The sequence below is a fragment of the Bufo bufo genome, chromosome 1 (assembly GCF_905171765.1).
Source record: "Bufo bufo chromosome 1, aBufBuf1.1, whole genome shotgun sequence".
Lineage (NCBI taxonomy): Eukaryota > Metazoa > Chordata > Amphibia > Anura > Bufonidae > Bufo > Bufo bufo.
Window position 1 is genome coordinate 154,373,242 of NC_053389.1, and position 72,089 is coordinate 154,445,330.

General features: G+C 44.4%; 1 protein-coding gene across 1 annotated transcript; it reads left to right on the forward strand.

Moving 5' to 3' along the window:
* The first annotated feature begins 11,329 nt into the window (after positions 1–11,329).
* Positions 11,330–59,379, forward strand: LOC120999941 (tumor necrosis factor receptor superfamily member 1B-like). Its single transcript, XM_040430982.1, has 11 exons — positions 11,330–11,427; positions 12,593–12,653; positions 49,403–49,484; positions 50,130–50,258; positions 52,347–52,502; positions 52,653–52,746; positions 53,538–53,746; positions 56,763–56,870; positions 57,547–57,572; positions 57,941–58,106; positions 58,208–59,379. Exons 2-11 carry the CDS (start codon positions 12,600–12,602, stop codon positions 58,426–58,428), a joined length of 1,245 nt encoding a protein of 414 aa, XP_040286916.1. The 5' UTR covers positions 11,330–11,427; positions 12,593–12,599; the 3' UTR covers positions 58,429–59,379.
* The last annotated feature ends 12,710 nt before the right edge of the window (positions 59,380–72,089 follow it).

Consider the following 72,089-nt stretch of genomic DNA (forward strand, 5'->3'; position numbering starts at 1 on the left):
TAGGGGCCCTAAAGCGTGAGAAGAAGTCTGGAATATAAATGTCTAAAAAAATTTACGCATTTGGATTCCGTGAGGGGTATGGTGAGTTCATGTGAGATTTTATTTTTTGACACAAGTTAGTGGAATATGAGACTTTGTAAGAAAAAAAAAAAAAATTCCGCTAACTTGGGCCAAAAAAATGTCTGAATGGAGCCTTACAGGGGGGTGATCAATGACAGGGGGGGTGATCAATGACAGGGGGGGTGATCAATGACAGGGGGGTGATCAATGACAGGGGGGTGATCAATGACAGGGGGGTGATCAGGGAGTCTATATGGGGTGATCACCACAGTCATTGATCACTCCCCCTGGAAGGCTCCAGGGAGACGCCTGTATGTGTTTTGCAGATCCGATCCATCTATCAGTGGATCCGTAAAAATCATGCGGACATCTGAATGGAGCTTTACAGGGGGTTGATCAATGACAGGGGTGTAATCAATGACAGGGGGGTGATCAGGGAGTCTATATGGGGTGATAACCACAGTCATTGATCACGCCCCTGTAAGGTTTCATTCAGACGTCCGGATGCGTTTTGCGGATCCGATCCATCTATCAGTGCATCCGTAAAAATCATGCGGACATCTGAATGGAGCTTTACAGGGGGGTAATCAATGACAGGGGGGTGATCAGGGAGTCTATATGGGGTGATAACCACAGTCATTGATCATGCCCCTGTAAGGCTTCATTCAGACGTCCGGATGCGTTTTGCGGATCCGATCCATCTATCAGTGCATCCGTAAAAATCATGCGGACATCTGAATGGAGCTTTACAGGGGGGTAATCAATGACAGGGGGGTGATCAGGGAGTCTATATGGGGTGATCACCACAGTCATTGATCATGCCCCTGTAAGGCTTCATTCAGACGTCCGGATGCGTTTTGCGGATCCGATCCATCTATCAGTGGATCCGTAAAAATCATGCGGACATCTGAATGGAGCTTTACAGGGGGTTGATCAATGACAGGGGTGTAATCAATGACAGGGGGGTGATCAGGGAGTCTATATGGGGTGATAACCACAGTCATTGATCATGCCCCTGTAAGGCTTCATTCAGACGTCCGGATGCGTTTTGCGGATCCGATCCATCTATCAGTGCATCCGTAAAAATCATGCGGACATCTGAATGGAGCTTTACAGGGGGGTAATCAATGACAGGGGGGTGATCAGGGAGTCTATATGGGGTGATAACCACAGTCATTGATCATGCCCCTGTAAGGCTTCATTCAGACGTCCGGATGCGTTTTGCGGATCCGATCCATCTATCAGTGGATCCGTAAAAATCATGCGGACGTCTGAATGGAGCTTTACAGGGGGGTAATCAATGACAGGGGTGTAATCAATGACAGGGGGGTGATCAGGGAGTCTATATGGGGTGATAACCACAGTCATTGATCATGCCCCTGTAAGGTTTCATTAAGACGTCCGGATGCGTTTTGCGGATCCGATCCATCTATCAGTGGATCCGTAAAAATCATGCGGACGTCTTATGGAGCTTTACAGGGGGTTGATCAATGACAGGGGGGTAATCAATGACAGGGGGGTGATCAGGGAGTCTATATGGGGTGATCAGGGGCTAATAAGGGGTTAATAAGTGACGGGGGGGGGGGGTGTAGTGTAGTGGTGCTTGGTGGGACTTTACTGAGCTACCTGTGTCCTCTGGTGGTCGATCCAAACAAAGGGGACCACCAGAGGACCAGGTAGCAGGTATATTAGACGCTGTTATCAAAACAGAGTCTAATATACCTGTTAGGGGTTAAAAAAAACACATCTCCAGCCTGCCAGCGAACGATCGCCGCTGGCAGGCTGGAGATCAACTCTCTTACCTTCCGTTCCTGTGAGCGCGCGCGGCTGTGTGCGCGCGTTCACAGGAAATCTCGCGCCTCGCGAGATGACGCATATATGCGTGACTGTGCGCAGGGCTGCCACCTCCGGAACGCGATCCTGCGTTAGGCGGTCCGGAGGTGGTTAAAGGTGAACTTAATGTGACCTTCTCCAAACTTCTGAATGCACATGTCCAACTGTTCAGTGTTTCAGTACTTTTTGCACAACTTGCTGTTCTCTAAAAAGGAGCTTAACTGCAAAATTAACAACAGGTGTTTGATCCATGAATCGCCCAATAAATTTACAGGTTCAATTAGAATTGGTATTTAAACAGTCCTCATCACGGTGTTCACATTTTGACATCATGAGACCAAGACGACACCGAACAATTGATCAACAGTACCTCGCCATTGCAAGGCTTCAAACAGCATGTTGTCAGGCGGAAGAGACCACTGAGCTTAGAGTGTCATTAGCAGGTGGCATCAGAGAGACTGGAAGAGTCACAGAAAGACACAGAAGTGGATGTCCTTTGGCCACATCCCAGACTGATTACTGCTTTATTGTAAACTATGCTCTGCGGAACCGGATGATGAATGCCATACAACTCCAGGCACATTTAAGGGAGGTGAGAGGCACCCAAGTGTCACGTCAGACCAGTCGAAACCAATCACATCAGCATGTTCTGCGTGCTAGATAACCTGTAAGGGTACCTGACCACACCACCAGGCACTGGTGTCATCATTTTGCATGGGCCAGAGCGCATCTATGCTGGAGGGACCAGTGGGCCTCAGTGCTGTAAAAGTCGATTCACACTGAGCAGAAATGATGGTCGCCAACAATGTTGGAGACGCCAAGGAGAGTGCTATGCATCACCAGACAAGCCTTTGTGGTGTTAGTGTGGGCAGGTGTGTCTAGTGAATACAGAACTGCCCTACACTTTGTGAATGGTACAGTGACAAGCCCATACTACTTGAATAACATCATTAATCCAGCCATTGTGCCTCTGCATGAACAACACAGGACTAATTTCATCTTCATGGACGACAATGTGCCAGCTTATTGAGGTCACATCATTATGGAACGGTTGCTGGAGACTGGGGGACCTCATGTGGAGTGGCCTGCACTTTCTCTAGACCTGAATCCCATTGAAAACCTATGGGATCAGCTGAGTCCCAGTGTAGAGGCTCATAACTTTGTACCCCAGAACCTCAATGACCTGAGGGCCGCCCTTCAAGAAGAGTGGGATGCCATGCCTCGGCAGACAATAAGTCGACTTATGAACAGCATGATACGTTGTTGTCAAGTTGTAAATGATGCTCAAGGCCACATGACAAGTTATTGAGACATTGACATTTTTGTGGGGGTATACCCACCACTGGTGTTGGCTTTTGTTTCAATAATTTATTTAAGATGAGGAAATCACCATTACATGCTCCTACTTAAATGCCCTACTTTCATGATATAATATCACTGTAGAGTGAACTTTTTACTGTTTCAAAAAAACTTCATCCGAAATTCAAATATCCCAAACTTTTTGTGAGTAGTGTATATATATAAATTCTCTCATTATTTATATACTTGTGTTCCTTAAGTAGAAAAACGTGGCTTCTTCCAAAAACAGCGCCACGTCTGTCCACAAGTTCTGTGCAGTATTGCAGCTCGGCCCTATTCACTTCAGCTGCAATACCAGACACAACCCATGGACAAGTGTGGCGCTGTTTTTGGAAGAAAGCAGCCATGTTTTCCTAGTCATCTACAACCCATTTAAAAACAGGCACTTGAGTGTCTGCAGCGGCGGAGATTAATCAAAACCGGTGTGAAGTAAAACTGGCTTAGTTGCCCACAGCAACCAATCTGATTCCACTTTTCATTTTAAAGAGGACCTTTCACCGATTATTACACTATGAACTAAGTATACAGACATGTAGAGCGGCGCCCGGGGATCTCACTGCACTTACTATTATCCCTGGGCGCCGCTCCGTTCTCCCGCTATGTCCTCCGGTATCTCTGCTCACTAAGTTATAGTAGGCGGAGATTCCAGTCACTAAGTTATGGTAGGCGGAGTCTGCCCTTGTTCTGCTCTAGCGCTGGCCAATCGCAGCGCAGAGCTCACAGCCTGGGAGGTTATTTTCTCCCAGGCTGTGAGCTCTGCAATGCGATTGGCCAGCGCTACAGAGGAACAAGGGCAGACTCCGCCTACCATAACTTAGGGAACGGAGATACCGGAGGACATAGCGGGAGAACGGAGCGGCGCCCGGGGATAATAGTAAGTGCAGTGAGATCCCCGGGCGCCGCTCCACATGTCTGTATAGTTAGTTCCTTTGGATAAATGTCACCTAATATGTCAGGGTCTAGAATGCATCAATGACAGGATGATCTCTATCCAGACATCATGTTACCCTGAAACAACGTCATCACTGCTAGAGTTTTGCTGAATCCGCTTTATGTACGCCCCCACCTGAACTTAGAAACTTCCACCTACAACCTCTGTGCCCTTTTCACAGCAGAGAGCGAATGGGTCCATGTTTGGGTCTCTTGTCTGACTAGACACCAACAGACGTTCTCCTGTAGATTAAAAAACTACTATTGTTCACCTAGGATAAGTAAAGCTCATGGTTTCTGAGACTGTGCCCACCTTGCTTTTGCCCTGTATGTGCAGACTCCTTGTGCTCCAGACTTCTGTTCAGTTATCTGGGACAAGAAGAATCTATCAGAAAGTTACTATTGTCAGCCATATTAGCGCTTATCGGCCAGCTTTGTCTTTCGTGCAGGGGCCCCTTCCCCTCCGTAAATCAGGTGTGTGGCAGTCGTAGGGCTCATGCACATGAGCGTGAGTGTCCTGTGCCCCTGCTGCGGGTACTGACTGAGTGCACGCCGTTTGTGGAGCCATTCACTTGAATGGGTCCGCGATCCACAAGATACGTTCCGCACCGCAAAAAAACATGTTCTAATTTTTTGGGTGCTGAGGCACGGACCGAAATTCCACGGAAGAGCTTTGTAGTGCTTCCACGGGCTTCCGTTTTGCGCCTCCGCTTGCAGACCCAATCAAGTCAATGGATCCACATCCGTGATAGAGTGCACGCGGCTGGTGCCCCTATATTGCGGACCTGCTGTTTGCGGTCCGCAATACAGCCATGGGGCACTTGTGTGCATGAGCCCATCCCTCTCACTCTGCAGAGACATTTCTAAATAGTATTAGTAATGGCTCTTTTTCCATCATGTGTCAGAAAAGACCAGCGCACTCACCCTGATTTAGAGCTTATCCCCTTAAAGGGGTTTTCCGAAATGTTCATACTGATGACCTATCCTCTGTATCTGATCGGTGGGGGTCTAACACCCTGGACCCTGGCCGATCAGCTGTTCGAGAAGGCAGTAGCGCTGCAGCTTTCCTAGGCCAGTGATGACACGATCATCAGTCACGTTGCCTAGGCCTCAGCTCAGCCCCATAAAAGTTAATAGGGCTGAGCGTGATACCAAGCACAGCCACTATACAATGTACGGCACTTGGTAAGCTGTGAGAAGGCTGTGACGCTCACAAGAGCACCGGTGTCTTTTCAAACAGCTGATCGGTGGGGGTCCTGGGTGTCAGACCCCCACCTATCAGATACTAATGACCTATCCAGAGGACAGTATTTTCTTAGTGGGATTTTTAAAAATAATTTTACATAAAATACATTTTATTGCGCATACATTATGCAAAAGCAAAATAACACTTAGGTGACTGAAATAACCTGATCAACTAATTTAACAGGTTATTCAATGTGAAATATGTACAGTGTAAACAATAAAGTAATAAAAAAGTTAGAAATAGCTTTTTCTATATTTGCGCTTACTAAGTAATCTACAGGTGAAACTCGAAAAATTTGAATATCGTGCAAAAGTCCATTTATTTCAGTAATGCAAATTAAAAGGAATTGCAATAATGCAGCTTAAAATTAGAATTTTGTGAAAAGGTTCAATATTCTAGGTTCAAAGTAGCAAAGGGTACCTCAAAATCGGTCCATATTCCAGCCCCGGAATACACATGGATTGTGGATGATACACCATCCAGATTGTCATCAGTATTGCTTCGGTAATTCATCCGGATTTACGTGCGTCTTCCTGCATTTTAGATGCACTTCCATAGACAATAATGGGCGTATATGGAAGGAAATACGCACAAAACTCGGACATGCTGCCGATTTCAAATACTGATGGAAATGATACACCCATGTGACTAGCCCTATTCATTAGCAGCGGATTCCGCTACACAAGATACCGACCATATACGCATTGCAAATACGCTCGGGTGAAAGAGGCTAAGGCTAGGTTCACACCTGCACACTTATTTCTGTCTCTTTGTTCCATTATTGCAATGGGAAAATAATGAAAGTGCAGAATCTGTCACATGATGGACGCTAACAACAGACCTCATTGACCTAATGAGGTCCGTCGGGTTTCCGTCATGGTGTCCGTCATTTTAACGAAAAAAATAGTGCAGCATGCTTGCAATTGTGTCTGACGTGTTTGATGGAATCTGCAGTGGTGGCTTCTAAGGGTAGATTCACACTGAGGTTTTTGGAGAAGGTTTTGAGGCAGATTTTTCTGTGTTTTTTTTTTGGCCAAAGCCAGAAATGGTTCCAGCAGGAGGAGGTATAAGTCTTCCCTTTATATTTCCAATTCTTTTCAAATACATTTGGCTTTGGCTGAAAAACCTGTAGGAAAATCTGCCTCAAAAACTGTGTGAACCTACCCTTAAGGAACCCCTGAAAAACAAGAAAGTAAGATGTGGGAGTGCTGATCATTAGTGACCAGGCTCAGACTGGCCCACAGGGGTACAGGTTAGGGTGGCCAGACGTCTGGTTTTAGGCCGGACAGTCCGGTTTTCTGGCTCCCTGTCCTCCGTCCGGCGCAGGGCCTGGATGGACACAGGGATGTCCACCCTTTCAGTAGCTCACGCTCAGACAGTAGCACTGCGCTGTCTGAGCGGGAGCTGCAGCAACTGACTGAGGCTTCTCTCACCTGCAGACATGGCTCCCTGTAGCTGATTGAGGGGGAGAGAAGCACCCCGGCTGCCCCCAGCTCACCTTCCTCTCAGAAAATTATTCCCTCTTCTTACATTCTTTTTTTTTTTTTTTTTTTACAGCCGTGATGGGGGCGTGGCTTCACTGGGTAGGGGGCGTGGTTTATCTGTTTAGGGCATGGCCAGTAAGGTCCGGCTTTCTGGGGTGAAGCCAGTGGCCACCCTAGGTACAGGTGAGTCCCTCAGTGGGTCCCAGAGCAAGGTGGGCCCCTTGTTTCCCACCCCCTGCAAAAATGGCACATAACACAGTGGACTTACTGAACTACATATAGATAGGCAATGTACAGCACCGCAACCAGCATAAGTTCATATAAAAAACTGGGTAGAATATTTAAATAACTATAGAGGAAAGCTAGCCAGTGTCCTCCTTACCAAGGAACCTGCCTTCTCTAAGTTGCTGAGGGACCCCCATAATCAATCATCTTGTAACGTCTTGCTGCTGTGTGAGCAGGTAATATTTGGATTTATCCGCAAGGTGGACCCCCAAAATAAATTTTAATGGTGGGCCCTAGACAGCCCAGTCCAAAACTGGTAGTGACATTTATGTGAGAGGAAGTAGCTAGCTTCTCCACCAGCTTGGGTTTTTCGTAGAAATCAATCTTGTTTCAGCCTGCGTGATAAACACCATAGTTTTAGGGACTAATTCATTATGAGGGTAATGAAGTCCGTTTTGCTTCAGGCTGTGTCTGGAATATGTGGGTCCGATGGCTGGGACCTTCTCAGTCATGAGTGGTGCCTTCTCCATCCTGGGTTTGGTACTGTCCTGTATTTTCACTTTGACAGTATCCATTCCTAACTTTATATTTTCTGATGGGAATTAGATACAGAGGAATGAAGGGGTTAACCAGGGGTAGGCCCAGATCCCTGCATGTACAATAACATGTTCTGCCCCCACCCAGTTTCCTTTTCCTAGACAGTGGTTGATGTCAGAGCCACAGCTGATCACTGAACTCTCACTCACTTCCAACACAACCAGCTGTTGTGAAACTACAACTCCCAACATGCTCTGATAGCTGTAAGCCAGCTCGTGATGAGGGAAACTTAAAGGGGTTGTCCCACGAAAAATATTCTATAGTTTTCAAACTTGCACTTGGATCTAAATACTTTTGTAACTGTATGTACACTGACGAGCAAAAGGGTACCAATGTTTTGAGCTTTTGACTTTCAGGCTCCATATCTCACCGTCCACTCCAGCTTTGAACGTGATACCATCATTTTATAGACAATTATCTTGGCTATCTCATACATAAATTGGACTTGCAACTATTTAGCATATGATTAGTTATGCAGATGCTTGTCTTGTAATTGCATTGTTACTGTTTTGCTCCTGGTTGAACAATCTTTTTCTTCTTCTTCTGTATACTACAAATGACAACCTGTTCTCACATTCCCTAATAGCTCAGTGTGTTATGAGGTCGATTCCCAAGCAAAAGGTCAATGGTTGAAATCCAGGAGAAGCCATGAAGAAGATTTCCCAAGAAAAGAGAAACTGCATCATCCAGCTCATCGGTAGCGGAATCTCTGCCAAGAAAACTGCCAGACTGCATCACGTGAGCGCCATGACAGTTGGAAGAATACAGAATGAAGTCCGTCCATCCATTCCAAAGCCAAGAGGTGAACGTCCAGGCTAAATATCAGAATCAACAAGTCTGCTCATCACAAGGTCTATCAGCTCTGGCGAGACAAACATGGCAGCGGAGGTGGCTGGTATGCAATGCAATCCATGGAAGCACCATGCGATGCGCATTACACAAGTTTGGAATGGTGGCCTGAAAAAAAAGTGAAGAAGTTTTAATATTGTCATAAGCGTCGGGTTGTGTTTTCAAAAAAGGAAGAACAGTAGAAGATTGAAACAGGTGAGATGAGATGAAAGCCAATACACTGGGCTCTGATGGGTGCAAATGGGTCTGGAAGGGAAAAGGGGACTAATGGATTGAGAAATTGAAGGAACTGTCAAGTTCGGTGGAGGAGGCCTGAGCATATGGGGTTGTTTCACAGCCAGGATCGATGGTGGTCTCAATGCTGAGCTATATGTGAGTATCCTGCAAGAAGAGTTACTTCATACACTCGAGTACTATGGGTATGAAAAAGACGACATAGTGTTCCAGCAGGACAGTGACCTGAAGTATACATCAAGATTGGTGAAGAAATGGTTGAATGACAGTGAAGTAGAGGTGCTGGATTGTCCCCCACAGTCCCCAGAGCTCGACCCAATGGGTAGAGTTGAAGAAAAAGCTGTATTCATACTCAAGTTAGTCGACTAGTATGCACCAACATTGGGAATATGTAGAAGAGACCTGGGAACAGATTTTGGTCGAGACATCCTCGAATCTGATCGAGAGCATGCCCAGAAGGATTCAGACAGTGTTGAAAACCAAAAGGTGGATTTACAAAATAAATTAAAATTTAGAATTTTAGGAGCAATGACAGAGCATGCCATCTGTACTGTATCCCTACCGTATGGAACATCAGTGCTGGCTCCACCTGTGTTATCACCATGCTCTGTACCACTTCATTTCTTTTGTTGGTGTTGGTGGCCCCTTTGCAGATGTCTACCATGAGTGAAGTAAGCCCATATTCTCTTCTAGAAGCAATGCTCCAAGGTTAAAATAACTCTAATATGGCATGTGATGAGATTTCTTTCACTGATTCTTACAGACTACATGAAGGGAGGTATAAAACCAACAGTATGGACCATAGAACTGTAAGGGTGGCGTATCACGCATCTCCAATCGACCATTTGCATATGTCCTTATGAGGTACAATAGTATACACTGACACTCGAATGTAGCTTTCAAGAAGGCTCCCTACCACTACTCTGCCCTGTTTTACAGGCAGCGATGGGCAGTAAACACTTGGGTGGAGAAGGTCAGAGCGGTGCTTAATCAGATTTGTCAGTATGGACATTTATTTCTTTATTTTTTTAATTACTAAAGCAAGGGCGTTTCCTTCAGTTTGGTGATTGTGGTGATAGAGGGATCCAGAAATCAAAATTATTTTTAGGAGTAGGCAACCCCTCCCTTTGCATTCAAGTATTGGGTCATAACCTCGACCGTGTCCCCTTCCCAGAGCCAGGTCAGAGGATTGTAGCAATTGTAGACCCTTTTTTAACACATGTATGGAGAATAGAAAACTGTCATTTCTTTGGGGATCACTAGCTTGATAGACTGACCAATATTTCTTAACCGCCACATAACGTTTTAAGTTCTGTTTTTATCCCTTTTATTTTCAAAACTATTATTTTGTTTGCACTGTATGTATATGTCTGGATATTTTATGTCATATTTTCTATGATAACCCCATTGTTTGTATGCACTGTCCTTTTTTTATATTAAAACGTCACTTTAATAAGAGCCTTCTTGTGTTCTAACGATTCCATGACCTTAGAAGAAGCACTACCTATATTAGTAACCTGTGAATGCTAGGAGCTGTAGAGTGTACTTAGGTGTTATTTAATGCAAGGTGTCTGATATGACGAGTGGTGGCAGCTAAGATTGATTCGTTTCAGATGACGGAGAGCTGACAGAGGGAGGTCCAGAGTGACCCTGCAGGCTCCCATCCTGAATCTAAGTCTGTGATCCTGACAGTGATGAATGGAGTGTCCTGTAATTTTTTTTATTCAAACTTTCTAATTTGACCCGTTTATTAAAGGGGTATTCCATTTCCTGCAAATGGAAGTTTTTCTTTTTCTTGAGTTTCCTAGGATCCTCTCGCACCATTTCCGGCAGCAATTCCGGCAGGCTTTTCCAGCAGAGAACAGCTTGCCGGAGTTCTCCAGATCCAGGACAGATAGGTGCAACCGGAATGTCAACCAGCCCCATTAACTATAATGGGGTCCAGCAGAGATCTGGCCGCAATCTCGCAAAAATGCAGAGAATTGGCTGGGCAGAAACTGCTACATGCTGCGTTTAGGACCAGCTAAAATCAGACAAAAATGCAGAGAATTGGCTGGACAGAAACCGCTGCATGCTACGGTTGGTGTCCAGCCAATTCCCAGCGTTCTCTGCCGGAACTGGCGGCCTAATTACCCTGCCGCAGATGTGAAAGTAGCCTTAGTGCCATTGTTTTTGGCACATACAGTATAACATATTTTTTAACCTCTCATAATAGAATAATATTTATATGCTAAAAGCAGAGTAGCCCTTTAACCATTTAATTCAGCCATATTTCTTTAAGTTTCTAGACGTCCTCTAGGGCCACCTTCAGACTTGTGTGATCAGGTCGCCTGTGCCAAACATGCTGATGTTCACACAGTTATGAATCAGAGTAGAAGTATTGGGTTGAGTAAGTGCAAACATGTAATAACCAATAAGGGCAGTCGGTAGGATCTCAGTGACTTGTGGTGGAAATGAAAAGAATGTGTCGTAATGAGAGAACGTGATCTGCTGGGGATGATCAGTGTGACAGAAGGACGCTGCTCGCTGACATGACTCCTGCACCATGAGCAGCACAAGGCTCCGGACTGTAGACCTTCCCTAGGACCTGGTGAACCGCAGGAGACCAAGGTGAGGACGCAGCACTTCCTCTCATGATAAGTCTTGCCATTTACACAGATGGAGCAGACTATAGTGCACATGTGACAGATTTTTTTGCAGGGATTTTCTGCAACTGAAAATCAGTTCCAGTCAAGTAAGGGTTCTTTTGGTGGGAAGCACATGGATTTCTGCAAGCCCCTTCTGCAAGAACATTTCTGCAAAAAAAGCTGCCATGTGTGAAGGCACCCATATAGACCCAGACTCATGCAGTTTGTTCTTCATCAAAACCAGAAGCTAATTCAAGGAGAAAAAAATGCATCAGTCAGGAGGGTAGCTAGAGGGGAAGCAACTGCTTTGGGGCCGGAACTCAGAAGGGACCCTCAGAAGATTTTATTGTATACAATGACATTATATACAGTGATACTGTAGTAAACAGATGAAGCGGGTGCTGGGCATGGTCTGACTAGCCACAGAAGTGGGGGTTGTGAAGAAGTTGCCCCATTCAAAAATTTTCTGTGTGGCCCAGTTTTTTCCAGTTACACCACTGGTATCAGTCCTTTCTTTGTACCTCCACTTCCTGTTGCATCCTAAATGTGGCTGCAAAAACTGCCCGTGTGATTCCAGGCTGAGTTGACATGGGGTCATTACAGAATTATTCATGTACGGATGGAACGTGTTAATCTGCATAAGAGACACGGAAGGTTAGAACATTACTATTGTGAGGATACATTGTGATGCTTTTATAATGAGGTAAATGCCCAGTTGGATTATAATTGACTTTGTACCCAAAGATGAGCAAGGCAGTGACACTACAGAGGCTTGAGGCACATATAGATTGCTTTAGTAGATCATTTGGGTCACAGATTTTGCATATTACGGTCAATGGTTTCATTTCAGAGGCGGGGCTTAATTTGAAGCACGCGGGCGCCACATTTATGAAGCACCAGAAATATTTTCTCCTGAATGGAGGTTAGCCAACATCAGGTTAGACCAGACGTACATGGAAGAGTTCACATAGATCTCAGCAGCAATTTTGTGACTAGGTAACGTGCCCAACTCTATTTTCACCAATGGCTCATATTTCATGGGCTTTCAGTCCTTCAGTAGTGTTACTATTATATAGTAACCTAGATTATATATTACCTAGATGACGAGTACACATTTCTCCACTCACATTCTGCTCTTTCTTCCACAGAGACGCCATGTTCTGTGCTCATTTTATATCTATCCTCGTCATGGTCACAGGGACCATTCAGGTAAAGCTTTGCTTGGGGAGGGGGGTATAAAAAATTAGTCAAGTATAGACTTTCCGTTTATTGCACAATCAGCTCGGCGGTGTCACATCCTCAGACTGAAACTTTGACTTTTTAATGGTGGTAAGGTATGGAAGAATATAAAACCACTCAACACGACAATAAAAAGTACAAGGTTCTCAGGTTGCAGGGTGTAGATAAAAAGACCATTTACCATGAGGGCGAATATTTGAAGTCAATTTTGCAGTAGTCTTCGCTGCTGTACTTTGCACCAAATTTAGCAAAAACCACACATTGTTAAATTTGATACCTCTTTAAACATAACACTTTTGTCTAGAAATGCTACTCCGGTTTCCTACACCACCACCTAATAGAGTTAGGTTGTGACTTTTTTGTGACTTTTAAAAAAAAAAAGTCTTAGTTGATGTATCTGGAATGAAACTAATGGCAGCTTTCAGACGAGCGACTCGAAGCGTGAGTATACCACAGTTTCCGTCCTGAACTTCCAGCACTGCCGGGGTCACATAGCATTATATTGATTTATGATGCTATATAACCCTTACAGTTCTGGAATGTATTGAATAAAACTGACAGCATTATGTCAGTGTTATCCAATACATTCCAGACCTCTAATGGTTACATAGCATCATAAATCAATATAATGCTATGCGACCCCGGCAGTGCTGGAAGTTCAGGACGGAAACTGTGGTATACTCAGTGGTAAACTTGCTCGTCTGAAAGCGGCCAATGAACATAGCTAACCACACCCACTTCATACCCACTTTTCAAAAACTGGTGTGGTGTAAAAATGCAAAAAATCACTACGTTTTTGCAAGTGACCCCAAAAAGTTGCAAGGCCCTATTTTGCGACTCCTTGAAGCCAGAATTCCAGAGTGCAGGGCGTGATAGATAAGACCCTAAGGGTCCATTCACACGTCCGTGTATGTTTTGCGGATCAACGGATCCGTGGATCTGCAAAACACGGACATCGGCGATGTGCGTTCCGCATTCTGCGGACCGCACATCGCCGGCACTTAATAGAAAAGATATAATGATACACATAGTAGGTTCTTACTAGGGTATGAGAGGAGGCTATTGCGATGTCTGTAAATTCTTCTGCACACATTTTGTGTGGTAGAATCTGGTATATTCTGTTCTGTGATGTTCCTTTATCATATACTTCTTTATCTGGCTGTCATTGCATGCTGAGAGTTGTAGTTAAGCAAAAGCAGAAGTCGTGGAAAATGTGGCATGTTACGTACATATTGTGCCATTTTTGTCTATGAAAACTGTTATCCATCTGCAGGGGATATCTTGGTTGGTTGTTCTGACTCTTGATTGTATGTGCGTGATATTTACATGGCGATGTGTCATTCATGTTCTCTTTGTCTGGGACAAGATCAATCACCTGAAGCAGGCAGATTCCTAGATACTGACTGATATTGATCCAGGGGGACAGCTAGAGCTAAGTGACAGCAGCACATGTCATGACACCCTTCAGTTCTTGTCCCTCTGCTTGGCTTTCTTTCATGGGCCACTTCATTGGTCCAGTATAGTCAGTAACACAGAAGGAAGGAGGAGCCATGTATTTCTATGAAGCCTGGGTGACTCTGTGTCTAAGGCCTCCTGCACGCGACAGTGGGGCCGTAGTGCCCGTGTTGTGGACTCTATATTGACAGGTTGCGTTCCACAGGAATGGCGCTTAGCAAACGTGGTGCCAAAATTCAAAAAGGGTTCAAAAACAGAGCCCGGAAACTATAGGCCGGTAAGTTTGAAGGTTTTCTAAGAGATGCTATCTTGGAGTACGTCAATGAAAATAAGCAAATAACGCCTGGCTTCATGAGGGATCGGTCATGTCAAACTAATTTAATCAGTTTCTATGAGGAGGTAAGTTCTAGACTTGACCGCGGTAAATCAATGGATGTCATATATCTTGACTTCTGCAAAGCATTTGATACTGTGCCACATAAAAGGTTAGTATATAAAACTAGAAAAGCTACAAAATGAGGGAGTGGTGGCAGTTTAGAAATCATGTTCTGATTTTTCAGCTCACACTCTAGCTTTTGTCACTCTGCTGGCTGCTCACACACCTGGGTTCCTATGGCAACTCACTCTACAGCAAAGGCAGAGAAGAGCGGTTAAAAACAAACTGCTCCAACTTGCTCACTTTACTGGCGGTTGCCATCTTCAAACGGTTGTAGTTTAAAAATTATAAATCATACACCAAAGAGCTTTATATTGTGAGAATCACAAGACCCAGTCTTACATTTTAATACATAGTATGTCTCTTCTGAAATATTAAAAATGAAGGCACAGTCGCAGTTTAGAAATTGCCCTTCAAATTTGAGGTGGCTAGAGTGGAGTTTCAATGAATGTCAATGGGCGGCGTGAGGTGCAAACAAATGGTCATATTGTGAAAACTATCATGGCTATGGCTTAGCTATGGACATTTTTAGTGGCAGCAGGGATAGTGAACGTTTTGATATTAGATTTGTGTAGGTGGGCTTGAAAATGAGGGAGTGGTGGCAGTTTAAAAATCATGTCCTGATTTTTCAGCTCACACTCTACACCCTGTACAGAATTATTAGGCAAATGAGTATTTTGACCACATCATCCTCTTTATGCATGTTGTCTTACTCCAAGCTGTATAGGCTCGAAAGCCTACTACCAATTAAGCATATTAGGTGATGTGCATCTCTGTAATGAGAAGGGGTGTAATCTAATGACATCAACACCCTATATCAGGTGTGCATAATTATTAGGCAACTTCCTTTCCTTTGGCAAAATGGGTCAAAAGAAGGACTTGACAGGCTCAGAAAAGTCAAAAATAGTGAGATATCTTGCAGAGGGATGCAGCACTCTTAAAATTGCAAAGCTTCTGAAGCGTGATCATCGAACAATCAAGCGTTTCATTCAAAATAGTCAACAGGGTCGCAAGAAGCGTGTGGAAAAACCAAGGCGCAAAATAACTGCCCATGAACTGAGAAAAGTCAAGCGTGCAGCTGCCAAGATGCCACTTGCCACCAGTTTGGCCATATTTCAGAGCTGCAACATCACTGGAGTGCCCAAAAGCACAAGGTGTGCAATACTTAGAGACATGGCCAAGGTAAGAAAGGCTGAAAGACAACCACCACTGAACAAGACACACAAGCTGAAACGTCAAGACTGGGCCAAGAAATATCTCAAGACTGATTTTTCTAAGGTTTTATGGACTGATGAAATTAGAGTGAGTCTTGATGGGCCAGATGGATGGGCCCGTGGCTGGATTGGTAAAGGGCAGAGAGCTCCAGTCCGACTCAGACGCCAGCAAGGTGGAGGTGGAGTACTGGTTTGGGCTGGTATCATCAAAGATGAGCTTGTGGGGCCTTTTCGGGTTGAGGATGGAGTCAAGCTCAACTCCCAGTCCTACTGCCAGTTTCTGGAAGACACCTTCTTCAAGCAGTGGTACAGGAAGAAGTCTGCATCCTTCAAGAAAAACATGATTTTCATGCAGGACAATGCTCCATCACACGCGTCTAAGTACTCCACAGCGCGGCTGGCAAGAAAGGGTATAAAAGAAAAAAATCTAATGACATGGCCTCCTTGTTCACATGATCTGAACCCCATTGAGAACCTGTGGTCCATCATCAAATGTGAGATTTACAAGGAGGGAAAACAGTACACCTCTCTGAACAGTGTCTGGGAGGCTGTGGTTGCTGCTGCACGCAATGTTGATGGTGAACAGATCAAAACACTGAAAGAATCCATGGATGGCAGGCTTTTGAGTGTCCTTGCAAAGAAAGGTGGCTATATTGGTCACTGATTTGTTTTTGTTTTGTTTTTGAATGTCAGAAATGTATATTTGTGAATGTTGAGATGTTATATTGGTTTCACTGGTAAAAATAAATAATTGAAATGGGTATATATTTGTTTTTTGTTAAGTTACCTAATAATTATGCACAGTAATAGTCACCTGCACACACAGATATCCCCCTAAAATAGCTAAAACTAAAAACAAACTAAAAACTACTTCCAAAAATATTCAGCTTTGATATTAATGTGTTTTTTGGGTTCATTGAGAACATGGTTGTTGTTCAATAATAAAATGAATCCTCAAAAATACAACTTGCCTAATAATTCTGCACTCCCTGTAGTTTTGAACATTCCGCCATTCATTCCTATGGGACCAATTTCACCACAAAAACGCAGATATTTCGTGAACCATTTGGCGAAATGTTCAACAAAGTAATAGCACACCAATCGGGAACAATCCGCACGTTTCGGTATATTACTGTCTATGTAGTGTAAAAACTGTGGGAGGAGTTAGGGTGGTAAATTTGGCTATAATAATAAGAATATACAGTATATGTGAGATAACAGTAAGTGGTCTTACCATGCAAGAACCCTTAATCAGAATGCTTGGACTGGGAGAAAATGTCTGTATGTGGGTAAGTAACTGGCTCAGTGATAGAAAACAGAGGGTGGTTATTAATGGTACACACTCAGATTGGGTCACTGTCACTAGTGGGGTACCTCAGGGGTCATTATTGGGCCCTATTCTCTTCAGTTATATTTATTAATGATTTGGTAGAAGGCTTGCACAGTAAAATATCATTTTTTGCAGATGACACTAAACTGTGTAACACGGAAGAGGACAGTATACTGCTACAGAGGGATCTGGATAGAGGCTTGGGCAGGGAAGTGGCAGATGAGGTTTAACACTGACAAATGTAAGGTTATGCACATGGGAAGGAATAATGCAAGTCACCAGTACATACTAAATGGTAAAACACTGGGTAACACTGACATGGAAAAGGACTTTGGAATATTAATGAACAGCAAACTATGCTGTAGAAACCAGTGTCAGGCAGCTGCTGCCAAGGACAATAAGATAATGGGTTGCATCAAAAGGGGCATAGATGCCCGTGATGAGAACATAGGCCTACCACTTTACAAATCACTAGTCAGACCACACATGGAGTACCGTGTACAGTTCTGGGCTCCAGTGAACAAGGCAGACATAGCAGAGCTGGAGAGGGTCCAGAGGAGGGCAACTAAAGTAATAACTAGAATTGGGCAACTACAGAACCCTGATTATCAAAATTAGGGTTATTTCCGTTAGAAAAAAGACGACTATGGGGAGATCTAATTACTATGTATAAATATATCAGGGGTCAGTACAGAGATCTCTCCCATCATCTATTTATCCCCAGGACTGTGACTGTAACGAGGGGACATCCTCTGCGTCTGGAGGAAAGAAGGTTTGTACACAAAGGTAGAAGAGGATTCTTTACGGTAAGAGCAGTGAGACTATGGAACTCTCTGCCTGAGGAGGTGGTGATGGTGAGTACAATAAAGGAATTCAAGAGGGGCCTGGATGTGTTTCTGGAGCGTAATAATATTACAGGCTATAGATACTAGAGAGGGGTCGTTGATCCAGGGAGTTATTCTGATTGCCTGATTGGAGTCTGGGAGGAATTTTTTTCCCCTAAAGTGAGGAAAATGGGCTTCTACATCACAGGTGTTTTTTGCCTTCCTCTGGATCAACTTGCAGGATAAAAGCTCTTTCACACGAGCGGATGCCGTGCGTGTAATCAGCTGCATGAAAGAGAGCCAAGCTGCGCTCTGGACAGCAGAGACACGGAGCATTAACATGATTGATAATGCTCCGTGCCTCTCTGTGATCTTTTTACTACAAAATCACAGTGACAACTTTATCTCACTGTGATTTTGTAGTAAAAAGATCACAGAGAGGCACGGAGCGTTATCAGTCATGTTAATGCTCCGTGTCTCTGCTGTCCAGAGCATAGCTTGGCACTCTTTCATGCAGCGGATTCCATGCACGGCATTTTCAGCCTTACAAACTATGTTACTATAGGCACCGGCATCAATTGACTTCAATTGGTTCACGATCTGCAAGATGCAATGAAAGATAGGACATGTCCTATCTTTTGTGTGTGGAAGCACGGACACAGAAGCCCACTGAAATACACCGAAGCCCTTCCGTAGTAGGTTTTCATGTCTGTCTTTGCACCACAAAAGATAGAACATTTACTATCTTTCATCGCATCTTGCAGATCGCGGACCACTGAAGTCAATGGGTCCACACCGCGTAGTTGAGGGCACACGTCCACAACACAGGCACGGCGGCCCCACGGTTATGTGCAGGAGGCCTAAATGATAGGTCCATAGCTTCCTCCTGGACATGACAACACAAGGAAGAGGAGGTTGAGAGCAGAACTAACAGGAAGAGTCCCAGCGACATTTACATTTTTTTAATTTGTGAAATGGAAAATTAAGACAATTGAGTCAGTAATTTTTGAGTACGTTCAGTGCCCTAACATTTCTTTATAGAAACCACATCAGACCTACAGGGATTAGAGGGGCTTGAGATGCAGGAAGTCTTTGATCACTGACACCAACAGCTCCTTCAGCTCAGTTATTTCATGATATACAGGGAGTGCAGAATTATTAGGCAAGTTGTATTTTTGAGGATTAATTTTATTATTGAACAACAACCATGTTCTCAATGAACCCAAAAAACTCATTAATATCAAAGCTGAATATTTTTGGAAGTAGTTTTTAGTTTGTTTTTAGTTTTAGCTATTTTAGGGGGATATCTGTGTGTGCATGTGACTATTACTGTGCATAATTATTAGGCAACTTAACAAAAAACAAATATATACCCATTTCAATTATTTATTTTTACCAGTGAAACCAATATAACATCTCAACATTCACAAATATACATTTCTGACATTCAAAAACAAAACAAAAACAAATCAGTGACCAATATAGCCACCTTTCTTTGCAAGGACACTCAAAAGCCTGCCATCCATGGATTTTGTCAGTGTTTTGATCTGTTCACCATCAACATTGCGTGCAGCAGCAACCACAGCCTCCCAGACACTGTTCAGAGAGGTGTACTGTTTTCCCTCCTTGTAAATCTCACATTTGATGATGGACCACAGGTTCTCAATGGGGTTCAGATCAGGTGAACAAGGAGGCCATGTCATTAGATTTTCTTCTTTTATACCCTTTCTTGCCAGCCACGCTGTGGAGTACTTGGACGCGTGTGATGGAGCATTGTCCTGCATGAAAATCATGTTTTTCTTGAAGGATGCAGACTTCTTCCAGTACCACTGCTTGAAGAAGGTGTCTTCCAGAAACTGGCAGTAGGACTGGGAGTTGAGCTTGACTCCATCCTCAACCCGAAAAGGCCCCACAAGCTCATCTTTGATGATACCAGCCCAAACCAGTACTCCACCTCCACCTTGCTGGCGTCTGAGTCGGACTGGAGCTCTCTGCCCTTTACCAATCCAGCCACGGGCCCATCCATCTGGCTCATCAAGACTCACTCTCATTTCATCAGTCCATAAAACCTTAGAAATATCAGTCTTGAGATATTTCTTGGCCCATTCTTGACGTTTCAGCTTGTGTGTCTTGTTCAGTGGTGGTCGTCTTTCAGCCTTTCTTACCTTGGCCATGTCTCTGAGTATTGCACACCTTGTGCTTTTGGGCACTCCAGTGATGTTGCAGCTCTGAAATATGGCCAAACTGGTGGCAAGTGGCATCTTGGCAGCTGCACGCTCGACTTTTCTCAGTTCATGGGCAGTTATTTTGCGCCTTGGTTTTTCCACACGCTTCGTGCGACCCTGTTGACTATTTTGAATGAAACGCTTGATTGTTCGATGATCACGCTTCAGAAGCTTTGCAATTTTAAGAGTGCTGCATCCCTCTGCAAGATATCTCACTATTTTTGACTTTTCTGAGCCTGTCAAGTCTTTCTTTTGACCCATTTTGCCAAAGGAAAGGAAGTTGCCTAATAATTATGTACACCTAATATAGGGTGTTAATGTCATTAGACCACACCCCTTCTCATTACAGAGATGCACATCACCTAATATGCTTAATTGGTAGTAGGCTTTCGAGCCTATACAGCTTGGAGTAAGACAACATGCATAAAGAGGATGATGTGGTCAAAATACTCATTTGCCTAATAATTCTGCACGCAGTGTAGGTGTTGAGGGAGGAGGAGGCTTCTGCCGTAAAGATTGCTGCTGGTATGGAGGGGTGTCTGTGGCATCGGGCTGGCACTGCAGGAAAAATAAGTTCCAGAGTTTTGGTGGACAGTGGCGGCAAGATGTCACTGTGAACTGAAAAAGTTGTGCAACATCTGTGTCCCCAGAGCAACATGAGAGTAATGTGTACAGTACTGTGCAAAAGTTTTAGGCAGATGTTGAAAAAATACTGCAAATTAAAAATGCTTTCAGAAATAGAAGTGTTAATCAAGGACGTAACTAGAAATGGCTGGGCTCCATAGCAAATTTTTTAATGCAACCCTGCAACCCCCTCCTCCCGTGTAGCCAATGATCCATCACTGCAATGGTCAAGTTTCCTGCGTCAAAATAGACGTTGATGCGAGGAGACCTGGGACCTGCAGAGATGGAGCTGAAACCCTGCTACAGAGATCAGGTAAGGTTCGTCAATGCTGGGGGGTCTGAAAAAAGGCGGACAACCTATTTTGTAATAGAGTCTCTTGATAGGTCCTACACAGCAGTGATAACACCCCACAACTCAGTCACCAGGCACTGTTCCTGAGCCCATACACCCCATTGTCTCCTACCTCCCCCGAAGCCCCCTCCACTCCTGTCCCTGCTCCACTCCTCTAGTGTCCAGTCACTGATCTACAAGTCAGTGACAGAGACACCTGCCCTGACCTACACAGTCAGTTTAGTCCTCAAAGGCTCAGCCCCGTGGGGCCCAGACTCTTCACTCCGCTCAAGATGCTGCTCCAGATGGCGGACCCTGAAAGTAAATAATCAATTAGACCTAGGGTGCCCACTTTCATAACTCCAAAATGGAAGACATCGCACCCAGGACAGTGGGGCACCATACTACAACACACAGAAAGGAAACCTTAGTCCCTATAACAGAGTCAGCACAATTAAGCTAGAAATCTATAACACAAATCATTGCTTTACTCACAAAAAATTGGTGCCTCCTGCGATATTTAACGCCTTTCCTTGCTGCATCCAAGATTCTGATATTGGACAGTACAGGGATAAGGTGTAAGAGGAGAGGACTACAACTCCCAGCATGTCCAGACTGTCATTTTGTCATATCAGATGACATTACAGGAAGAGGTATAAGGGGAGAGAACTACAATTACCAGCATGTCCAGACTGTTATTTTGTGATACCAGAGGACATTACAGGGAGGAGGTATAAAAAGAGAGGACTACAACCCCCTGCATATCCAGGCTGTTATTCTGTGATTTTATGGGCCATTACAGGAGGAAGTATAAGAGGAGAGAACTACAACTCCCAGCATGTCCAGGCCTTTATTTTTGTGATATGCATTTCTCTGGCTCACATTGAATACATTGCTTCTCTGCTTAAAGCTACCCCCATGTCATTGCAGGACCTTAAAGGGAACCTGTCTCCTCAAAAACGCATATAAAACCACCAGCATTACCTCATAGTAGCCCCCAGTCTGTTAATAATCATATGTTTGATCCGGTAGTCTGATGCTCTATAGATTCAAAAAACAATGTTTTAAGCACCATCAGCGCTATCTTGCCGCTCAGCTTGAAGTCAAGAGGGCATTGGCTTCCTTGTCTCAAGTTAAGGTAAGCACGCCCCGTAACCGTCCCCTCTTTTGTTAGATTGACAGCCTGCAGTGCGGCCGGGATTGCACAAGTCTCGGGCATGCACGGTGTGCGCCTTGGTAAGGCGCCATCCCGTCTCCGGCTGCTGCTGTTAGCCGGGCTTCAGCAGCGCACTGCGCATGCGAGGCCAGTGCGAGCGGACGAGCGCGCACGCGCGATTCCTTTACCCTCCTGAGCGTGAGAGTGATCACTGGCTGCAGGCGGAGACGGGAACGTGCCTTACCAAGGAGCGCACCGCGCATGCGCGAGACTTATGCAATTCCGGCCTCACTGCAGGCTGTCAATCTAACAAGAGAGGGGACGGTTACGGGGCGCGTTTACCTTGAATTGAAGCAAAGAAGCCGCTGCCCCCTTGACTTCAAGCTGACCGGCAAGATAGCGCTGGTGGCGCTAAAAACATCAATTTTGGAATCTATGGAGCATCAGACTACCGGATCAACATATGATTATTAACAGACTGGGGGCTACTATAAAGTAATGCTGGCGGTTTTATATGCGTTTTTGAGTTGACGGGTTTCCTTTAAAGAGTAACTAAACTTTTAAGAAGCTTTATTTAAAAATGCATTTGTAAGACGGATCAGAATCCTGATCAGTCTTACAAATACCATCAGTTGGCATACGTTTTGACGGATCCGGCAGGCAGTTCCGGCGACGGGACTGCTTGCCGGATCACTCTGCCGCAAGTGTGAAAGTAGCCTTAGGCTAATTCCTGGAACAGCGCTTATCGATGCACTACACCAGGATCTAGCTGAGCTGAGCGGGCTCCTGTCTGAGCCTGCTCTGAATAGCAGCACACTGTTACAGGAGAGCTTTCGGCGGAGCGAAGCATTACTTTGCAGTGTTTTTCCACACCTGCCTAAAACTCTTGCACATCGCTGTACGTTTTTCACATTTCTCCAACAAAATATTCACTTTTTGGTGGCAAAAACACGTAGTAAAATAAAAATTTGGGCGACTGTGATGCTCGTCCCATTACAAAAGTACAGTGTATAGCATCACATTACCAGGACATATCTGAATGACAGCAAGCAGAGATTTTGAAACCCCAGCAACTGTTACACAGATTAACATTTGTTTGCTGACAAAGGATATCAAAGGACAGTTGGGACATCTTAAGGTTTTATAGATACTTTATCACATTGTATTGGACTATGAAAAAAAACAACAACATTTATTTGCTAAAACTAGAATATCGATGTGAGCATTCTGAATGTAACTTTTTTGCTATTATTCAATATACAGCAGAAATTCAGATTTTGAGCAAAACATGACATTAAGCCGGGGCTGCCGTCATAATCTTTTCTTTGAATGTCAGGCTGGGAATTTTGCTGCCTGTTTTTGTCATGTTAAATGTCGCCCTGATGAAGCTGAATAACACTGCGATCTGTCAGCTTCTCTGACTACCACAAAACCTTCCACCAGGGCTTAGAGGTTAGACATCAAATGGCCCGTGCTGCTGCCACCCGGTTTCGGCGGTTTTTGGGGTGACAAAAACCCTTTAGCTTCTCCTTCTGAGGGAAAAATGATGACTGAACTCAAGACCTGCACACACGTTACTGTGTAGAGATAAGAGATGACATTTCTGCCGTCAGTTCTCAGACAACTGCCGTCTCTCGTATCCTGATGGCAAAACTATGTTCAATTTATGAGTCGACTTAGAATGATTATTTTCTTGTAAGGGGCCTGTAACAGCTGAAGCAGTCCTTGTACAGTCAGCCATGTTCCTGAGGCAGAACTTACCATCCAGGACCCAGGGAAAGCTGGAGCACAACATCTATCTATCTATCTATCTATCTATCTATCTATCTATCTATCTATCTACGTATCTAATCTATCAACCTATATAATCTATCTACCTATCTAATCTATCTATCTATCCATCTACGTATCTAATCTATCAACCTATATAATCTATCTACCTATCTAATCTATCAACCTATATAATCTATCTACGTATCTTATCTATCAACCTATATAATCTATCTACCTATCTAATCTATCAACCTATCTAATCTATCTACCTATATAATCTATCTATCTATCTATCTATCTATCTATCTATCTATCTAATCTATCAATCTATCTAATCTATCAACCTATATAATCTATCTACCTATCTAATCTATCTACCTATGTAATCTATCTACCTATCTACCTATCTAATCTATCTACCTATATAATCTATCTACCTATCTAATCTATCTACCTATATAATCTATCTACCTATCTAATCTATCTACCTATGTAATCTATCTACCTATCTAATCTATCTACCTATCTAATCTATCAATCAATCTAATCTATCAACCTATATAATCTATCTACCTATCTAATCTATCTACCTATGTAATCTATCTACCTATCTAATCTATCTACCTATCTAATCTATCAACCTATCTAATCTATCTACCTATCTAATCTATCTATCTATCCATCTACGTATCTAATCTATCAACCTATATAATCTATCTACCTATCTAATCTATTTATCTAATCTATCAACCTATATAATCTATCTACGTATCTTATCTATCAACCTATATAATCTATCTACCTATCTAATCTATCAACCTATATAATCTATCTACCTATCTAATCTATCTACCTATATAATCTATCTATCTATCTATCTATCTAATCTATCAATCTATCTAATCTATCAACCTATATAATCTATCTACCTATCTAATCTATCTACCTATGTAATCTATCTACCTATCTACCTATCTAATCTATCTACCTATATAATCTATCTACCTATCTAATCTATCTACCTATGTAATCTATCTACCTATCTAATCTATCTACCTATATAATCTATCTATCTATCTATCTATCTAATCTATCAATCTATCTAATCTATCAACCTATATAATCTATCTACCTATCTAATCTATCTACCTATGTAATCTATCTACCTATCTACCTATCTAATCTATCTACCTATCTAATCTATCAACCTATCTAATCTATCTACCTATCTAATCTATCTATCTATCCATCTACGTATCTAATCTATCAACCTATATAATCTATCTACCTATCTAATCTATTTATCTAATCTATCAACCTATATAATCTATCTACGTATCTTATCTATCAACCTATATAATCTATCTACCTATCTAATCTATCAACCTATATAATCTATCTACCTATCTAATCTATCTACCTATATAATCTATCTATCTATCTATCTATCTATCTAATCTATCAACCTATATAATCTATCTACCTATCTAATCTATCTACCTATGTAATCTATCTACCTATCTACCTATCTAATCTATCTACCTATATAATCTATCTACCTATCTAATCTATCTACCTATGTAATCTATCTACCTATCTAATCTATCTACCTATATAATCTATCTATCTATCTATCTAATCTATCAATCTATCTAATCTATCAACCTATATAATCTATCTACCTATCTAATCTATCTACCTATGTAATCTATCTACCTATCTAATCTATCTACCTATCTAATCTATCAACCTATCTAATCTATCTACCTATCTAATCTATCTATCTATCCATCTACGTATCTAATCTATCAACCTATATAATCTATCTACCTATCTAATCTATTTATCTAATCTATCAACCTATATAATCTATCTACGTATCTTATCTATCAACCTATATAATCTATCTACCTATCTAATCTATCAACCTATCTAATCTATCTACCCATCTAATCTATCTACCTATCTAATCTATCAACCTACTGTACATAATCTATCTACCTATCTAATCTATCAACCTTATCTAATCTATCAACCTATCTAATCTATCAACCTATCTAATCTATCTACCTATCTAATCTATCAACCTATCTAATCTATCTACCTATCTAATCTATCTACCTATCTAATGTATCAACCTATGTAATCTATCTACCTATCTAATCTATCTATCTAATGTGCATACACATTCAGATCATCATCTTGTTTCCAGAGTGGGCCAGCTCATCTCTGTAGATGTGAGTCGGATGTCCTGTTGGGCTGGTGTTGCCGCTGTTCTCATAGTCATACATATCCAGAGACCACTTTCAGAATGAGAACAGATAAACGACAGTGCAACCCCTACAATGTAGATTATGTCAATGCTATCATTAAGGTCTCAGTAGTTGATGGAGGGATGGTCCATGTGTGTGTGTGTCCTGGTACCTGAAGTATTCTAAGGGTCCATTCACACGTCCGTAAGTGTTTTGCGGATCCGCAAATTGCGGATCTGAAAAACACGGACACCTGCAATGTGCAATCCGCAATTTGCGGACCGCACATCACGGACATTATAATAGAAAATGCCTTTTCTGGTCCGCAATTGCGGACAAGAATAGGACATGTTCTATTTTTTTCAGGAACGGAATTGCGGATCCCAAAAAAACGGATCCCGAAAAAACGGATGTGGATCCCGAAAATGCGGATGCAGATCCTGAAAATCTGGATTCGCATCCGTTCCCGCCCAATTGAAAGTGAATGGGTCCGCAAATTGCGGAACGAATGCGGACCCAAATTATGGACGTGTGAATAGACCCTAATACGTAGTAACGTGTGTGGCGATGAAGCTGATGCAGTTGGTGCTTATGTCTCACTTACTTCTATTTGTCTGAACCAGTGGTCCGTGCACAGTAAAAGGCCTCATGCACATGAACGTTTTCTTTTCTGTTTACATTCCGTTTTTTGCGTTCCGTATACGGACCATATACGGAACCATCACACGACCGTATGGCTTTTTCAGTGTTTTGCAGTCCATTTTTCACGGATCCGTTGTTCAGCTTTTTGTTTCCATTGTGTTTCCGTTTCTGTTCCGTTTTTCCGTATGGCATATACAGTATACAGTTATTACATGGAAAAAATTAGGCTGGGTATAACATTTTCAATAGATGGTTCCGCAAAAAACGGAACAGATACGGAAGACATACGGATGCATTTCCGTACGTGTTCCCTTTTTTTTTTAGCGGACCCATTGACTTGAATGGAGCCACGGAAAGTGATTTGTGGGCAATAATAGGACATGTTCTATCTTTCAACGGAACGGAAATACAGAAACGGAATGCATTCAGTTTTTTTTGCAGAACCATTGAAATGAATGGTTCCGTATACCGACCATATACGGAACGCGAAAAACGGCTCGTAAACGGAAAGAAAAAAACGGTCATGTGAAAGAGGCCTTATTGTCTGCATAACGGACAAGGATAGTACTGTTCTATCAGGGGCCAGCTGTTCCGTTCTGCAAAAAACGGAATGCACACGGACGCCATCCGTATTTTTTGCGGATCAGTTTTTTGCGGGCCGCAAAATACTAAAAAAGACATACGGTCATGTGCAATAGGCCTAAGAGGAATGGGATTGGGAGGTGGGACAAGGCAAAAGAGCCACAGAAGTGTCAGGGGAGGTAAGTATAGTGTTTTTTTATTTATAGTGTTGATTTTTTTTTTATTGAGGACTTATATATAGACTTTTGACTTCCCCTTTGAAAATTTGCACACCAGATCATTTCCACATGAAAATTAACCCGGCATGTGGATGAGATTTGTACAAATCTTATTCCCTTTGCTGGTATTATAGTCCTCTGCAATACTGTTATATGTGGACGAGTCGTTAGTTTTATAGCAGGAATATTCCGTCTCATCCATCTTATTGACAGTAAAATGGCCTGCATTAATGCATACTCTTCTGGACCATGCCCTTAATGGCCTGTATATGCCGGTGTCCTTTTTTTTTTGCAGTACTATATGGTATGGTAACTACTCTATTCCACACAAAAAGTACACAGCAAACAGGAATATTGAGTAGTATCATTTTTTTTTTAAATGAGAGCCTATTTAGTGATGTATCCCACCTTATGCCTCTAAAGGGCATCTGTCAGCAGATTTGTACCAACTAAACTGGCTGACCTGTTGCATGTGCACTTGACAGCTGAAGGCATCTGTGTTGGTCCCACGGTGATACGTGCCCACATAGCTGAAAAAAGTTATATTTTAATATATGCAAAAGAGCTTCTAGGAGCAACAGGGGCGTTGCCGTTACACCTATAGGCTCAGCTCTCTCTGCAACTGCTGCACCCTCTGCACTTTGATAAGGCCAGGCATTATGATGTTTTCATTGCCTGGTCCTGTCAATCAAAGTGGAGAGGGCGCAGCAGTTGCCCCTTAGGCCTCATGCACACGACCGTTGTTCTGGTCCGCATCCGAGCCGCAGTTTTTGTGCATGAGGCCTTAATGTGATGTAAACAGAACCCAAGCTGTGTGTCACGGCCATGGCTATGACCGTGACTCCTGAACCGCATGCGGTTGTCAGCGGTTTTCTTTGGTGTTCAATCACAGGTGAGGGCTGTGGTATTTGCCTCACCTGTGGTTGCCGCTGGCAACAGTGTGTATGTGGCAGCGTAGCAGGCTGAGCTGTGCCATTGCAGCTCGCTACGTTGTGCATGCGGTTTTGAGTTATGTGTGTATGTGTGCACTTCCTTTTTATGTTATTGTGTGCACGTCTCCTTGAAGTGGTGTTTTCCCTTCCCTGGTGTTGGAAGGGTTAATCTCCTTCCTAGTGTGTGTGTGCACTGGGTGTGTCCGACTGTGGGGTGTGGCTTCTTGGCCTATAAAGCCTCACTGCTTTTGCAGGCCTGCAGGTTGCTTCAGCCATGCTTAGCTGAGAGCAGCCTCATGTCTTTATTACCTGCCAGTAAGAGCCACCCCTGTGGTCATAACCATAATGTCTCATTAAGTTATTTCTAGTTATGTGTGATGTCCGTGTGATGTTTTATATGTGATTTTGTGCAGCTATGGATCTGGGTCCCTGTGTGGGGATGCGTTTGTGATCTGCACCCTGCTAACACAGGGATCCAGTCAGCAAGGCTGTGGCAGGTAGGTGGAACTCTTTGTTCACCTGCCATATCCATAGAGCTGTTTATGTTTCCCCTTTTCCTGCAGCTTGGCCGTTGAGACTCCTGCTCCTCCGTGTCTAGGAGGAGTGGGCTTGTCTTACTCAGCTCCTAGGTGAGGGTCATCTTGAGGGCTAGCAGGGACTTTTAGGTTCCGGAGCATGGGCCCTCCTACCATCAAGGTTGGCTCATGTAGCTAGGAGCCAGGGTCAGGTTAGGGATGCGTTTAGGAGGTGACCTGCTCCCTAATCCTGTCTTCATGGCCAAGCAGCCGTAACATCACCAGGCTCCACACGGCTGAGGATTTCCCCCATCCTCAGCCGTGACACTGTGCTGCTAACCATACACCTACTGTAAATAGTACCACTATATAGAAATATGTATACATACAGTATGTGGACAAACATTTCGGGATACTTACACTTTCCACACCTACAGCGGAATTTGTGACATCCCATTCTAAATCCATAGGAATTAACATGCAGTTGGTCCTCCCTTCTTAACAGCTAAAACTGCTCCCACATTTCTCAGAAGGCTTTCTACAGGATTTTGGAATGTGTCTGTGGGAATTTTTGTGCATTCATCCAGAAGAGCATTTCTGAGGTCAGACACTGGTGTTGGATGAGAAGGCCTGGCTCAGAATATCCATTCAGTTCATCCCACAAGTGTTCAATGGGGTTGAGACCAGGGCTCTGTGAGGCCAGTCATGTTCTACCACACCAAACTCACCCAACCATGCCTTTATGGAGCTTGGTGTGTGGGGCACAGTCATGCTGGAACACAAAAGTGCCTTCCCCAAACTGTTCCCACAAAGTTGGAAGCATACAACTGTCCAAAATGTCTTGCTATGCTGAAGGTTTTAAATTTCCCTTCACTAGAACTAAGGGGCCTAGACCAAACTTTCCAGTTGGTACAATGCAGTTAGGCAGATAACGTTCTCTTGGCAGTTGCCAAACCCAGACTCGTCCATCAGACTGCCAGATGGAGAAGCATGATCCATCACTCAACAGAACACATTATCACTGCTCCAGAGTCCAGTGAAGGATGCTTTTGCTAAGTAGTGTGTAGAGGTTGGAAGTGGTAGTTGTGGCTCTGAGGGTGATGGTAGTAGTCACAGTATCCCATGGCAATCCTCACCCTGGCTCTCCATTTCTTCTCTCGGGTAATATGCAAAATAACTGTGGTGCCCCAGTTATGGGTCTTCGACACACCTTGGTATTAGGGCTCTTGCCTGGTGGTAGTTAGAGTGCCTTGATGTTAAGTGTTGGACTGGGTGCAAGGCAGAAGTATGGATACAGCGGTCGATGTATAGTGGAGTCAGTAACCAGGCCAGTTGGCATCAATAAATACAGTGCAACCCGTCGCCAATAGCAGCAATGATGGGGGTTGTAGTATTCTTTCTCTCTAAAGTCTCTCTGTAGACCCTTAGGCATACAGCGAGTGTGGAAGGGTGCATTAGCAATCATAGGCGTGCGCAGCCTATTGCATTAGGGTGTGCACCCTAAAGCACAAACACACACGCCCCGCGCACGTGTGTATTTATGTATCATATATATATATATATATATATATATATATATGTATAATATATATATATATATATATATGAAACCGGACAGCACTCCAGATAAAAATAAGTGGTTTATTCACCCATGTGGTGTAGGCAACGTTTCAGCTCATACAAAGAGCCTTTTTCAAGCAGCCTTTGTATGATCTGAAACGTTGCCTAAACTTTTCTTTAGAGTTTAAAGCAGTTTCTGCACTATAATAAAATAATTTACTTACAAAAGAAGCTATTCAGTCGTCTGCTGTGCTGTCCTCTGCTTGCTTCCGCGGATCTTCCCCTCCTTTCAGTCTCTCCATAGTGCACAGGTGCACTGTTATGGGGGATCTGTGGATGACACAATGTTATGGGGGACCTGTGGATGACACACTATTATGGGGGATCTGTGGATGATGCACTGTTATGGGGGATCTGTGGATGACACACTGTTATGGGGGATCTGTGGATGACACACTGTTATGGGGGATCTGTGGATGACACATTTTTATGGGGGATCTTTGGATGACACACTGTTATGGGGGTCCTGTGGATGACATATGACTGAGGAGGGCTATCAGGGGACATTATACAGGGGTAATTGAACTGAGGGGTATCAGGGTAAATTATACAGGGGGTAATATAACTACGTGGTATCAGGGTACACTATACAGGGGTAATATAACTGAGGAGGGCTATCAAGGACATTATACAGGGGTAATATAAGTTATATTACCTCTGTATAATGTCCCCTGATAGCCCTCCTAAGTTATATTACCCCTGTATAATAATGTCCCCTGATACCCCTTAGTTATATTACCCTTGTATAATAATGTACACTGATACCCCTTAGTTATATTACCCCGCCCTGTATAACTTAACCTGATACCCCTCAGTTATATTATATAACTGAGGGGTATCAGGGTACATTATACAGGGGTAATATAAGTGAGCAGGGCTATCAGGGACATAATACAGGGGTGAGGGGTAAGATAAGTTATATTACCCCTGTAAAATGTCTGATAGTAGCCTAGCCCTCCTCAGTTATATTGCCCCTCATGATGTACCCTGATACCCATAGTTATATTACCCCTGTATAATTTACCCTGATATCCCTCAGAAATATGATATAACTGAGGGATATCAGGGTAATACAGGCGACAACAGAGGATTCGTAGCACTGTGGGACGGGGGGGTACATACTTCTTTTTTTATATGCCCTCACCTCACCAGCTAGCAGGCGGCCAGGCGCGCAGGGTACTCAGATGCAGCGTGACGTGACGTCAACTCAGCCTGCGCCGCACAGCACGCACTCCCTCTCTGCCTCCGCCGGGTCCGGGACTCCGCCCTCCTATTTGAATACTAGCCACCGCCCGCCGGCAGCCCACAGCCAGGTATTGTAAATGAACCGACCGTGCGGCGGGCAGGGGCAGCCAGCAAAACAGACAAGGGGAATCAGCTGGGGGGCAGTGCGCACGGAGGTGACAAACCTATTAGGGTGTGCCCAGGCACACCCGGCACACCCCGTGCGCACGCCTATGTTAGCAATGTTCACAGCAGTAAGGTCACTCTGCCATAAACATGCACAATACCTTGCTGACTGACTCCAATGCTTGCTCTTGTAGATTCTGGACCTAACTACCTTCTCTCAGACGTAATTTGGTGGTAAAGGTGCATTCTTGGCTGTAGAAGTCTCAGAGATAAAGCTTTTCTGTGCTTTGGCCTAGCTCTGCAGAGTTTGCACATCCAGGTCTTCACTATTCCTCAGGCAGAACTGGACTCACTAACTAATTGGGGTCCATCTCCTAGCAACCTAACATGATCAGCCAGGGGGTTTACCCTTAATTGTCCATGCAATGCTATTAGGTATACAAATACAACAATTCACAACATTTAGCGGAATAATATGATATTACAGCAATTAACCCTTTGTTGTAACCCTGTTCTATGGTACTGCACTTTTTACGCCATCCAATGCTTGGCATTGTGCTTGGTGATTTAAGGCTTGCATGCAGCTGCTCGGAGTGCACAGTTTTTGTGCTAATGTTAATACCAGAGGAGTTATTGATTCAGCAAAGCATTGGCGACTTGTATACACTATGGGGGTCAATTAACAGAAATACGCCTAAAGTACTTTCACACTGTCATTTTGACTTTCCGTTTGTGAGATCTGTTCAGGGCTCTCACAAGCGGTCCAAAACTGATCAGTTTTGCCCTAATGCATTCTGAATGGAAAAGGATCCGCTCAGAATGCATCAGTTTGTCTCCGATCAGTCACCATTCCGCTCTGGAGGCGGGCACCAAAACACTGCTTGTAGCGTTTTGGTGTCTGGCTGACTAAACTGAGCCAAACGGATCCGTTCTGACACACAATGTAAGTCGATGGGGACAGATCCTTTTTCTATGACACAATCTGGCACAATAGAAAACGGACCCGTCCTCCATTGACTTTCAATGGTGTTCAAACGGATCCGTCTTGGCTATGTTAAAGATAATGCAAACGGATCCGTTCTGAGCGGATGCAGACGGTTGTATTATCTGAGTGGATCCGTCTGTGCAGATCCATGACGGATCCGCACCAAACGCAAAAGTAGCCTAAATTAGGTGTATTTCTGGAGCACATTGTGGCGAAAAAAGGCCCTTTGCTCCTCAATCTACGACTTCTCCCCGCTCATGCCAAGTCTAAAAAAGTGGTCATGGCGTGGGCAGGAAGGGGACGGTCCCCCACCTCTGGTGAACATACCCATACAGTATTTTACAGTACAGTATTTTAGTTGCACTTTGTGCTATTAGAAAGAAAAGAGGGGAAACAGACAATTTTTCCCTTTTTTCTATAGCCCCCATTGTGTGGCTAACGTAGCAGACAAAACAACTACTGACCCACAGAATAATGTTAACAATGGCAAAATTGCTGTTTTTTTCATTGCCCCCCCAAAAAAATATTATAAAAGTTTTATATACCCCCAAATGGTGCCATTCAAAAATACAACTTGTCCTCATTTGAAAGATTGTGGGCCCTCTCTCATTCTGTACCAGCTACTGTAACTCGTCTTGTTTATAAATAATGCAATTGTCTGTATTATGTATGTGCACCCCTTTTCATATGAACAGCGCTATGGTGAATGGCACTTTAATAATAAATAATAATAATAATAATATGGCTAATTCGTTGGATAAATATTGCTCACGTATACAAAATAGTGACCCAGTCTGATTTATACCTCCAGCAGTTTTTGGTCCAAAACCCCACATCACTATTTGCTAGACCTTACAGTTGGACGCCTGTAGATGCAGCAGAGATGATGACATTTTGGAGCCTTGTGCTGCTAGTGAAGAAGCCAAACATAAGGCAATACTGGAGCGTACAGCACCCCGATTTACCGTATGGTTATATCCTGGATATCTTGTAAATAATAATAAAGCACGGTGCCCACCCTGAGAGGACCCAACATTATAAGATGAGTATTAAAACCACAAACAAAACTACAGCATCTTATTATACCTCAAGAGTACCCTAAGGGGAACATATTCCGCACTCCAAAAACTAAATAATGGTCTTTCCTTGCTGAGCCCTGCAATCTGCCCAAACAGCAGTTTATGTACAAATACATAGTAACAAATGGCGCTCCTTCCCTTCTGAGCACTGACGTTTGCCCAAAAAGCAGTTTGCAACCACATTTGGGGTTTTGCTGGGGGAAATTGCATAATAAATTATGTTTTTTTTGTTGTTGTTTTTTTATAGTGCTTTCACACTATAGTAAAAAGCACCAGTCTCTCTGGTGGCCGTGACCATGGGAGCGCACATAGACTGGTACTTTTTCCTATAGTGTGTAAGCACGGCCACTGCTGATGGATTGCAGAGTGGCTGTAACCATGGAAACAAGCCATTTTTAATGGCCAGCAAAGGAAGTAAAATGGTCAGTTTTTAGAAGATGTTTTTTCACTGATGCCTTTCTGAGAAACGGAAGTTAAAAACAGTCCCCTTCATTTGCATGGGAGCTGTCGGTCTGTGAAAATTCACTGGGCGTTATTCACTGGCTGTGAAAAAAGTGTTAGTGTGAATAACTTCATAGACTACCATTGTTCTTAAAACTGTTTTCAGCGTTTGAATGTGGTCTCAGGGTGCCTTCACACACAGCAGATTTTCTTGCAGGAAACGTCTGTGACTGAAAATCAGTTCCATTAAGGCCTCTTTCACACTGGCGTGTGCGCCCCATTGCCGTATTGCGGACCGCATTTGCGGATCCGCAATACATGGGTGGCGTTCCGTGGGCATTCCGCATCACGGATGCGGACCCATTCACTTTAATGGGTTCGCAAATCTGGAGATGCGGAATGGTGCGGAACGGAACCACGGAACGGAACCCTACGGAAGCACTACGGAGTGCTCCCATGGGGTTTCGTCCCGTGCTTCCGTTCCGCAAAAAGATAGAACATGTCCTATCTTTTTGCGGAATGGCCGGATCGCAGACCCATTCAAGTGAGAATTTATTTCATTTTTACAACCCAATTCTAATAAATTCTATGAAGCACCTGTGGGGTTAAAATGCTCATTACATTGCATTTGGTATTGCAACCCAGCTCTACTGAAGTGAATGAGGCTGAGCTGCAAAACCACACACAATCTGTGAACAGGTCTGGCGCTGTTTATTTAAAACAATAAACTTTTTACGAGGCGCTGTGGTGCAGAAGTAGTGGGGCATTTGAAAGGTGACAGTTCTCTGGCACTTTTCAACAAATATTGGACAACCCTTTAACCCTTCCTCCCCCCTCTCCCCTTCTACACGCCACACATCTTAAACTTAATTAGAAGGGAAATGAGACCTATTTTGTTGCACTGACCTAAACAAGATTAGTCTCAAGTGAACAAGATAAGATTTTGGGTGTTCTCCCCACTAACTGTTCTCTCATGTATCCATCAGTAAATTAAAAACAATGGAATAAAGCCGTCCATATAGGCAATGCGTATCAATAAAAGCCATGTTTTTCTAATCCTGGACAATTCCAGGGGTTCTCTCACTTCAGCAAGTGGCATTTATCATGTAGAGAAAGTTAATACAAGGCACTTACTGATGTATTATTATCCATATTACTTCCTTTGTTGGCTAGATTCATTTTTCCATCACATTATACACCGCTCATTTCCATGGTTACGACCACCCTGCAATCCAGCAGCAGTGGCCGTGATTGCACACTATAGTAAAAAGCACCAGTCTCTCTGGTGGCCGTGACCATGGGAGCGCACATAGACTGGTACTTTTTCCTATAGTGTGTAAGCACGGCCACTGCTGATGGATTGCAGAGTGGTGGTAACCATGGAAACGAGCCATTTTTTAATGTGATGGAAAAATGAATCAAGCCATCAAAGGAAGCAATATGGACAATCACAATACATTAGTAAGTGGCTTGTATTAAAGGGGTTCTGCAGTTTGTTTAAACTGATGATCTATCATCTGGATAGATCATCAGAATCTGATCGGCGGTGGTCCGACACCCGGGACCGCCACCGATCAGCTGTTTGAGAAGGCAGCGGCGCTCCATTCTCACTTGAATGGAGCTTAGCCGCGCCCAGGCCAGTTGATACTAGTCGTGACATCACTTGGCCAGCGGTAAACAGTGAGAAGGCCGCTGCGCTCCTGGAGCTCCGCTGCCTTCTCAAACAGCTGACACCCGGGACCCCCGCCGATCAGATGCTGATGATCTATACAGAGGATAAATCATCAGTTTAAACAAACTGCAGAATCCCTTTAACTTTCTCTACATGATAAATGCCACTTGCTAAAGTGACACAACCCCTCTAAGGCTACATTCACACAACAGTGAAAAAACATCATCTAAAGAACGGCAAAATGGTCAGTTTTTAGAAGATGTTTTTTCACTGATGCCTTTCTGAGAAACGGAAGTTAAAAACAGTCCCCTTCATTTGCATGGGAGCTGTCGGTCTGTGAAAATTCACTGGGCGTTATTCACTGGCTGTCAAAAAAGTGTTAAAATAGTTTGCTGCCTTCTCAAACAGCTGATCGGCGGGGGTCCCGGGTGTCGGACCCCCGCCAATCATCAGTTTAAAAAAAAATGCATAACCCCTTTAAGTGAGGGCACCAGTGGTGTCCAGAAAAGAGATCTGAACCTCGATGTGAAGGGGGAGGCCATAGAATCCGAAGGAATAAGCACACGTTCTTTTTACCTTATTAATAACCTTACTGACAGTCACCAGTAATAATATTGCAGTATACTGGAAATCTGACCATTATCAGCTTTTACTGTAAGCAGCTGAGGTTTTGACGCCAATTCATTTCTGTAGCCATCAGCAGGGTATTTAGCGCTTGTGATATGATCACTGTGAGCTCAGACTAAGAACTGGGTATGAATGTATACAGGTCCCGGTATAATGACGCTGACACAAGTCACTCGTCCAGTACTTGTATGATGCCATTACTCCAGTTCTAGGACTTTATACGTAGGCTGCTGGCCTTGGTCCATGTTGTCCTTCTTCTAGGGTTTGGTGGGCAGTACCTTAGTATGTTACCTATAATATTCTTTTGGACTTGCCTCCTCGCTCTCTTCCTATGGGCTCATTCAGACGGCAAAAATGCAGATCCGTTTTTTTGCGGATTAGATTCTGACCCATTCACTTCTATGGGGCCCTTTTCTTCCATTTCACAGCTCAGCAAAACAAATGAAATATGTCCTATACTTGTCAGTGAAAATCAGGACATAGCCCCATGGGTCCCCAAAAAAAAAACGGAATGCAATCCGTTGTTTTGCGTACATGCTGAACTGTCCGCCAAAAAAAATGGATCCGCATTTTTGCAGACAGCATACGGCGTCTGAATGAGCCCTAACACAACATAGAGTCGGAAGGAGGGAACACATGGGCAAGGGTCAGTGTAACTCCACTCCCATCTTGCCCGTTGACACACTGTCATATACAGTAGATGTATAGAATGGTAGCTGCATAATGCTTAGGCAGTGACCAGCCTGTTTTGGGACTTACTGACCAAGCGTTTTTCTTCCTTTCTTCATCGTCACGTTCCAAAAGCTATAACTTTTTTATTTTTCCGTCTATATAGCTTTATGAGGGCTTGTTTTTTGCGGGACAAGTTGTAGTTTTTAATGGCGCCATTTTGGGGTACACATAACTTTCTGATTAACTTTTATTAACTCTTTCTGGGAGGCAGATGGGAAAAACAGCAATACTGCCACTGCGTTTTTACGTTATAAATTTTTTAAATCAAATCGTTTTTATTAAACCAATAAAGACAGGAGGTTACAGAAACAATACATTGTCTTTTCTTACTTTATCCACCATGTGGAATCAGTGTACAGCAGTATCGCAAAAATACCAACACACATATATATCATGTATCTGTATGTAGCGTGTACACACGCAGAAACAAATATTGAGACAAAGAGTTGTAAATGTCTTAACCCTCTCAGAACCCCCCCCACCCAGTTAGCTAGTCATGAACCAACCCGAGCCTATATAACCACATGAGTATGAGATAACCAATCACTCCACAATTTATCAAACTTCTGAGGACACCCTCTCTTCACATACACCCCTTTTTCCAATATCAGCATGTCATGCACCCTCCGTTCAAACTCACCCAGTGTGGGCGGACATCCCTGGATCCACCTCATAGCCACCAGCTTCCTGGCCACATACAGCAACCTTCCCACTGCAACCTTGACAGATTCAGTCCCTCCAATCTCAGCCACATACCCCAATACACACACCTTGGGGTCATTTTGAATTTTCAACGTCATTTTACTATTAATCATATTCCTTACATCTTCCCAATAATTCCCAATTACTGGACAAGACCACAGCATATGTAACAAATCCGCACCATCTTCCATACACTTCGGACACTTGTCATCAGATCTTACTCCAACCTTTTTTAGGAACACCGGTGTTTTGTATACTCTATGTATGATAAATAGTTGGGACAATTTGCCCTGTTCACTCAAGGACACCCTGGGGACTCCTTCCAGTATATCATCCCACTTATCCTTAGACATATCCCCCAAGTCAGCCTCCCATTTCTTCATTCTTGAGAGCGGAAACCCCTCTAAGAATTTATCAAGTAGAAGAGCATATACCTGTGATATCAGCCCTCTTCCCCCCCCCTGTCGGAAGGACAAGCTTATGAACCACCTCCATTTGGGCTATCACACATCCTTTCCGCAGCGTGACCTCAAGGGCATGCCTCACCTGAAGATATTTATAGAACCATCCCCTAGGGATATTAAATTCCTGCTGCAGGTTCTGAAATGACTTACATACCTTGCCCTCAATTAATTGGCCAATTCTCATCACTCTGTGAGTTTCCCAACTCCGAAGTCCAGACATGGTAAAAAATTCAGGCAATAGGTGATTATTTCTAATAGGGGAAAGCACACTGATTCCACCTACACCTCTCAGTTGCTTCACCCTTGCCCAAATCTTTTTTCATGAGTTCGATAAGAGGGAGTTTTTCCCTCCCAGCATGCATACCTGACCCTTCCAGAATACCCATGAGGTCCCGACTGCCCAACCAATGCTGCAGTATCTGCCCTGTCATATCCGGCACTTGGAAGCTAATCCATCCCTTGAAATGCTGACATTGGGAAGCCAAAAAGTAAATACATGCATTAGGAACAGCCAGGCCACCTTCAGACTTGGAGTACTGCAATGTTTCCAATTTAATCCTAGCCTGACCATATTTCCAAATAAGATCCCTAAATATAGAGTGAATTTTCTTAAATCTATCCAGGGGGATCCATACGGGAGCATTGTTCAATACATAGAGCAACTGGGGCATCATAACCATTTTTAAAAGGTTCACTCTACCTACCACAGAAAGAAAGAGCCTACACCATGACCTCACCTTTAGCCTGAAAGTAGCAAGCAACGGAGACAGATTAAGGTCCTCGAATTCAGACAGTCTAGGTGTTATATACAGTCCCAAGTATTTAAATTTATCCACCCAGGGAACCAGACTATCTACTTGTCTGCCTGACAGGGCCTGCCCATCAATTGGCATGAAAGAGGATTTTTGCCAATTTATCCGAAGCCCAGAGAAGCCACCAAATCTGTCAATCAGTGCCATGGCCGCATCCAGGGACGCACCAGTATCGCCCATAAAAAGCAAAGTGTCATCTGCGTACATAGCCACTTTGTTGTGCAGCCCACCGTATCTAAACCCCTCTATATTTGTTGATAAACGAATGTAGGCCGCGAGCGGCTCTATTGCGAGAGCAAACAATAAGGGCGACAATGGGCATCCCTGTCTGGTGCCCCTGGCCAGGGCGAAACAGTCTGACAACCCTCCATTAGCTCTGATTCTCGCCTTGGGATTAGAGTACAGGACCTTTACCCACTGAATGAACCGCGCTCCAAAGCCCATGGTTCTCAAGACCCCCCACAAGTAGCTCCACTCCACACTATCAAATGCCTTGGCGGCGTCGAGAGCGAGCAAGGCCCTATCTCCACAATTATCCGCCGGAATACTCAAACTAGCATATAGCCTACGGAGATTAATAGCCGTCGATTTCCTAGGCATAAATCCCGTCTGGTCCGGGTGCACAATAGTCAGGATCACCTTGGACAGCCTGTTCGCCAACACCTTCGCCAGGAGCTTAACATCAGCCGTGAGAAGCGAAATTGGTCTGTAGGAATCCTTCCCAGGTTTAGGTATAACCACAATTATAGCTTCCTGCATCGAATGTGGTAGCGAACCTGCCTCCAATGAGTGCTCAAGCACCTTAAGTAATTCAGGAAGTAATATCCCCTGCAGCTTTTTATATACCTCTACTGGGAGTCCATCGGCTCCAGGCGCCTTACCGTTCGCCATATCCCCAAGCGCAGCTTCCAGTTCCTCAAGTGAAATCGGCTCCTCCAGCCTTTCTCTATCCTCCTCTGACAGCACCGATAACTGTGCCTCCACTAGGAAATCATTCAGAGCCTCCTTAGAGCTAGAGCCGGTGGAAGCATATAGAGATACATAAAAACTTTTTAGAATATCTAATATTCCTTTTGTGTCCTGACTACTATTCCCCATGTCATCTTTCAGTTCCTGAATACAGGAGGAGCCTCTCTGGGCCTGAGAAACCACCGACAACAGGTGGCCCACCTTCTCACCCTCTTCAAAGGATCTCTGACGATAAAAACTCCTCTTTCTTTCTGCGGCCTGCACTAAATGACACCTCAGCTGCTCCTGAGCTACCCTCAGCGCCTCGCTATTAATCAGGGTGGGGGATCTACCAAACACTCTCTCAGCCTCCGCCACTAGGACATGCGCCTTAACATCCGCCTCCCTGGACCTAGATTTGTGCTTGCTAATTTCTTTCATCAAGACTCCCCTCAGGAATGCTTTCATGGCGTCCCAGACCCCCGGTATCGATGCCGTCCCTGTATTGATAGCAAAAAATTCCTTAATCTCCAGAGAGATCCCAGACAGGTCGCCCAACACATTCAGCCAATGTGAGTTACATTTCCACAGCCTAGGTCCCTGTCTGAGCACCCCCAGGCACAAGTCAATCTGCACCAGAGAATGGTCAGACAACGACCGAGGATGATAGACAACATCTCTAACCAGTGGCAGCATAACATCATTGACAACGGCCAGATCAATACGCGATAGCGAGTGATGTGTGGCTGATCTACACGAGAATTCACGCTTATCAGGGTTGCGCAATCTCCATACATCATGTACACCTATTTCACACATAATATTTCTAAGAGCTGTGCTCCCCGGTAAACCACCTGCTCCTTCCACCCGACATCTATCTAGGGAGTCATTCAGCGTGCAATTGAAGTCCCCAACCAGTAGCCACGGCAACCCAGGGAAGTCCGCCACAAAGTCCATAATCTCTCTTATCAATGGGGAAGAAAACGGCGGGGGCACGTACACGGACACAAGCACGACCTGTATTCCATCCACCTTACACACAACACACACATACCTACCGTCAGCGTCCACACATTCCTGCATATGTTCATACCGAATACTACTATGCACAATCATGCTTACACCTCTGGAGTGAGAGGAATGAGTTGAATGTAGCGCATGAGTCACCCAATTTTTACTCATCCAGTGTAAATTATCTCCAATCAGATGCGTTTCCTGAAGGCAACATATAGCCGGCTGAAACCGCCCTAAGTATTGAAAAACACACTGTCTCTTTCGTGCATCTGCCATCCCTCTCACATTCCAGCTTAGAACTCTAACCACCTGTGACATGGTAAAACGTCAAACCATACTTGAATCTCACGACCCACTCAGACTTCCTCTGCTCATAGTTCAAGACCATAACCCTTCCCCCCAACAGCCTACCTACCCTCCCACCCCCCTCCCTCCCTCTCATAATCAGATTGTTGTAACTAGGGATCACTATCCCTTTGGTATCATCCTCACACATTAAAACAGGGCAATCCGAGAACACCTTGCCCCCCAACATATAATAATCATAACAAATTATAACACATTTCCTCAGGTAGAGAATCCTCCCCACATCTGAGAAAAACATTTTTCTCCCTCATCCACCAACTCCCTCCACAGGATCTACCTTGTACATAGTACACTTCTTAACTGGTGCAACATTTAAAGCAACCTTAGAGTGCAAATGCATATATAGAGTGAACATAAGAAACCATATCTTTGTCTCCTTCAAGTGTCCAGGGCCCCACTTCTCAATTGTCGCTCGTGGACGTCCAGCCACTGCGCAGCCTCCTCCGGATCTTCAAAAAATCTGGTGGATCCCAATGCCACCACACGCAGTTTAGCAGGAAATAACATAGCATACTGGACTTGTAGACCTCTCAGTCTTTTCTTAATTTCCATAAATCTGCTTCTCCTCCGCTGCACCTCATTGGAATAATCTGGTAATATGGACACCTTAACCCCATTCAGGACCATCTCCTCATTGTCCCTTGATTGCCGCAGGATAGTGTCCCGGTCTTTAAAATGCAGGATCTTCGCCAGTATAGGACGGGGAGGTCTGCCTGGCGGAAGCGGCCGCATGGGGACTCTGTGCGCCCGCTCCACCGCATACAAGGAAGATAAACCTTTCTCATGAAATAACTGATGCAACCATTTTTCCACAAACTCTGTGGCATTCTCCCCCTCCGTCTTTTCTGGCATACCCACAATCCGCAGGTTATTCCTTCTGGACCTGTTCTCCAGATCATCTGTTTTGGCATATAAAGCAGCTATGTCCTTAGCAGTTGTTTTTGCCGCCATTTGCAAAGGCTGAATATCGTCCTCTATGGTGGACACCCTCTTCTCCAATTCAGAGGTGCGCTCAGAAATTTTGTGTAGGTCGTGCCTAGTTATAGACACATCCGACCTCAGGCTGCCAACTTGCACTGTAAGCACCTTCAGTGTGCTGTTACAGCTGTCCACAGCGGCCATGATATCTTTTAAAGTGGGCTCTTCATTGGCCACAGCTTTGGGGCCTACCGCGCTTTTAGCCGGCCGTGCAGGGGTCAATGGCGGCCAATTCACCGCATCCAGGGCCTCCCCATCGATGGATCCATCCTCCTGTTCAGAGGAGGTATGTGCGTCCGTCTCCTTTCCCTCGGCCCAATCTCCCACATCACTGTCTGTGCGAGCAAACTTGCTCAGCTTTGCGGCCGCACTCTGGCTCAGCTTTGGCTGTAAGGCCGACCCCTCTTCTTCCTCGGCGCCATGCCGGCTCACCTCTGGCCTGTCGGATCGCGGCCCCTTGCTGGACTTCCTCGGCATGTCGGAGCTCACAAAGTTATCACCGCACCCTCTGGTCACTTCTCACCCACCAGGTAAGGAAAGATCTGCGATTCAGGGGTTGCTACCACTCAAATATTCAGGATATCGGCAGGAGCTATGAGCGGTGCGACCTACTCCATGCGCTCTCAGGCCACGCCCCTATAAATTTTTATTCCTTTTTAAAAGAAAAAAAATGTTTTTGCATTGCCGCTTTCCAAGACCCATAACTTTTTTCTTTTTCTTTTTATGGAGTTGTGGGAGGGCTTGATTTTTGCGGGATGATTTTTGCGGGAGTATTTTTCATTGGTATCATTTTGGAGTAAATGGCGCTTTTTGATCGCTTGTTATTTCGGTGGCAACTAAGAATAATTTAGCAATTCTGTCTTTTTTTTTTTTTTACGGTGTTCACTGTAGAGGATAATTTACATGATATTTATGTAGTCTGGGTTGTTAAGGAAGCGGCAATACCAAACATATGGGGAAGATTTTTTTTTTCAATTTTTTTTTAATGGGATTTTTTTTATTGAATAAATGAGTTTTTTTAGTTTTTTTTACCACTTAATAGTCCCACAAGGGGACTATAACAGACAGCTTTTTGATTGCTTTTAAAATGCAATGCAAAATCCCTATAGTGCATAGCATTTAATGGCAATGCTATTCTGATATTGACCAGCAAGCTGCGCCAGAGAGGAAATTACTGAAGGCTGGTCTGGGGCCTACATCAGACCCCAGGCAGCCTTCAAACACATCGGCACCCCGCAATTGCATTTGCGGGGTGCCAATGGGAGACAGAGGGAGTCTGTTCCCTCTGTCAGCACTTTACATGTGGGGGGGAGCGAAAGTGTTAAACAGCCCGGATAGGCACTCCTGCCGGCCTGGGCTGTTAGAGCAGGGCCGTGCCTCTCATGTGAGAGCCAGATCCCCACTCCCCACTGCACGGGGGACCTGTGCAGCGCTTAGACTGGGCCGCCTTAAAAAAGTGGTGGCCCAGCCTAAAGCCCCCTTAGTGACCGTCGTAAAAAAACACATATGGGTGGTCACTAAGGGGTTAATGAGACCAGCCCTGTGTGCAGACTTACTGTAAATACTCCATGGTATACTCCAAGGCTTGTTTAAAAGTTGGATTTTGACACATAGGGAGCCACATCCATAAGCTGGCACTAGCGAGATGGTTCTCTTCCTCGGGAGATATCTCTTTGCACATGGATCCATGATGTAAGACATTAGTGTGTTTCACATTTATATAAGGCTCCTCTAAATCAGTTGTCTATGTCATGCTGGTTGTACTGAGTTGTAATTTTGCAACAGCCATAGAATTACATGTTGCAACATAGTTGCTGATAGACTTTCCTACACCCAAGGCAATAACTCTGTTTGCCGTCCTAGCCCTATATCTAGCTGACATTGGGGCCCTGTTCATTGTAACAAGAGTAATTTGCCAGAAGGCAATACTACACTATTCTCATACAGAAGATGGGAATGTTATGAGGAGATAACAAGTTGTATGCCCTTCTGTACATGGGTGCTGGGTGTGATAGCTTGAAACAGCACCAGCAGAGGCCTTTGTTATGGAGTTTTCTATGCTTATACAGTACAGACCAAAAGTTTGGACACACCTTCTCATTCAAAGAGTTTTCTTTATTTTCATGACTATGAAGGCATCAAAACTATGAATTAACACATGTGGAATTATATACATAACAAACAAGTGTGAAACAACTGAAAATATGTAATATTCTAGGTTCTTCAAAGTAGCCACCTTTTGCTTTGATTACTGCTTTGCACACTCTTGGCATTCTCTTGATGAGCTTCAAGAGGTAGTCCCCTGAAATGGTCTTCCAACAGTCTTGAAGGAGTTCCCAGTGATGCTTAGCACTTGTTGGCCCTTTTGCCTTCACTCTGCGGTCCAGCTCACCCCAAACCATCTCGATTGGGTTCAGGTCCGGTGACTGTGGAGGCCAGGTCATCTGGCGCAGCACCCCATCACTCTCCTTCATGGTCAAATAGCCCTTACTTTCAAAGTTTTCCCAATTTTTCGGCTGACTGACTGACCTTAATTTCTTAAAGTAATGATGGCCACTCATTTTTCTTTATTTAGCTGCTTTTTTCTTGCCATAATACTAATTCTAACAGTCTATTCAGTAGGACTATCAGCCGTGTATCCACCTGACTTCTCCTCAACGCAACTGATGGTCCCAACCCCATTTATAAGGCAAGAAATCCCACTTATTAAACCTGACAGGGCACACCTGTGAAGTGAAAACTATTTCAGGGGACTACCTCTTGAAGCTCATCAAGAGAATGCCAAGAGTGTGCAAAGCAGTAATCAAAGCAAAAGGTGGCTACTTTGAAGAACCTAGAATATGACATATTTTCAGTTGTTTCACACTTGTTTGTTATGTATATAATTCCACATGTGTTAATTCATAGTTTTGATGCCTTCAGTGTGAATCAACAATTTTCATAGTCATGAAAATAAAGAAAACTCTTTGAATGAGAAGGTGTGTCCAAACTTTTGGTCTGTACTGTATACACCACTGGTTACAAATATGAACTAGTTCTACAGTAGGATTAATCATAATTACTCAAAAAGTCTAGTTGTCAATAAACTTACAGTACTTTCACACTAGCGTTATTCTTTTCCGGCACTGAGTTCCATCCTAGGGGCTCTATACTGGAAAAGAACTGATCAGTTTTATCCTAATGCATTCTGAATGGAGAGCAATCTATTCAGGATGCATCAGGATGTCTTCAGTTCAGTCTTTTTGCCTTTTCAGGACGGAGATAATATCGCAGCATGTGTTCCAGCAAAACGGATCAGTTTTTTACGGTCTGCGCATGCTCAGACCGCAAAAAATGTTAAAAAAAATAAATTCCGGATCCATTTTTCCGGATGACACCAGAGAGACGGATCTGGCATTTCAATGTATTTGTCAGATGGATCAGGATCCTGATCAGTCTTACAAATGCCATCAGTTTGCATACGTTTTGACGACGGAACTTCCTGCTGGAATCCTCTGCCGCAAGTGTGAAAGTACCCTTAAAATGGGTTTCTGGGATTGAAATATTGATCCTAAAGATCGGTCATCAACCTCTCATCAGTGGAGTTCATACTCCGGGCGATCAACTGTTTCATGTGAGCATCACTGCCTCTTCCTAGGCCAGTGGTGTCACATCCATCAATCATATGGCGTTTGTGCAGCTCAGTCCCATTCAAGTAAATAGTACTAAACTGCATCACCAAGCACAGCCATGATACATGTATTGTGCTGTACTTGGTATGCTGTGAGTGCTGAGGCTCCTTCAAGTACTTTGTAGTTGATTGGCAGGGTGCTAGAAGTCTGACCCCCACTAATTAGATAGTGATAACCTCAACCTGACGACAGGTCATCAATATTTAAAGGCTATGGACACCTTTGGGGCATTCTCTGTACAGCCTTGAGATTCTTTAGTAGCAGGCTCTGTATTTTTACTGCTTCCATCAGGCAGCTCAGCTGACGGCTCTTTATCTCTGATCTCTGACCTTAAACACTTATTATAGCTACATTCTTATCGTACTGATAAAAATGTGGTTTAAATAAGTGTTTATGACCTTTTAGTAATTTAGAGATAAGGCTTATTAGATGACCCACACAAAGTGAAAGTTAAAGTCCTGTAGACCTGATGTCCTATTATATATCTATATCTTTGAATGTATTTGGTAGCTCCATTATGTAAGACATAATGTATAATGTTCCTCTAAATTGCCTGTGTTATGTTGGGAGTTGTAGTACAACTACAAGGGAGCTGACGTAGATTTAGGCCGGCGGTAGATGCGCCTAAGTTATGTAGAGACTGGTCTTAATACATGACCCCATTAGTTTTCTGCCCTATTCTTATAACTACCTAACCAAGGAAGAGTGACTTGTTTTCTTTCCCCCATTGACTTCCAGCTTTAGGACCACTTGCCCCTCCAGCAATTCTCCTTCCTCCCACCCACACGGAAGATCAGTTTAGTGACGCAAAATTACGCAATGTTACACAAAGTTTCAGACTGATGTGACATACTAACCTATATAGCACTGTGCTCTGTGGAACATTTGATGAGAAAATTAACTAGTTAAAGTGCAATCACAGCAGAAAAGCTGCAAATATGACAAGAACAGGACAGCAGGGAGAGGACCACCATCACTGAATGCAGCATCATCCAAATTATCTAGAGCAAATCTACCAGAATAAGCATGATTCCGACCTCATCTCTGTAGTGTCAGCTTATTAAAGGTTAAAGAAACCTGCAGGGTAAATGAGGATAATGCAGGACGACTGCGCAGCAAGGCGCACTGACACTTGGGAGACAGGACAAAGACACTGATATGTGGCCAAGAGAACAATGACACACTGATTCTTGGGGTACCAGACAACGATACATCAATACTTGCAGGACAAGATAATGACACACTGACACTTGGGGTACAGGACAAAGACAGACTGATATTTGGGGGTGTCAGGACAATGACACACTGACACTTGGGGTACAGTATAATAACATCCTGACACTTGACACTACAGGGTCACAGGGCATTGTTTTCCATGATTCCAGTATAGGATTTGTTTTTTATTTTCATTTATGCCATTGTAGATTGTATACCTGCAATTGTACATAGTTAATTAGTAGATTTCTTCTGTAAGTGCAGTGAGCCCAGGAGAGGGGAGTGGAGGATGGGAGCGGTAGTTTTGGCCCTGAGGGTGGTAGTAGAAATCACAGTGGCAGTCCCCACTCTCTGGCTGTCCGTGGGGCTGTGCAGTGACTGCAAGGGTGCACCCTTTCTACCCTTTGGGTACACCCTGGTCTTGGGGCGCCAGCCTGGTGGTAGTTGCCCTTAATGTTAAGGGTTTTAGCAGGGTGTGAGACAGGAGTTTGGAAACAGGTGCAGTTACCGGCCGATAGGAATGGAGTCAGTAACCACACCAGTTGTTATCAATAAATAGGTCTAAAGTGCAGGATAGATGTTGTAGTACATCCAACAGTAGCAATGCATGTGATCACAGTGCAATTATTCCCAATAGCAACGAATGGACAGCAGGAATTGTGGAGGTTCTAGTACTCCTTCTCTCTGTCTCACTAAAGTCTCTGTGCAGAACCTTAGGCATGCAATGAGGTTCTTTGTAAATGTTTATGTAATTCCCAGGCTGAGGGGTACAGATTTAAGCTGTTTGTCCAAACCGTCTCATAATGTGGAAGGATGCGTTAGTAATGTTCTCTCTCACAGCAGCAAAGTCTCTTTCTGCCACAAACAATTAACAATTAATAATGTTCCTAATAGAAGTAGTGGGGCAATTACCGACATGGGCGCTGATGTAACATTCACCAGTCCTGCGTCCTCTTCTGCCATTCAAGATGCCCACACTGCTTCGCAGACTATCTTATGCACAATGTTCACTGGTAGTCCAAGACATTTCCTACACGTCCAGCCATGCTCTTGGATTGGACAGCACTGCTCATGGTGTTCTGTTTGTTCCCCACTTCATGTGAATTTTTTTTCTTGAGCCAGAGGGCTGCTGTAAGATTACTGGGATCTCTACTAATCAAGTTTATTATACATCTCAGTATAACCTCACAAAATGTTTCTTTTGCTACATCTTGTAAATCCTGACTCCACTCAATTCCAAAAAAAGTTCACTCTCTGCCGCATCCAATGGGCAACATGCTGCAAGTAACTAAGGCCGTGAACAAGGTCCCGTGTTAGGACCGAAACGTTGGCCAATTTGCATTTATTTATTCCTGGATGTTGATAACATGAAAAAATGAAAATATAAAAAATTACAAACACGAGTGCCGTGGTCTACTTTTATTGCACTCTCTGCCAAAGACATATTAGAAGACAAAAGTGGTTTTCCCTTGAAATTTTTATTTTTATAACTAAATCTCCATTGTGATCCACTTCTGTTACTTTGTAATTTTAGAAAGCCACCAGTCAACTGAGATGCCAAGAAACGCAATACTACAATGAAAAGGAGAATGACTGCTGTTTCAGATGTCCTCAAGGTTAGTCCTAAATGTCCAAATTGAATGCAGGGAAATCTGGGTAAGTGGCACAACCCTGAGGGATTTGCCAGGGAGGCTACTTGAAGCTTCTGAACCCCAATGTAATGTTTCTAATACTGCCCACCACCCCCAACCACCAGGTGCCATTATTATATCTCATGTAGTTGAGGAAGCTCTGGGACAAAGTTCCTTTGCACCCCCTATAGCTATATCCTTGTAGGGAGGGGTTCTGTGATGAACACCTTGCTCTTGTCACTCAGCTAGTGGAGGGTCACTTACTGTGTTGCACACAGTGCTATCTGTGTCCACCTCATCCGTCATGACTTTTGAGCATCGATCCAATTGATTAGGTCCTTTGTTGTCCTTTGATTCCTTTCTGTCCTCCCCAAAGACTTAAGGTGGATTTACACTGCCTGATAGTCAGACAGATTATTGGGAGCGAACCTTCCTGCAAATGCTCATTCTCGAAAATCTGCCTGTCTAAATGTGTCACGGATCACATAATAAAGGAGCAAAATGCTCGTTCATCAGGTGATCCTGTCGTTCGTGCTTTCTTCCCTACAATCGGCTGTACATCGGAGCGTCTAAACCGGCCTTTAGCCCTAGGTGTGATGTCTCATTAATTTCTCCCTTTGTCATTACCAGGTCATGTGACGCACTCTACTTGTGTTAAAGACATTAAAAACGAATGCGTGATGTGTACTGGACCCAATGAGTTCATTGACAGGTCCCGGAATCCTCCAACATGTATGGCTTGTAAATTGTGCAGGAAAGGTAAATAACTGTGTCTTGAGAATGTAATATTAATTCTGTAATTAATACAGCAGGTAGGGATGGGCACTGGCATGGTGTCAGTATAGGGACCATCTGAACATCCGGGTCCTATACAACAGTTTAGTTGCTAGAAGCACACCAATGTCGTTGTTAGGCAGCACATCCCAAGTAACCAGTCTGTCCCAGACAGGTCATGGTTAATTTGGCTCATGCAATATAGGCAACTACATGATTCTCCAACAATTCCAGTTGGACAGCCACCTAAAATGGAGTGTGAGGGCACTTACTGATCATTTCCTCCAATCAACAATGCTAATAGCGAACTTTGAGCCCATTTGTCTCTTATTGATCCCATTGGGGCATCATATATGTACAATATAGGAAGCCCATGCAGGGCCTGTGAAAAATGGCCACTCAGTTTTACAAGAAGTATTTGCCAGAAGTCGGTGCTATCCTCTTCTCTTACAGATGATGAGAACGGGGTTAGGGGGTAACAAGCTGTTTGCCCTTATGTAGCTGGATGTTGGTTGTGCTAGCTGGAAGCAGCATCAGCGGAGGGCTTTGCGATGGAGGACCCTCTGCATATCTACCGCCAGGGGTTTATTAATAAATGACCCCCTATGTTACTAGGCTTATTGATCTATACTGGAAATAAAACACCCCAGCGCTGGTTTTACTGGATCTGCAGAACAGTGTCATATTTTATTTTAGCATTTTACTCTCTTTTTTTTCTACGACACCCAGTAGTCTAGAATATTTGATAATCTGTCACCCAACGCCATATTAAAGGGAGTCTGTCATCACGATCTTGGACTATTATCTGCAGTAATAAATGAGAAGCCTTACACATAAGGAGTGTAGACTACTGTCCCCTGTTGTCCCCCCCTTCCCGCTGTCAGTGTTCGAAGCTGCACTGAAATACATTGTCAGGACTGCTGAGCATGCTCACAGGAGTCCTCTCCATTATGTTAGCATGCTCACAGGAGTCCGTACTATGTATGTATCAGTGCAGCTTTGATAGCAGACAGCGGGGTAACGGGGAACAGTAGGAAAATTAAAAATTGTGATCTGGACTCCTTATGTGCAGTAGTACTTATCTGTTCCTGCAGATAATGGTCCTAGATCCTGGTGACAATTTCCCATAGTTCTATAGAAATATTGATTATATTCACAATTCAGTTTTTAACATCTATGGCCGCCAGTCAGTTAGTTACTTAGACCTAATACATGAATCACAGAATTATTAATAAGCAGATATATATTCAGAAAGAGACAGATTCTACCCGTAATGAAACCCGAATGCAGCAAGGAAATTCTAAGTTGTCTATTTATATCTGAACAGTCGCAGCTACAGATGAGTCACGGGGTCACTATTAGTGGCAGCTTTCAGGGTTTGGTTCGGATTTCAGTTCATCTCTTGGTGTAAATCAAGAAAATAGAGCCCCTGACACATAAAGGGTCCACCCGCAGGATGATCACTCAAATATGGTTTCATTATTGTCGACAGTACGTCCGCGTTTACACCGGGTGATGGGTTTGTGACAAATGATAATTTTAACGTCCACATAAAACATGCGATCAGCTGAAATACGAGACGATCGGCACAACTGCTTACATGGGACAGCGATTGGGAATGAGCATATGAATGACGTGCAATCATTGACCTGTGTAAATGGGCCGGACACAGAGGGTAATATAGACTGGAACATTGTAACAACCCCTCAGGGCAGCTCTTTAGCTTCTGAGTTTAAAACAAAGAATGTTTCCATTAGGGGGCACTCACGCGGCTGCTATTTGTGTTTTGCGGATTTGTAGTTTGTGGACCGCAAAACAGTAATGAATAATTGAACGACAAGGTATATTAGAAAGTGGCAGATCATTTCATTACACATTATTATATATGCTTATACTAAATAGGGCTGCATGAGTCTCAGTGACCTTACCAGGGGTAAAGGGGAGATCTATTTATTGAGGCGAAAGGCGCGTGCCGATAAGTATTTTCTATAGGGCGTGATACATGCATATGGAATTTCCAATAATTTTGCGTCATGGGCACGAGGTGATAAAGTATTCATTTTCTCTCTCCAGAATCTTTTCTTGTAGAGGTCCAGAGCTGCTCCCTTTTCATGCCGGCGATCTGCGAGTGTAGACCTGGGTACTACTGTCAGACACCTGTGGAAAACTCATGTGCCCGCTGCAATCTCTTCAAACGATGCCCACCAGGACATGGCGTAAAGCAAAAAGGTACCTAGCTGTGTAGTAATTTATTATTAGTAATAGTGGGGCAGTTATCAGAGGGGCAGAGGTTGCTGCCTCACTGGTGTCTGTAAAATGATGTACCCTGTCTACTATATGTGATATCAAATCAACTTTATATGTATAAACATTTCACAGGCTCCCCTAAAAAGGACACAGAATGTGAAGCTTGTCCTAGCGGGACTTTCTCCGATGTGGACTCAGCCACAGAAACATGTAAACCGCACACAGAGTGAGTCTTGTCATGTGTATTAGGGTCACTGTGGCCTTATATGATTGAATGCTGCATTGGGCATGGTGGAATAATGGCACCCCAGATAGGCCTCATATGGCTTACATGATGACATTATGGTCTACATGTTTGGTATGAATCAGTGGCATACGTGGGGAAGGGAGGCGCTATTGGAGCATGGTCTCTTGTTGCCAGAGGGACGTCAACATGCCACCTTTCCTCGGCCAAGGTATTTTTGAAAGGCCTTGGGCAGTGAAGTAAACATTTGCCCCAGGTAAAGGAAAGTCTAGCTATGGCACTGGTATGAATGCCCTGTATCCAGGGGTGGAATTCAAATTTTTAACAACAGTAGACACGCGGCGTCACGGCACATACATAACACGGTTCTCCGATCCAGTTGTAATTTTAACAACCGGATCTGGAGAACTGGAGGGAACTGGCTGAATCCCATGCCTGCCTGTATCGACAGTGCATCTGATGTCAGGTATACAAATACCAATACAGCATTATACCCTGGATGAATGTAATTAAATGGCATCTCCACCTAGAATCTAAAATTCCAGCACTACAGCCTTGAAGGGGAAATCTATTTACTCATCCAATGATCGATCCCATGCTAATTTGGCCTACAATGGACAGTTGACAGTATTGGGGAGCAGCCATATTGGTTTTTTTTTTTAACAGCATGATATATAAGGATGTCCTGAGACTTATATTCACTGTGGATTTGTTCTGTCTGGATTCTACTTATTGATTCTTTACTTCTTAATTTCTTTTTTTTTTCTTTTTAGTTGTAAGAAATGTAATCAAGTGACCGTTCAGAGGGGCACTGTTACAACTGATACTGTGTGCAGGGGACCTAAAGATCCAGAGCTCAAATCAAGAGATACCAACACAGATAAGACTACTTCCGACACCACGGTCCGTCACACCGCCACCCCTGACATTACAACCTCTGGGCCGTTCACTAGAACATCCAATAATGGCCCACTTGACCCAGGTACTTACTGTTCACACACATGGTATTCATTTTGTAGAATAGCTTCTGGGACAGCTGGGTGACAACAAATATGGCAACCATCACGGAAAGCTATCAGACTTTTTAAGGGAATGTGTCTTAAGAAAATGACCTATTGTTTAAAACATGTTTTTACGTTGTTAAAGAATTTTTGGTGGTTATTTTTAATTTTCCATGTCAATATTTATACTTAAACAACATAAACTCCTGCAATTTTTGCACTGGCCACTAGGCCTAATAAAAGGTGCCACTTCTTGGTCTGTAAAGATCACTTTAGTGCAGTTATCTCATCATTAGGCTACATTTACAAGACCGTATGAATAGATTCATTCAAAGGGGCAGCAAAAGATGTCCGCATCCGTAGTTTCGTTCCACAGCCCCATGAAAATATAGAGCATGTCCTATTTTTGTCCGCAAGAATAGTCATTTTCTATATAGCGACGGCCCTGTGTGTTACGCAAAATGAAGAACACACGGCTGGTATCCGTGTTTTGCGGATCCGCAATTTGTGGACCGCAAAACACGGCACGGTCATGTGAATGTAGCCTTACAGGTAGCTTTAGAATGATTAATAACGACTCTGTGTATAGATAACACAGGATCCACCATTCACAATAGGTGATTGTCAAAGCTTATCTACTCCTTGCTTGTACAATGACCTCTGACAGGACACAGAGCGTGTCTAGGAAAACTGTCCCATAGAAGTCAATGAGGTCCCCTCCTGACCATTGTGTCTATGGCTCATGATCATGTTCAGGAAACAATAAAAAAAAATAATCGGAAAATAAAAACATATTACAAAAAAATATGCTATCTGATTTTTAGCTGGCAGAAAAAAATGTTGGTGACACATTCCCTTTAAATGGGATGGACGAACTTGATGATAATGGGGTCTGCCGAGTTTCAATTATGGAATCCAGCATTTTAAGTGGCAAAATGTTTGCACAAGTAAGCCAAAAAATAAAAAAGCTCTATTTTGTAATTTCTTGAAGCCAAAATTCTGTAGTGCAGGGCTAGATAAATTCCCCCCACTATCTCTACTTGAGGCAATACACTTACACTCCACCAGCTCCACCAGGCTGTCTCTCTCCTCTGGCAACGAGCTTCTGATATTGCACCAAAGTTCCATGGGTAACGACAGTCCTAGAGTCTACCTGACAATGACATAAATAAAGATGGTTTTGATGCTTGAATAGCCTATGGCTTCTCTTTCAGTTACGCTCACTACACCCAGGTGTGACCACAGGCCGAGTATTTCCACACAGCTCACATACACACTTACAGTATTCTGCACAGGCCAACTGACTTTACACATTCCATTATACCACAACCATTTCTAACTACAGGAAGCAGGTTGGTTTGTTCCTTCTGATCTGGTTAACCATAGGTCCACTGAATGCTCACCAGGTGTAAGGACTAGGAGGTGCAAGCCAACCACCAATGATTAATCCTCCCCTACTGCTGTTCGAGTTAGATAGATGAGTGTCACTCACCTCTACTTGCTAGCTAACTAACACAAAAGGTACGAAAGGTCCTCTCTATACCAGTGGCTGCAGTCTCTTGTTACTCTCTCTGTTATCAGTAGTTCTCATTGGCAAATCTATTTATGACCAGGAACATACTGCACTGTGCCCCTGCTTACATCTGATTCAGTCCAGCGTTGTGGCGTACATGCCCGTTAACTTCCTACTGGCTAACATTATACAGTCCAGTATCACAATGTATATAGTAGGGCAGACTTATAATTAAAAATGCACCAATTTTCTTGGCGCCTGTCTGACACGAGATGAAAATAAGGTGTAGTCTAAATGCAAATACATGTGCCAAAATATTGTGCATTTATGGAGTGAAACTATGACAACTTATAGGTAGCGAATACTAGACAGTTTTTTGGTGCACAAATTGGTGCACAGATGAAATTCTAGTGTAAATCTGGAGCAGGATTTATATTCTTAGGAACAAAATAAATGCAGTAAGTCAGCCCCCCCACTCCAGGGGATTGAAACAAACAAGACATCAGTGAAGGGAAGGAATATCCCGGGTAGGAATAGGAACAGCCATAGTTTCCCAAAAGAAATCAAAAAATCTTCCAGCATGTGATAAAATCCTAAAAGTGATTGTCACATCGATAAAAAAATTAAAATAAAACTCCAGCCAAAAGATGCTAAAGTGTTTCGAACAGGTGAGTACATGTTCTAAGTCATAACGTAAGAATATATATTTACCTGTTCAAAATGCAGAAGCATCTTTTGGCTAAACATTTGTGATTTTTTAAATTAATGTGATAATAATCTTTTGGATTTTATCACGTGCTGGAAGACTTTATTTTGGAAACGATATTCATATTCTTAGACAATGCAAAGTGCGACACTATTAGTAAATCTGCCCCAGTGTGTTTCACATCCATTACCGTGCAGTGTCACACATATTGACAGCACCCATTGACATTCTGTCTGGCCTACACAGACGTTACTCCGTTTTCCAAGCCACCTGTGACATGACTACCTGCAGTATACTTCTTACAAATGGCTTCAATATACAGGGCGTTCAACCCACATTGGTTCATACATTACTGATACTGATATACATCGCTCGCGTCTCACAGTGGATTAAAGGCTCAATATATTATGTATAAAACCCAGCATAATAAAGTGCTCCATATTCACATAAGTTAGCAAATCACATAAGAATCGCATTGCTGTCATAGCAGTCACTTAACAGTTTAACTTGGGAGGTATTGCCTCCGTAACAGGGTCATCGCTAACCCGTAGCAATGGAATCGTAAGTGTTAACCCATAAAACAATACATTTTCTTGTAAGAAGGGTTGTGGGCATTTCTCCCCTTCTACACCTTGGTCTCCTCACCACATAAAGAGCAGCACTTTGTCTAGTTTATGAATGTATTATAATATCTGATGTATTATATCATAGATCAAAAAACAAGGTTCTTCAGTTTTCTAGTAAAGTGTCACTTGAGAAGATGTTAAATGTTTTGCAGGAGAATGGAGCATGGTATATGTGATAGCCACCATCATCTGTGTCATCTCCCTGCTCGTCGCATTCTTCCTGTCCTGGAAGCAGAATATCTGCCACCTCAAGCTCTGGAGTAGGTATCTATCCATGGAGGACTAGATCAGGGTTGCCAACCGTCCAGAAATTTCTAGACAGTCCGTAAAAATAGCCAACTTTTGAACAAAATAGATGTGTCCGTGATATTTTGAGGCTGATGGTACAGCTCACAGTAAATGTTAGTAATGAGTTCTCATCAGGATATTGAGGTATAGACTTGTATTACTTATAGTTTTTATCATTCATTATAGTTTTCAAATTTGTCCGTAAAAATATGGGCTGTCTGTGATTTTGTCCAGAAAGAAGAAAAATTCTGATTGGCAACACTGGACTAGATAACTTGGAAAACTGAACAGTGTAGGTAACAGGAGGTGTCATCCAGAAAAACTAAACATTTTTCAACCCTTTCCACCATTTAGACTTTCATTAGCGACCACATCATATATTTTTTTTTTATTCACTTATATACAGTAGCGCTTATATATTCCACATAGCTGAGAAGGCACAAATCTAAATTTTGTAATAACCTATCAGTATGTTTTTGGAGAATGTGATGAAACCCAGGGAGGACATACAATCTCCATTCAGATGTTACCCTAGTTTGGAGAAGAATCCAGGTGCCATTGGTCCAAATCAACTGTACTTACCACTAAGCGACTGTGCTCCCTAAATACAATTTTTTAAATATACCTTTTGTGCCTTTTTTTTTCTAGATTTCACCCAACCTGAGCTTCTTAGGGTGAGTATATTTCATAGGGCTGATATCTCATAATGTGTGTTATACTGTGCTGTGTCTAGTGCTGCCCTTGGATTCAAAAGACACGAGACTCCACTGCCCTCTGACCCTGTAGCACACATAATACAGTATACTAGTTTTGTCAGGAGTGTACCTTTAACGTTTTTTGTTGTCCAGTGGAGAGGGCCCTAAACTAAGCTTTTGTTCTGCGGCCCCAGGATTACATGTCCTGCTCCTGGGTTTATGGACAATTTTGCTAAAGGAACATAGGCTCCCATTACCACTACACTTCAACATCTAATTTTAGTTCTTCCAAGATTTTGTCTCACATTAGTATGGAGTAATACAGTATTTTCTCCTGGGTTGTTCAGAGGACAGTGATAACAAACGTGGAAGAAAATAATGAGGAGGAACTACTGCGAAGGGAGAATATAACTCCCACAACCTACCAAAGGACAGAAAATACACAGAATGACTGGACAATGGAGAACAAACATGAAATACAGCAAGAAAGAGACCAAATGAACAATCGGATTGGTGAGATCGAACTATCTGTCTGTCTGTCTCATACCAATCTCATGTACGTTTATCTCATATCTACAGGATTCATCTTTTTGATCTCCTTTTTTCATCTCTAGAAAAGATCTACATCATGAATGCTGACACTGTCCTTGTGGGCTCCATATCAGAGACTTCTACTCGCTGGAGATCAGCAACAACAGAATGTCCCGAAAGTCTGCCACTGGCGTCTCACTACCCAGAGCAGGAATCCAGCAACTTGTCCGCAAATGACCTTATGATTTCTATAGAAGAGGAAGAGAGAGAGTCCTGTGCAGCAAAAGCCTTACTTGAAGTGTAAGGCTGCTACCAGACTGCCTGGCATTGGCTACACTCTACGTTTATAAAGAATTAAGAAATGGCAAAAATCGTCTGGTCACCCACAGAAGCCTTGACTCAGCTATAAGAAGGCAAATCAGATTACAATGGTCATAGACTTTCACAATGAACATATGAGCGGTGACCGTGAGCTGTCAGATATGTGTTCCATATAGATCAATGATCTCAGACCCCAGAGTCCTGTGAAGAATTAACCATGACATGCGGGAGAGGCGGACCATTCAGTGTTGTCATATGTTGTACCATGTGGTAACACAAACACAGAGGACAATATCTTCAACGAAAAAACATAAAAAACTGATTGTATGTGTCTTCGGACTGTACCTTGTGAAAGTTGTGTGTATGTCACTGTTTCTGTATAGTTTCAACGTTATCAACATGATGTATTTTTTCCCACACCATGAAAATGTTGTTCAACCATACACTATGTGGACAAAGGTATTGGGACACACCTCACCTAATGATTGAATTTAGGTGTTTCATTCAGTCCCATTGCCACAGGTGTATAAATTCCAGCCCCTAGGCGTGCAGTCTGCCTTTACCAACGTTTGGGAAAGAATGGCTCGTTCTAAAGAGCTTATTGAATTCCAGTGTTTTACTGTAATAGAATGCCACCGTTGCTACAAGCCAGTTTATGAAGGTTCTTCCCTCCTAGATATTTCACAATTAAGGTCTCATGCACACGAACGTTGTTTGGGTCCGCATCCAAGCTGCATTTTTTGCAGCCCCATTCCGTGGCTCCGCATGAAAAGTAGAACATGTCCTATTCTTGTCCGTTTTGCGGACAAGAATGGGCACTTCTATTATGGGCTGCTCGTTGCGTTCCGCAATTTGCAGAACGCACACAGGCGGCATCCGTGTTTTGTGGATCTGCAGTTTGTGGACTGCAAAACACTGCGCGGTGTAGGAAGGCGCAAGGGGCCGTCATTGATGGAAGGTATGTGTCACTGAGATTCCTGGCCTCGGTGAGGTAAGAGCCGGTAGTTTTAAGTGTCAGCGGCAGATAGTGCTGACTGACACTGTTTGGTGTTAGTATGGCTGTAAAGCTGATCCGGGCCGGCTCTTACTGGGAGTAGCCAAAGTGCTGGGTGGGTGGCTACTCCCCACACTCCAGGCCGGGTCTTTTTTGGCCTATATAAAACCCAGCCAGCAGTCTCAGCTGAGTGTGGTTTATCCTCCATCTGACTGAGAAGCTGAGGAGTCTCTGTGTTTTGGGACCTGTGAATTTGTGCCGTGCTAAAGGGCTGAGAGCCGCATGCCGGGAAATAGGCCCCTAAAGCCTGCTGTGGACTGCAGGTGGAAAACTGCTAACCAGGTGAAGATTTTGTTCTATGGACATTGCATGGTGTGAACAAACACCAAGACTGTGAACTGTCATTTAGTTTTTTCCTTATGTGTGAATAAACACCGAACTGTTTAAGTTAAAGACTTTGCGATTGCCTCTATACTGTGTCCGCTAGCCTGTCTACCAGAGCAAAACCCCACAGCGGTCATGTGCATGAGGTCTAACTGTGAGTGGTATTATTGCAAAGCATTTAGGAAGCACAGCAACTCAGCCACGGAGACCAAGTAAAGTTATATAGTAAAGTTGCCAACTGCTGAGGCACACAGTGCATAAAAGTCACCAATGCTCTGCTGACTCCATAATTGCCAAACCTCTTCTGGCATTAACACCAGCACAAAACTGTGCACCCAGAGTTCCATGCAAGGTCGGCTCCAGGTTCTTCTGGGCCCTTGGGGGATAAAGTCTCAGTGGGCCCCCTTGTGGCATTTTGCACGGAGCTTACAGCAATGAAACTGCATGTATTATAGATTAAATACCTTACACAGAGCATGTTACAGAGCGGATATATGTGAATCAGTCCTTATGTGCCTACTTTTATTTTCTACCCAGTGTTTCAGTCCCTCAGGTCTACTCAGATATGTGCCCCCTCACAGTAGATTTGCCAAGATATGCCCCTCACAGTAGATATGCCAAGATATGTGCCCCTCACAGTAGATATCCCAAAATATGTGTCCCCTCACAGTAGATATGCCAAGATATGATGCCCCCTCACAGTAGATATGCCAAGATATGTGCCCCCTCACAGTAGATATGCCAAAATATGATGTCCCCTCACAGTAGATATGCCAAGATATGTGCCCCCCTCACAGTAGATATGCCAAGATATTTGCCCCCTCACAGTAGATATGCCAAGATATGTGCCCACCTCACAGTAGATATGCCAAGATATGTGCCGCTTCACAGTAGATATGCCAAGATATGTGCCCCCTCACAGTAGATATGCCAAGATATGTGCCCCCTCACAGTACATATGCCAAGATATTTGCCCCTTCACAGTAGATATCCCAAAATATGTGCCCCCTCACAGTTGATATGCCAAGATATGTGCCCTCTTACGGTGGATATGCCAAGATATGTGCCCAGTGCCCCCTTCACAGTGGTTATGCTCAGATGTGCCCCCTTCACAGGAAGTGAAAAAATAAATAAATAAATACTCCTCACATCAGTCACCTGGCTCCTCCCATGATCTGCGCTCCCCATCAGCAGCAGCAGGATACTGTGACACATCGCGCTGCTGAGTAGGAGAAGCAGAGGCTGATTCGCAGCCTGCCCCGCTCCTCCTCCTACACAGATCAGCAGGACGATGTATGAGGACATCGTGCTGCTGCTGTGAAGCGCTGGCGGCTCAATGGTGGAGCGGAGAGAGAATAGTTCCCTGCTTCAGTGGCGTGCCTATGGTGTTTGGCACCCGGGGCAGGTCATTTCTCTGGCACCCCTCCCCCAATACTTAAAAAAAATTGTACCCCCTCACAGTATTATTGCCCTCATTGTACAACCTTCACAGTAGTTTTGTACAGATGTGTGCCCCCACACAGTAGTTAAAGAGGACCTTTCACTAGTTTAAAAACTAAAAACTAACTATATCAGTGGGCAGAGGGGCGCCCAGGGGTCCCCCTGCACTTACTAGTATGTCTGGGCGCCGCTCCGTTCGCCCGGTATAGGCTCCGGTGTCTGCAGCTCCCTCTGTTGTACTGGGTGGAGTTTTTGTATTAGGGTTGTCCCTTGCTGCTGCGCTGGCCAATCGTAGCGCACAGCTCATAGCCTGGGAGTCCAGCAAGGGACAACTCTAATACAAAAACTCCGCCCAGTACAACAGAGGGAGCTGCAGACACCGGAGCCTATACCGGGCAAACGGAGCGGCGCCCAGAGATACTAGTAAGTGCAGGGGGACCCCTGGGCGCCGCTCTGCCCACTGATATAGTTAGTTTTTAAACTAGTGAAAGGTCCTCTTTAAGCCCTCTCTGTGCCCCTTCACAGTTGTAATGTCCTATCTGTGCCCCCTTCACAGCAATAATCCCCATTGTGCCCCCTTCACAGTAATAATCCCCATTGTGCCCCCTTTTTAGTAATAATCCCCATTGTGCCCCCTCCATAGTAGAAATGCCCATTGTGGCCCCTTCACATTAGTAATGCCCTCTGTGCCTCCTCCAGAGTACTAATCTCCTCTGTTCCCCCTCCATAAAAAATGCCCTCTGTGCCCCCTCCATAGTAATAAAGTCCTCTGTGCCCCCTCCATAGTAATAAAGACCTCTGTACCCCCTCTGTATTAAAAACAAAATAACAGTAACTGCTCACCTTGTCCTGTTCCTGAAGCTCTGCAGCACTGTGTGGGCAGAACTTATGCAGATTTCCGGGCTGCAGGCTCCGCCCACACAGGCCGGCAGCGCGATCCATGCCTGCAGGCTGAATGGTGCAGCTGGGAGAAGTTTTTCTGCTTCACCATTCTGTGCGCCGCCAGCCTGAAGGATGGAATGAGAGCAGGGAGCAGAGCTGTGAGTAACAGGACCCAGCTCCCTGCGCTCCAGCAATGAGCGCTTCCATCTATATTGATGGAAGTGCTCATTGCTTCTGGCCTCTGTGCTGTGCACTTGCCCGGGTATGACGGATGCTGATGCCGGCCTTGGCTCCATGACATGGGTTTCCATGGCTGAGCAGCTGCATGCAAGCCTTACATCACCAAACAAAATACCATGTGTCAGATGGAGTGATGTAAAGCACGCTGCCATTGGGCTCTGGAGCAGTGGAAATGTGTTCTTTGGAGTGATGAGCCACACTTCTGTATCTGGCAGTCTGCTGGATAAATCTGGGTTTGGCGAATGCCAGTGGTACATTACCTCACTGACTGCATTGTGCCAACTCTGAAGTTTGGTCATGGAGGGATAATGCAGTGGGGGTGTTTTCAGGGGTTGGCCTAGGACCCTTTGTTCCAGTGAAGGAAAATCTTAATGCTTCAGCATGCCAAGACATTTTGGACAACTGTATGCTTCCATCCAACTTTATGGGAGCAGTTTGAAGAAGGCCATTTTCTGTTTGTTTACGACTGTGCCCCAGTGTACAAAGCAAGGCCTATAAAGGCATGGCTTGGGTGAGTTTGGTGTGGAAGAAGTTGACTGGCCGGCAAAGAGGCTGACCTCAACTCCTTTGAATACCTTTGGGATAGACTAGAACAAAGATTGTGAGCCTGACCCTTTCATTCAACATAAGTATCTAACCCCACAAATGCTATTCTGGATGAATGAGCAAAAATTACCTAAGGGTATTTTCACACTTGCGGCAGGACGGATCCGACAGGCTGTTCACCATGTCGGATCCGTCCTGCGGCTGTTTCGCCGTGCCCCCGGGCCGCCGCTCCGTCCCCATTGACTATAATGGGGATGGGGGCGGAGCTCCGGCGCAGCACGGCGGTGCACGGCTTAAGGCCGCCGGACTAAAATTACTGCATGTCAGGTTTTTTAGTCAGGCGGCTTTCTCCGTGCACCGCCGTGCTGCGCCGGAGCTCCGCCCCCATCCCCATTATAGTCAATGGGGACGGAGCGGGGGCACGGCGAACAGCCACAGGACGGATCCGACATGCTAAACAGCATGTCGGATCCGTCCTGCCGCAAGTGTGAAACTAGCCTAAGACACACTCCAACATCCGTCCCAAAAATTGTTTTAGCTGCAAAGGGAGGACCAACTCCATATCAATGCCTATGGATTCAGAATGGGATGTCATAAAAGCTCGTTGTCACGCTTCGGTGTGGGAGGGAAACACCACACCGAGCATAGGAGGGAAGGGGGGAACAGGGAATCAGGTCTAAGAACTAGGGAAGGAAAATAGACACCTCCTAGTGAAAACCTGAACCAAAATCCTGACTGACTACCAGCATGAACAGACCCCAAAGGCAAGTGAGTTCATAAGCAGTAATACCTGGAGTCCTATCTAGCCCTATAGGACCCTGGTACTAATGGCAGAGACGAGACTACCTGTTTCTCCAAAAGGAAGGAAGAACAGGAGTCTCCTTCAGGCCTAATACAAACAATAGGGAAATGCAACACACAGAACCCAAACAAAATACAAAAGGGAAAGGAAAGACTTAACTTCAAAGGAGCAATGGAAGCACCATGAACTCAGCCGAGATCCAACCACAATCTATCCAAAGGTCCAAACAGAAGCTATAAATCGCAGAGCATTGTGGCAGAAGCAACTATAAATAGAGAAGGTTTAATGACCCTAATAGCCACACCTGGGGAAAGAAGGTGTGACAAGCGCCAGAAACAACACAGACGTCATTTGATCCAAACGGAAAACATGTCAGATCAAACCACGTGTTGCCAGTCTCACCGATCTCCTGCCACCTATTGCAGGAACGTCCATGACACTCGTTTAGGAGTCCCAATACTTTTGGCCATATGTTGTACCCTTGTGGTCATAGATAGACTTGGCATTCCAGAGGAAACAAACTTCTTCTCATATGCAAAGTGCCTCAAGGGCAGTCACAAGCCCTGCAAGCAGTGGCATAGTGGTCTCAGCAGTCACTGGCCCCTAAGCCAGATTAATGGTGAATGGACAAAGTGCTCCTGAATCATCCTGCCTGACTATAGATAGAACTACAGTTACAGCTGCACAGTCCTCTCTATCCCCTGCTTTCACTCATTTCTATGATCAGTTGTTTATGGAGGATACAGGGTGATAACACTGAAACCTGCACAGTTGAGTAACCCTTTAACTGACCTAGACCACCAGGGATCTTTACAGTATGTTAACCCATTTAATGCACGACACCACCAGGGATACTGGAATGCATTATTTCACTGCCTTAAACAATCAGTTTTACAAACATTAAGTTCTGCACTGCCATAGACCACCAGGTATACTGACATTAACCCCTTTACAACCCTAAGCCATTGTGTATACTGGCAATAACCACTTTATTGCCTAAGACCACTATGGATACTAGAATTATTTCCATCACTAGAACATCACATATAATGACAGTAACCTCTTCACTTCCCTAGAACAGCAGGAATCCTTATAGCAACCCCTTCATTGCCCAACACCTAGGGATCCTGGAGTTGCGCCCACACTGTCCTTACTCCACCGAGGCCAGGAACCTTGGTGACACGTACCTAAATCCATAATAATTCCTTGTACCTTCTTACACAATATTAACCTCTTCATTGCCCTAGACCACCAGGTATACTGACATTAACACCTTCACTGCCCTACACCATCAGGCATACAGACATTTACCCCTTTATTCCCCTGGGATGCAGGCACTAGACATGGATCCTAATTAATATTATTTGCCTGGGTGCTATATGGCCCTGTTTCATAGTTAATTATCAGGGTGTGGTACATTAATATTTATTTCTTTTTGGTTCTGGATTGTTCATCCAAAATTCAGCACAGAATCTGTGCGTAGTTTTTTTTTCAGTGGTTTTTTTCCCCTCTTTTTTTTGTTGCATTTTTTAATACTGTATTTGACTCTTTTTTTTTTATAACCAAGGGGTGGTTGCTTCGATAAACAATAATGCATTTTCAGCTTGTGGTTTTTGGTGTGGATCTGCATCCGTGCTATTTTTTTATGCTTCCCATTCATTTCAATGGGAGGTTCAGTGCAGATTCCGTCCAAGATAGAGCATCCAATTCTGTCCGTTACCCCTGATGAAGCCCAGGCTAGCTGGCGAAACATGTTGGGAGACAGTATTTAGTGTTTTAGATTCTGATGTCCATGATAGCTCTGGCAAGCAGTGCAGCAAAATAATAGAGGAGCATATCCAAGAGTAAACATTGTTTTCCACATAGAATCTTCTCTAATCATACATATAAAGGACGGTGTTGCACTGGTCTGCTAATACAGAGTTCCAGTGTGTAACGGTATGGGGAGTGCACCCCCGACCGACATTGCATTTATAGCAAATTTGCCTTAGAACTAACAGAACATTAGATAGTTTTAACTTCTTTTCTTTTGCTCACATTCGCTTATAACTAGAAGGTTTTATATTAATGATAGTAAAAGTTTTAATATCTGGGACAAGTGAGGTTATTAGCCTTAAAAGGCTTTATTTTCCCTTCCCAGATAGCGTCGTGGTTGTTTAGTGTGTGCAAGATAGGGCATGCTGCTGGAAAAATAAGCAAGTGCTGCTTCCCATTGAAATAAATGGGAGGCCGTTTTGAGGTGTTTTTGGGGCTTATTTTGAGTCGGAAGACACCGCTCCCACCCCTAACATCCAGCACTATTCCTAGTCTTCCTAGTGCGCTGTGACCCGACATCGCACAACGTAAGGTCAAAAAGCGCAGAAGCCTGCAAGAAAAGACCAGGAAGCGGTGAGTAAAGAGCCCTGGGAGCACTGCATTCACTGCTTCCCGGTCCGATTGTACTTATGAGCGCTTCTGCCTTGATACTTTGTCACAGTTTACCACCCAAAATGCTCCCCTGTAGTTGCCCCCTGGCTATGTTCTTGTACTATGATTTTGTGATCACTTACTAGTCCTGCTATTGTACAGTGACTACATTCCTGCTACAATAACAACGATCTTGCTGCTATTACTATGTTTCTGCTGCTGTAAACACATTCCTGTGACCACACACCTATTCCTAGATGCTGATTTTTGTGCTCCTGGTTCTAGCTCCTGAGCCACTCTTGGAGTACTCCTAGCCTATTCCCTTACGTCCTACCAGCAGCACAGATGGGGTTAACTGCCCCCCCGTGGACTGGTAGGACCAGCGGAATTTTTAATGAGCCCAAAGAATAACCAATGAACAAACTCCAGCTCCCCTAAAGGGAGGGGTTCGCCCACCAGCCCACCGTGTTTTTTTCTGTCCTCTGGACAGGTGGACTGGCGAGTTTTTCTCTCCCCTCTCTTGGGGGAATAGGAGGCTGTTTTACTCTATGGGGGTTCATTATTATAACCCCATTTTTTTGTCTCCTTTTTCTGGGAAAGGCATTGCAGGGCGCTTATGCGATGCGCCTTATTTGCTTTTTTTATTTTATTTTTTCCCCCATTGGAACTTCTTGTAACTAGCGTACCTGGGGGTAGTGCTTTGCCTTATCTGGTGCTGCTCCCCCTCCTGTGATGCGAGTCTGCGGCGCTCCGTTGCCAGCGTGGCATGGGCGCCGCCATGACCGGAAGTGACGCGCAGCAGGCTGCAGCGTCACTTCCGGTCTCTCGGTCCTGTCCGGCGGGTCTTCTGTTAAACAAACTGGGAAGGTGCCGGCCGGATTTTTTTCCACAGGCAGGGGGGGTGAGCTTTTCCTCTTACCACAGTATATATTTCTTAAACAAAATACCTGTGGCTGTGACGTTTCTGGGGGAGGGATTATTACAGGAAATCCCTCCCCTGGGTGGAGCTTTTCCCTATTTAAGCTCCCTGACCTGCTTTAACAAGCTAGCTCCAGAGTCTCCTTGTGTTCGGCTGAGAGTTCTGCTATCTTCTGATTTCTTCGGCTTCTAATATTTTCAAGTGCCTGTCGTTACTCCTCTGGTTGGTGGGCATACCTTTAGGTTAATTCGTGTGATAAACTCCCTGTCATTGAACTAGGGATGTTTTAATCTTTTCTTTCGTTTCAGCCAAGAGGAAACACCTGGCCTGTTATGACTGCAACACGCCATTAGACGATAGTTGCCCCTATTCCAGGTGCGACAGTTGCCGTTCCGGCACCGCCACGGAACCTACGATGCAAGACATGTACCAGTGGGCGAAGACGTATGTGGATGACTCCATCAAGGGGGTCGTACAGGTACTAAATGAGAGGCTACCGGTCCCCTCCCAGACTTCGATGGAAGTTGCCGCCCCTACTGATAGACCCATGCCCCTCTCTGTGGGGTCATCTTCCTCTGCTGAGGAAGAATCAACTTCGTTTTTTTTCCCACCCGAAAAAACACAGAAGTTATTGAAGTCCATCAGGTCGGGGGACCATGATGTTGACATAGGGGAGTCTTCCGATCCCGCCTGTCGGACTCAGCGGGTCTTTAAGGCGGATGAGACCCTTCTTTCTGTGATGCGCACAGAATGGAAAAAACCGGAGAAAGGTCCAGTCCTCACCCGAAGGTTGAAAAACTGATGTTCCCGATGGCTAAACCCTTAGTGGAATTATGGGGTTCCATTCCTAAGGTGGACATGGCTATAGCCAAATTGTCCAGGCGTACTCTGGTTCCTGCAGACGATGGGTCTAGCCTGCAGGACTCTCTCGATAGGAGGGTAGAGTGCACCCTGAGAAGGAGCTACTCGGAGGCCGCAGCCTTGGCCTCAACTTCTATTGCAGCCACGGAAGTCACTTCCTTTCTGCGTACTAAACTGAACCAGATTCAGACAGATGTCGACCAGAGTGTCTCCCGGGACGACATCCTGCCCGCATTTAAATCCTTCAATCTGGCCATGGATTTCCTATGTGATACGTCCCAGTTACAGCTGAAGTTGGCAGCCAAGACAATGGCACTGGTGTCAGCTGCCAGGAGACCTCTATGGCTGAAGCCCTGGAATGCGGATAACGCCTCTAAATATAATCTGTGTGGGCTCCCTTCCGAGCCGGACCGCTTATTCGGTTCAGAATTAGACACCATCATGGAGGGACTCTCCGATAAAAAGGGGAAGAGTCTCCCCCAACAGCCCTTTCGGACCTGGGGCAGGCAAGATCGCGAAGGCAGATCCGGACAGCAGGCCAGACGTAGAGATTGGGGGGGCAGTCTAGAAGATTTTCGAGACGCTCCCGTAAACCCACCAAGGAGGCAAAACCCTCCTGACTATGGGCCTCTCAGAGGCTCTTGGTTAAACCCTGCTACCCCTGTTGTTACGCCTCTGGATTTTCCCGTACCCCTCCCCCAACTCCCCGTAGGGGGTCGTCTTTCCCATTTCAAGCACGTATGGGCCCAGGAAATCTCAGATCCCTGGGTTCAAAGCATTGTGGCTACTGGCTATCTAATAGATCTCGTTTCTCTCCCCCCAGAAAGATTCGTCGCCACTCGAAGTTTTCTGCCGGCCAAGCAGAAGATCTTAGAGTCCTATATTCAGGACTACATTTCCAAGGGAGCCCTGGAGGAGGTACCGGCAGGGGAGAGGGGTCTAGGGATTTATTCTCCAGTATTCCTGGTACCCAAGAAGACAGGAGATCTCCGGATGATCATAGATTTGAGATTCCTCAATCGATTCGTAAGGAGAACCAGGTTCCGGATGGAAACCATAAGGTCAGTCAGCCACATCCTCAGTTCTGGGGATGTGATGGCTACTCTGGACCTCAAGGATGCTTACCTCCACATCCCGATCCATCCCTCCTCTCGGAAATTTCTCAGGATCGCGGTCCAGATTTCAGGAGTGCGCAGGCATTTTCAATTTGCCGCCCTCCCTTTCGGAATCTCATCTGCCCCCCTTATCTTCACCAAGGTGGTAGTGTCGGTGGTGGCAGCTCTGAGACTCCAGGTGACTAACCATTGTTCCCTACCTGGACGATTGACTTCTTCTAGCCTCTTCGGTCCCAATACTTACTCATCATCTTCATGTCGCTATTTCCTTTCTGCTCCGCCTAGGCTGGATCATCAATTGGCAGAAGTCGAACGTGAGCCCTTCGACTTCAATCCATTATTTAGGATTCATGGTCGACTCGCTGGAGATGTCCCTCCAGTTGACGCCAGAAAGAGGAGCGCGGATTTGGGACCTGGCAAGATTCTTCTCCGTCCTACGATGAGTCTCCATCCGGACTCTCATGAAGATGCTGGGGCTCATGTCAGCGGCTGCGGATACACCTTTATGGCACCTCCGTCCTCTTCAATCGGAGGTTTTAGACAAATGGAACGGCAGCCCTGCGGGGCTTGATTCCCTGTGCTCCCTATCCAACCAGACCCGGAATTCCCTCAGATGGTGGTTCCATCTACCAGCAGGGAAGTCTATGACCCAACCAGTTTGGCTCATATTGACAACAGACGTGTCCCTTGTAGGCTGGGGCGCCCATTTAGACGGATCCCCAGTCCGGGGATCTTGGTCTCCTCAGGAGCGGCATCTTTCTTCGAATCTCCGCGAGATGCGTGCTATCCGGCTAGCCCTCCTCCATTTCGCCCCTCAAATCCGGGGCAAAGCAGTGAAAGTCCAGTCAGACAACATGACTGCAGTGCTTTACATAAACAAGCAGGGAGGCACAAGATCCTTGCCCCTTCTTTCAGAGATCGGGGTAATCCTGCGGTGGGCGGAGCTGAACCTATCCCATCTATCTGCCACTCACATCCGAGGCTCCCTCAACATCATTGCGGATCGCCTAAGTTGCGGCTTACCGACCATGGAGTGGTCACTGCATCCGGAGATCTTCAGGCAGCTAGTTCTCAGATGGGGCATGCCAGAGGTGGATCTCATAGCAACCAGGTTCGACGCCAAGGTGCAGAGGTTCTGTTCCCTATACAGGGAGGACAACCCCCTGGCGATAGACGCTCTGACGATACCGTGGCTTACATCTTCCCTCCTTTTTCCATGATACCGAGGGTATTGATGAAAATCTGTCAGGATCAGGCCTCGGTAATAGCCATCATACCATTTTGGACCAGGAGATCCTCGTTTACCCAGCTCATTCAGATGAGTCGGGGACAATATTGGAGACTCCCCCCGGAGCAGACCCTGGTGTCGTGGGACACTCATCTCTGCCCAGATCTGCACAGATTCAACCTGACAGCCTGGAGGTTGATCAGTCCCTTCCCAGAGTGGATGGGTTCTCTGAGTCGGTCCTGAGAACTCTGTCGCATTCCAGAGCAGAGTCTACCAAGAAGGCCTGCTCCCGGATCATGAGGATCTTCACATCATGGTATAGCTCCTTCCTGCGATATTACATTTCCTTCAGGATGGGTTAGACAGAGGCCTCTCCCCATCTACCCTGAAGGTTCAAGTTTTTGCCATCTTGGCCTGTCTCAACAGACCATATTCTCGGGACCCGCTCATCAAACGCTTCCTTAAGGGAGCAGAAAGATTGAAGCCTACAATACTGAAACCAGTTCCCCAATGGGACCTGTCAGTGGTTCTCAAGGGGTAAGCATCTCCCCCCTTTGAACCTTTGGAGGAGGCAAGCTTTAAGTTTTTAACTCTTAAAGTGATTTTTCTTCTGGCTATAACCTCAGCCAAAAGAATTTCTGAGCTGCAAGCTTTCTCCGCTTTACATCCATACATAATTTTTTTACAGGACAGAGTCCTTCTGAAATTTCTACCTTATTTTAGACCTAAGGTTCCAACTTTTCAAAATATTAACCAGGTAATTTCTCTACCTGTATTATTCTCCACCTCCTCCTCTGATGTTCCAGTTAGACATCCACTGGACATCTCGAGATGCCTCCAGATCTATGTGGATAAATTCAGAGAGTTCAGGATAGATGAGAACCTCTTCATCCTGTTTGCCGGTAAGTCTAAAGGCCGTAAAGCGTCTAAAACTACTATTAGTCCCTGGGTCAAGGAAGCCATTAGGGAAGCTTTAACCTCCCAATCCTTAGATCCTCCGGAGTTTGTGAGGGCCCATTCTACTAGGGCCGTAGCTACCTCTGTCGCGGAGAGAAGCCTTCTCCCCTTAGAGTTGATCTGCAAGGCGGTTTCCTGGAGCTCTGAATCAACCTTAATATCTCATTATAGAATAGATGCTAAGGTAGCAGAGTTTTCGGCCTTTGGGCAGACAGTTCTTACTTCTGCCAGGCATGAGGACACTCCCTAGGGGATTCTTCTTGCTATCTCCCCATCTGTGCGGTAATTTGTTTTCCCTTAGTCCTAACAGCAGCACACAAATTTTGCCGCCCTAAGTACTTTCTTGTTATAGACACGGTGGGCTGGGGGGCGAACCCCTCTCTTTAGGGGAGCTGGAGTTTACTCATTGGTTATTCTTTGGGCTCATTAAAAAATCCGCCGTTCCTACCAGTCCATGGGGGGCAGTTAACCCCATCTGTGCTGCTGTTAGGACTAAGGGAAAACAAATTATCGTTAGAAATTAACGATTCTTTGCATCCATGTCTGAGTTCCTGATCTGTTTCTAGTCTGTTCTCCTGGTTTCAGGTCCAGTTCTGGAGTATAGGCTTCTAGTTCTAACTCCTAGTCCATTCGCATTCCATGTACTTTTATCAAACTGCAAAAAAACAAAACAAATGCAGGTCTATGGATAAAAATCATCAGGAACACAGATGGTTCCTTGTTCCAGCTCTGTGCTCCAGGGTTCTGTTCCTGGTTTTGGCTCCTGGACAGTTTCTAGTGTTTTTCTCTTGGCTGTAGTTCCTGGTCTCTTCCTACAGTCTGTACTCCTGGTTCTAACTCCTAATCGGTTCTTAGTGTTCCTAGTCAATT

What these genes read in the sequence shown, in the direction of transcription:
- LOC120999941 (XM_040430982.1), top strand. Translation starts at nt 12,600, where the DNA reads ATGTTCTGTGCTCATTTTATATCTATCCTCGTCATGGTCACAGGGACC. An exon ending in ACATGGCGTAAAGCAAAAAG is followed by an intron (nt 52,503 to 52,652) that starts GTACCTAGCTGT and finishes AACATTTCACAG; the next exon opens with GCTCCCCTAAAAAGGACACA. An exon ending in TAATGGCCCACTTGACCCAG is followed by an intron (nt 53,747 to 56,762) that starts GTACTTACTGTT and finishes AATGTTTTGCAG; the next exon opens with GAGAATGGAGCATGGTATAT.